The sequence below is a fragment of the Pyrus communis genome, chromosome 8 (genome assembly GCF_041283825.1).
Source record: "Pyrus communis isolate YQ-2024b chromosome 8, ASM4128382v1, whole genome shotgun sequence".
Lineage (NCBI taxonomy): Eukaryota > Viridiplantae > Streptophyta > Magnoliopsida > Rosales > Rosaceae > Pyrus > Pyrus communis.
Genome location: NC_142572.1, coordinates 1,111,710 through 1,182,055, shown reverse-complemented (window position 1 = coordinate 1,182,055; position 70,346 = coordinate 1,111,710). Strand labels below are relative to the sequence as shown.

Sequence of the window (70,346 nt, the reverse complement as noted above, 5' to 3'; positions counted from 1 at the left end):
AAAAATCTCCTCACCTACATATTTGCCTATTTTAATTATTTTTTATTTTTATTTTTTGTAATTAAGAAAGATGGAAAACAAAAGTTTGTTATTTGTTCATCAATGCCCTTATTATATAACTAGCTATACGATCGAAAACAAAAGTCATACTTAACTTGCTAGACTATAATGCTTATATTATAGTTGAAGATCTTAATTAGCTCTAATGGTGATGCAGGTGATGATGGATTAGTAGGAATGGTATTTCCTAACACATCAGAGGAGGTGGTGGTTAAGGTTAAGAAAGGAGATGTGATACCAGTACCAGTTGGAGCAGTCTCATGGTGGTTCAACAATGGAGATCGCTCTGAGGAGCTTGTTGTTGTTTTCTTGGGTGAAACTGCCGGAGCTCACATTCCCGGCCAATTTACGTATTTTTTGATTGCCGGAACCCTAAGTCTACTTGCAGGTTTCTCAACTGAATTTGTCAGCAAGTCCTTCAACATCACCGAGGACGAAGCTGATGACATCACCGAAAGCCAGACTGGGGTTTTGATCATCAAGCTAGGTCAAGATGAAAAGACCAAAATGCCCCTTCCCAATCAGAAGCTCACCCACACACATGTTCACAACATCACTAGTAGTAAAACTACAGCCACATTGACTGAGAAGGAATTCCCTCTTCTTAAACAAGCTGGGTTAAGTGCGAACCTCACGAAACTCGAGGCCGACGCAATTAGCTCTCCAATTTACGCACCTGATTCCACAGTCCAGGTGATTTATGTTGCTCGAGGGAGTGGCCGGATACAGGTTGTGGGTGTTAACGGTCAACGTTTGTTGGACGCAGAGGTAACTGCCGGCCAACTGCTTGTGGTACCAACGTTCTTCATGGTTGCTAAACTTGCAGGACAAAATGGGTTGGAGTGTTTCACTGTCATGACCAGTTCTAAGTAAGCACATTGAGCTGTCACAACACCACTATAGTTCCAATAGTACTTTTTTTTGGCTATTTATTAAATGAATTCATTTCCATAACGAAGTACAAATGATTTCATTTGGACACACAAAAAAATTGATGCGCATATTAACGTAATCTATAGATCTCACGTATAATAGTATAATCCATTTGTATTAAAAAGGATGGAGAATTCTCTCGCCTCCTAATCTCTTCTCTGTCTCCTTTCCTCCTCTTCTACTTGAACGGTTACGATTAAGCCACGTCAACATCTTATATTATATTGATTGTTTTATAGCTAGTGACAATAAGACAAAAACTAATATGTGAAAGGAGAGGAGGAAAATGGATGAGAATAGAAGAAAAGAATTTCAGTCTATTAAAAAGTATGTCAGTGTTGTATCTATAAATAGTTTTATTGCTGACCATTATTGTTGTGCAAAATACTTTAGTTTCAGTAAGAATGAATAATATTGAAATGACACAACAATACTACTTCAATTTCGGTAATTTTTTTTTTCCTTTCTTGATGAAATTATTTGGAGACTGAAATATTGCTGTACGAAACACTGTGTGTATATATATGTGTGTGCGTGTATTAATTTTGGGATAACATAATTGGTATTATTTTTACAGGCCTGTCCTAGAAGACTTAGCTGGAAAGACATCAGCATTGGGAGCATTATCACCGGAGGTACTACAAATAGCCCTTAATATAAGTCCAGGGCTAGAACGACTTCTCAAGTCAAAGATTAGAAAGGGCTGATCGATCATGATCAACGGTTCAACGGCCTAATAATTTATCTTATATATATTAATAAGCAGATCATCGTGCATGATATATTACTGCAATGCAAGAGTGCGATCAGATCTTTCTGGTTATCTTTATTTTTATGCGATTTTCTTGAATAAAATTCTGCGAATGGATTACGGATGACAATGTAAGGATTCAGTATTCATAAAATAGGACATTAAAACTCCTAGAAAAGTAAAAGATTTCAGTTAATAATAGAAATATAATAAGCCACAAATTTAAAGCAAGATACATGCATTATAGCTCTAAAAATGCATATATTTTTTCATATCATTCTAATCCCTTGATGCCATAGCTGCCACTAATTTTATGCAATAATGATCTTGGTCCATGGCCTGCATCAGGTCGCTAGCATCCCTCTTTTCCTAATTACCATAGCAGCTGTTATATGACTTCATATAACAACTAGGGTGGAGCTAAGGTGATGCAACCGAAATGCACCCAAGTATTGTTTCATTTCACAAAGCACCCTACTGAAGCTACTACGCATGTTATCTATAGAGGTCCAATTTTCAAAAGAAAAAGCTGGCCACAATCATGTTAGCTACTCTACATGAACAAACACAATGCGTCTCTAGAAAATATACATCCAATCCAATCAGTCTCCGGAAAATTTAAAGGGAGCAAAATAAATGTCAACACATGCTGTCAACAGTTTTTCTTAGGAATTATATTGAATGGGTCGATCCTCCCCTCCCGTCTGTTTTAGCAATTTATCTTAAGGTCTCCGCTCTAAGAGCTCCCTGGCAACAACAGAGGAGCCGACCCACCACCCCGCCGAGGCAGGCTTTTTTGTTTCACAATAAGACCTGGACGATTATCCCTACCCTTGATAGCTTATGGGTTTACGTCCATCCCCGATTGGATACTTTTGTTTAAGGATACACGGTACTTTCTGCATTCAAACCGGCCAACAAAATCCAAAAGTACCAGTCCGTGCTCACCGAACTATATATTCGGTCTTCATCAGAAAGACACTAATTGAGTTCTGGTACTGGTGTAACTGCAAAGATTCATGTGCACATCGTTCAAACCATTCAATTTTCAGTAATTACTAATGCTCAATGTGCAAAAAAAAAAATTTGTACCTGTTTGGGTTAATATTTGAACCTTGTGCTGCAAGTGTGTGGAAGCCCAGAGATACCAATTAAAGGGAGACTTGCCCGAGGCCCAAACATCAAGCCCAAAGATAAATTGGCGCCTTCCCATTAATGCATAGGCTATGTGCCTATGATTTAAATGTCAAATGATGGAGACTAACTCACAATCAGCCAAAAAGCACTTTTTAGTGGCAATACAAGTAAAAGCTGATGACTCACTACCCTCCAAGTGCTTTCGGGCAAAGAGCAAAGTCACTGCAGTCGGGCTAATATGCCTATAAAAGGAGGAAGATGCCCCATAGACAAAGACACTCAACCAATCAAACAAACATACAAACTCTACTCTCAAGCCAAATTTGCATCCAAAAAGTTGTAATCAACCCAGATCTCAGTCCTTTTTAGGATACCTGCCTTACAAAAGCTATATTTTGTCTTGTTTAGAAGCTATGCTATCACCCTTAGTGGCGTAGTATCGATTCTCTTGTGTAAACTAGTTTACCATCCATCCCTTTTTAGCATAGAAACCTCTGTAAACTCAAAGATAAGTGATTGTAAGAAGTTCAACCTTGCTTGACAAGGTGAAATCTTGCTTGAAGTTCTTTGTGTGTTTTCTAAGATAATAGATCTACTGCTTAAAGTATTCTCTAGCATGTATTCAAGTCATTTCTGCCTGTTTTCCTACTTTAAAAGTCTTATTTGTATCTGGATCTGGTCAACTTAACGGATATGCTTTCATTTAAAATCAATCAAGAACCAAACAAATGACTTAAGAGATCTGGACTCCCTTCATTCGAATATACAAGACTATGAACTGAAAGTCCTTGGTCACAAGGCAAGAAAAAGAACTTAATGTGGATTTAACCCATCCAAAACAATCCTTTGATAACAAGAAATTCGAGTAACTTGGGGCACAAGTAATCGACTAAGCACAATCTTGTTCTACATCTGCTATACTAAGGTAGCAGTGGCACGCCTAGCACTTAGTTAGTTTTGATTGCGAGCCTCAAGGCCTACACCTAAGGCCTTACAAAGGCACCTTTCAGAAACGCATGACATGGAAATTGTATTTGTATTCATTCACAACAATATAGTTGTTCTCCAACCACCTGCTTGCACAATTAGTTTGATATATATATATATATATATATATATATATATATATATATATATATATATATATATATATATCCCCCTAAGACTTAAGTCTTACAAGCTAAGCTTTTACAACAATAACCACCTCACTAATCTTTCTAATCTCGTGACAAGTGTCAAACATCTAACAAGGGTCCTTTGAGCTAGTAAAATCATACTCCTACACACTAATTTGTTCAACCATTTCTGGTATCCCATCATTACCCCGCCTATAGAAACAGACCTTGTCCTTAAGGTTGGGAACTGGGAAATCGACGCTTTAATTCTTCATAGTCCTCCTAAGTCGCATCTTCCTTGCAATGATGTTGCCATTGAACAAGAACTTCAGGAACGTGAGAGTTTCCCTTGGTGACTACACGATGTTGAAGAATAGCTAATGGGGATGCTTGCAATAGGCCATCATCAGTCACATCAGGAAGTAAAGTTGTAGGAATCACACCAACACCTAATTGCTTCTTCAAGCAAGACACATGGAAAATAGGATGCAATTTGGAATGAGCTGGAAGTTTGATTTTGTAAGCAACTAGGCCAATCTTTTCTAACACCTGGAGTGGCCCATAAAACTTTGGTTACAGCTTGTGAAATGGACGATGAGCCAGTGATTGATAATGGTAAGGAACAGGTCTCAGATAAACCATGTCACATATTTCAAAAGTGCGCTCGGTACGATGCTTATCAGCTTGGTACCTCATTCGAACCTGAGGAGCCTCTAAATTGGTCTTGAGCTGAGATAAGATATGTGATCTGGTTTGTAAACATCGATCCACCATATCAAGCTTGGTGGTACCAGATTCATACAGTGGAACAGCAAGAGAAGGTTGGCCGTAAACAATTTCATATGGTGTGAGTTTCGAAGAAGAATGATATGAAGTATCCTAACTTTATTCAGCCTATGATAACCATTGAAGCCACTTTTTAGGTTGAAAACTGCAAAAGCAGTGGAAGTAAGTTTCCAGACACCTATTGACAACCTCAGTTTGTCCATCAAATTGCGGATGGTAACCATACGTTAAACACAATTTGGATCCTTGTAGGGTGAAGAATTCCTTCCAAAAAGTGCTGAGAAATACCGGGTCTCGATCACTAACAATTGTAGTTGGCATACCATGTAACTTGAAAATATTATCCGCAAAAATCTGGGCAACCGAATAAGCTGTGTAAGGATGAGACATGGCTACAAAATGTGCATATTTTGATAACCGATCCACCACCATGAAGATGATAATCTTCCCTTTGCAAAGGGGCAAGCTGACAATAAAATCCATGGATATATCCATCCAAATAGGTCTGAGGAACAACCAATCTTCGAAATCAGTTTTCATACATTTCCAATAGAAAGAACGAGAAATCCTCTTATAAGTTTTCAAAAAACCTGAGTGGCCAGCCATTGGGGTGTTATAATGTTCGTGAAATATTTTGTCCCTTCAAAAAGTAGTAGGACTCAACACAATTATGCCTTTATGCTTGAGAAACCCATTATCATAATGATATTTAGAAGCAGACATAATCGCGCCATCAAGAAGAACCCAGAAATCCTTGATTTTGGAAGTAATCCAAGGATCCTGTTCCATTTGCCTACGCAAGTCATCTAACTAGCCCATGTAAGGGTAAGATATGGCAAATAATTGAGCCTCAGAATACAACCTTGACAATGCATCAGCAGCTTGATTTTCAGTTCCCTGTAGGAATTGCATCTTATAATTAAAGCCCAACAGTTTAGAAATCCACTTTTGTTGAAACAGAATATGGGCTCAGTTTTGCAAAAAATACCTCAGACTATGATGGTTTGTTCTAATAATAAAATGGTTACCCTGAAGATAAGTTTGCCACATTTTAATGGCATGAACCACTGCAAGCATTTCCCTTTCAAATGCAGACATAGCTTGGGCTCGGAGACCAAGAGCTTTACTTGTAAAGGTTATAGGTATGCCTTCTTGTTGTAAAATAGCCCTAATACCAGTGTTCGAGGCATCTGTGTCAATAACAAAGGGCTTGGAAAAATTTGGAAGAACTAGAATTGTGGGAGATAACATCGCCTCTTTATGCTTATTGAAAGCCGCTATTGCCTCGGAATTCCAGTGGAAGGCATCCTTTTTAGTCAAGGAAGTTAATGGGCCACACATCATTCCATAACCTGGTATAAACTTCCGGTAATACCCGGTCAAACCCAAAAATCCCCTCAAAGCTTTAATTGAAGTAGGTAAGGGCTAATCTTGAATGACTTAGAGTTTTGAAGGGTCTGCTGCAACTCCCTTCCGTGATACCACATGCCCCAAGTACTTGATCTGTGATTTACCAAAATCACATTTGGATTTCTTAACAAACAACTTATGATGCTGCAGTACTTGAAAAACTGTAGTGAAATGTAACATATGGTCTTCCCAATTAGAACTGTAAACCAAAATATCATAAAAAAATACCATAACAAATTAGCACAAAAAAGGTCTAAATAGCTCATTCATTAAACTCTGGAAGGTTGCTAGAGCATTTGTGAGTCCAAACGGCATCACGAGGAACTCATAATGTCCATTATGTGTTCTGAAGGCTTTTTTTCAATATTTGCCGGGTGAACTCGATTTTGATGATAATCGGCACTTAAATCAAGCTTGGAGAATAACTGAGCTTCAAATAGTTCATCCAACAATTCATCAATTAAGGGAATAGGATATTTATCCTTGATAGTTAGCAAATTCAAAGCTCGATAGTCCATACACATCCTCCAACCATTATCCTTCTTCCTAACCAACAAAACAGGGGAAGAAAAAGGACTATTACTAGCTCGAATGAAACCATAATCTAATAACTCCTAAACACATTTCTCAATCTCGGACTTTTGCATAGGATTGTATCTATAAAGTCTTGCACTAAGTGGGTTACTTCCTTCCAAAAGTGGAATCTTATGGTCATGAGATCGTGATGGCGGTAAAGTGGTGGGTGACTGGAAGGGTGATTCAAATTGAGACAATAATGCATCCAATGCAGCTTGTTGAGTGCTAGATAAATCTCCCACTGTGGTCACTTCAGTATCCGAATCTATAAGAAATAAAAACTTCTCTAAAAGACCTCTGATTCAGCAGTCTTTCCACTTAACAAGTTGTTACTGACCTTGGTGCAAGAGGAGGAGAACTATATAAGCAATAATTATGTTGGCCCAATGAAAACTCCATTTTTAACTTCTCAAAATCCCATAGAATGAGTCCTAAGGTTCTCAACCATTGAGCTCCCAGAACAACATCACAGCCACCCAGTTGCAACACATATAAATCCGAGATATATTCATAATCTTGGATATGTAGTTTGACGTGAGAACAATACCCTAGACTTGAAACAGTACCCCCATTAGTGATCATGACATCAAATTTCTTAAGTGGATCTATTTTCCATCCCAATTTCTTTGCCAAGGCAAAGTTTATGAAATTGTGAGAGCTTCCCGAATCGAAAAGAATCACTGCAGAACAATGCTTAATAGACCTGAGGACTTTCATAGTCGGAATACTATCAGGAGCGGAGACCCCATACATAGCACAAGCAGTAATGCGAGCATTCAACAATTCATCATCTCCTTCTAACACAGTATCAACATCAAAGATCTTGTCACATCGATCAGACAAATCAAGTAACAAATGTTGCTAGTTTTGGTAAACATGGCCTTTAAACCATTTTGTAGGACAATAATCGTAGAGACCATTTTTCCGACGTTCCCTAATTTCCTCAAATATCATCTTCTTAACATTACCTTGCTACCTGAATCTGTATGGATTGGTGTAGCCTTATTGCCTATCGAATTGTGCCAAGAAAAATTTGGGTTTTTAGATAAGGGTCGGACCTTAGAATTTGCAAGTTTGGCATCGACTTGTAAGGTAATAACTTAAGCCTCGTAAACATCCAATGGTCGCAGAAGCTTCACATCGTGACGGAGCTCCGACTTCTATCCCCCAATGAAATAACTCTTAAGCATCGATGAAGCAATCTTATAGGTCCAATTAGCCAAACGTCTGAACTCTGTTATATAATCTTTAACCAATCCAGTTTGTTTCAATTGGACCAAAGCTTCAGAGAAATCCTTAAATTCTGAAGGACCAAACTCACGACAGAAAATCTTAACAAAATCAGGCTAATGGGGAAAATTCTTGAGACAATTCCGCCATTGAAACCATTGAAGAGCTTCATGGTCCAAATGAAAGGACGCCAATTGAACCTTACGATCGTTGGTGACCGAAAAATAGTCAAAGAAATGCTCCACCTTATAAACTCATGCTAAGGGATCGTCTCCGTCAACAAATCTTAGAAAGTTAAGCTTGATCGGTGGTTGATGAAACTGAAATTGAGAATCTTGATGGCGAAATCGATGATCTGGATGCTGGAATGGAAGATTGGGATCAAGATTCTGATCACTGAAGATTTCTTCCGAATCAATGGGATTGCTCCCCAATTCTGACGGACCCATATGATCAACACGATCACGGTCATGTCCTTCCATAAAAATAGAACAAGATTCGACCAACGAGAGACAAGTATTGATCGATGCCATGAATTTGGTCATTTGGGCTGCGAGATTCTGGGCTAATTCTTCAATTCTGGAGTTCGAAGCTTCGAGGGCAGTGACGCAAGCATCTATCTTTGTGGCACGAGTGGTTGCTCTCAGCATACGCAAGGGAAACGTGGGATCATATTTGGCTGATACCAATAATAAGAACCTTGTTCTAACCTTCAACGCATGACATGGAAACTGTATTTGTATTCATTCACAACAATATAGTTTTTCTCCAACCACCTGTTTGCACAATTAGTCTAATATATATATCCCCCTCAGACTTACAAGCTAAGCTTTTACAACAATAACCACCTCACTAATCTTTCTAATCTCGTGACAAGTGTCAAACATCTAACAAGGGTCCTTTGAGCTAGTAAAATCATACTCATATACACTAATTTGTTCAACCATTTCTAGTATCCTATCAGAAATGAAGCTAAAAAGAGAAACGCAAAGCCCAACTATATACGATATAATATAGTTCTCATTGACTAAAAATTCTATAAGGATAGAACCAATGAAGGAGAGTTAGATAGAACCAATAAGAACTATGAAAGGTATAAGATAGAAAAGAATGAAGTAATGAAAGCCATGAGCGAATAGAAGCTAGTGACTTTTGACAATATGTGTAAGCAATTAGATACCAAAGAAGGAGAGTTTAAAATCTATAAACTGGCCAGAACAAGGGAAAGGAAGACAAGACTTTAACCAAGTAAGGTGCATCAAGGATGAGAATGGAAATGTTCTGGGTATGGAGAACGTGGTTAAAGACAGATGGATAGCTTATTTTCATAATCTTTTCAACGAAGAACATGACATGAGTACTTTTTTGGGTGAGTTGAGTGACTTGAAAGAGTGTAGAATTACTTCTTTTACAGCCGAATTAGGAAAGAGGAAGTGGTTGTAACTTTGAAAAAATGAAGCACAGAAAAGTAGTGGGTCCAGATGGTATACCGATCGAAGTGTGGAAGGTCTTGGGAGATACAGGTATAACATGGCTCACAAACCCTTTCAATAAGATTTTAAAAATGAAGGAGATGCCCAATAAGTGGCAAGAAAGCACTTTGGTGTCGATCTTCAAGAATAAGGGTGACATTTAAAATTGCATGAACTATAGAGGTATTATGTTAATGAGTCACACAATGAAGCTCTAGGAGAGGGTAATTAAGCATAGACCGAGACAAAAGACACAGGCCTTAGAGAATCAATTCGGGTTCATGCCAAGGCGCTCGTCAATGGAGGCAATCTATCTCTTATGAAGATCGATGGAATAATATAGAAATATGAAAAAAGATTTGTACATGATCTTTATAGATTTAGGAAAAGCGTATGATAGGGTCCCAAGAGAAATTCTTTGTAGGATTCTAGAGAAGAAAAATGTATGAGTAGCATACAGCAAAACAATAAAGGATATGTATGATAGAGTAATGATTGCAGTAAGAACTCATGGAGGACAAACTGAAAGCTTTCCCATACCATAGTGCTACACTAAGGCTCAACTTTAAGTCCTTACCTTTGCGTTGGCAATTGACTAGTTAACGGGACATATTAAAGTGATATCCCTTGTGTACACTTTTCACATATGATATAGTGCTGATAGATGAAACGTAGGAGGCAGTAAATTTGAAGCTTAACCTTTGGTGGGAAGTGTTGAAATCTAAATGTCTTCACCTAAGTAGGTCAAACATAGAGTATATGATGTGCAAGTTCGGTGAAATGGGGGCCCAGACGAGATAAGGGTGAAGATTAGAGATTAGGAAGAATCAAAGAGTGAGCATTTTCGTTATTTTGGATATTTTTTGCAAAAATAACGTATCATTAGATGAAGATCTCAACCATAAAATAAAAGCTGGATGGATGAAGTGGAAGAATGAATAGGGTGTCAATAATGTGATTAATTTTGTGTTTCTAGCAATAGGTATATATTTTTTAATTTACAAATTCCAAATAGTTAATTTTAGAATGATTTACAAATTACGAATAATATGCTACATCAGCACATAACATAAATTTTGACAAATTTATCATGGAGGATCATACTGATTTTCAACACCCATTTTTAGGGACTACATTGATGGAGGGAGTCAAATTTCATGGACCATTTGTGATAAAAAAAAAATGAGAAAATGGGAGTCAATTGAAGTGAGTGCCAATTGTAACGACATATTTTGTAATTTTTGTTTATCTTAAATGGATTTAAGTATCACAATATATGATTGACCTATTTATAATTAACATAAATATTGTTGATATATTTTGTAAATTTTTATTGATTTTATACAAAATCATCCAGTTTTATGTTTCTAAATAACATTATGTATTCTTTTTATAATTAAAAATTCCAATAATTAATTTTAGCCTGATTTACTTCAAATATTTTGTAGCTCGAACATATTCAAACAAGTACATGCTCAGTAATTTTTTGGCCTGATCATCGCATGCCAATTTATTCATGTTATTACACATACAACTATTTATTAACACTCTTTAGCATAGGTGCATGAAATGCCAACCGTATCATCCACTAAGAAACTTGTAGACATTTGATGGCACCGTAGAATATGGGGAAAAGGCCACAGTTCAACTTGCCACATATTAAATAAGTTGAAAATCATAATACGCATTATGAATATACAATGAATAAAAAACTGACTAACAAACCGAAGAAGAAACTGACTACAAAATTATATTTTACCACCTCAGGTTTGAGATCTATTGCAATCTCATACAACATCTTCAAAACATTTCATTTTCATACCTCAAGTACTATTTTATTTCAATATAATACATCCGTTACATTTTCCATCCATTGATCCGTTAAGAGTTGACGTGACTGCCACATTTGTGCCATGTGGCTGCTAGATTGTGGCACGTGGCAAAAAAAAATAAAAATTATGTATTAAAAATATTATAATAATTTACCCTATTTATAATTATTTAAAAAAAAAATTGAAAACCCAGAAACCTATTCCCCCCGACCATCATCCCACCACCCTACCCCCACCCCCACCTTCCCTGAGCCTTTTCTCCTTTTCACCCCCACCCATTTTCTCCCTTCTCTCAGATCTGCTACCCCACCCACTATTCTCTCCTTTGCAACTCGCACCCACCCTTCCTTATCTCCGCTACTTATCATCTTTCCCAACCCTTTCCTCACAACCCAAACCCCCCCCCCCATCTCACCCTGCACCCACCTCCCCTGCAACCCCCCCCCCCCCAATGCACCCCACCTCGAGCAATCCCTAAATCTGGACCTCGACAACCAGTCAATGGCCCAAATGCGCCGAACAACCCAAAACCTCTGAATCCGGTGATGATCTTCTCACAGAGTTCGAGTCCCTCCACCAGTTAACCAGGCCATGCTATCAAAGTCGGCGATGATGAATGTTTGGTTGTGAGGATGAAGGAGATGGAGGTGGTTGCTGCAGTGGGAGGGGATGATTGACATGGTGGTTGTATGAGATGGGTGGTGGTGATGGAGAAAGAAGGACATGAAGTTGGGAAGAGACGGGGGTTGCAGGGAGGTGAGGGTGGGGTTTTGGGGATTAAGGTTTCTTTTTTTTTTTTTTTTACAGATAAATTTTTTTTTTTGTCACGTGGCACAAATTTGGCAGACATGTGGCACAAATGTGGCAGCCACATCAGCTATTAACAGATCAATGGATGGAAAATGTAACAGATGTATTATATTGAAATAAAATAGTACTTGAGGTATGAAAGTGAAATATTTTGAAGATGTTGCATGAGGTTGTAATAGACCTCAAACCTGAGGTGGTAAAGTGTAATTTACCCAATATAATTTTATTGACTGAAAGTCATGATGACTACAAATCGGATGACTACATTGTGACTGACTTACTTTAAACTAAATAACAATACATCTTATTTATAGAGAAACTAACTCTAATTCTAGAAGGCATGGAAACGAAACCCTAATCTACCAAGTGGCCTTCTGCGACAGTGGTGAAGAAGAGAGTTGCCCTTGCACCACAGTATGAGTTTGAACCCCATCGGTTTTCTAATCTAACAAATCTATTGTTTGTCCTAAAAAACCAAAAATCTAAAACGAGCTAGAACTAAATTCTAAAATCACAAAAATCCTAAACAATAAAATAAATATACAATACTAATATTTTTCAGCATAACAACTCTGACTTTCTGCATAATAACAACAATTACACTGTTGTACTCCGCTGAGATGGAGTATGTGGTTCATCAGTGGCCATAGCTCAATGCTTGCTGACCATCAATGGCCTTTGAGGAAAAACTAAGCCATAGATAATCCAATGGCCTTGGCCCAGACTTCTCTCATGAGGAGCATTTTGAACGTGTTTCTCATATAACAAGTTCTCAAATAACTTTCACAACCAAATATATGAAATCTATATCAATTTACAAGGGACCAATAGACAATGACGTATTGCGCCTGTGGTCCAACCAACCTCACAAAAACATGAGACTTCTTGTATTTTAAGGTTTAATCAACGACGCACAAGAATTCGGTTTTCACTGAACACAACAAGAGATTCAAAAGGTTCATCATTAAGCTTTTCTTCTTTTGTATGTTCATTTGTGTAGGTTCTTCATTTTTCTCTCTTTCTAGCTTTAGAATACAGCGTAACAATGATAAACTTCTCTGTTGACACAGTCACACAAGGGGATTTCCTTTTGCGATAATTGTATTTACAAATTGACCATATTGTTGACACTCTCAAATAAAATGAAATGTGAGACACATTGTCTAAACTAAAGAGTGTGACGCTAACTTCGAGTGTCTAAATGACGTTTTTTTTTTTCTCTTTTTGTGTGAGTATAAAACTCAATATTTGATTTTAGCCTAATTTACCGTAAATATTTTGTAGCTCGCACATAAACAGTTCACACAAGGACATTTGGAGTAATTTGCACGTAGCTCGGAAATAGAGGTTGTTCTTTTCTTTTTTTTTTTTTTTTCTTTTTTTTTTTCAGAGGCATCTTTTTGTTGAAGTAGAGGCTTGGCTTTATAATAGTAAAGATTATGATCCCGCTCTCCTCTACCCTTCTTTCTCTCTTCTCGTTTGCATCTTTTGTCTCTTTTCCCTTGCTATTCACTTCCCCTTTTCTTTTTTTCTTACATATTAAGTGTTCCATTTTCATCTCTTCCCCAAATCGAACAAAACTGATCAAACTGAGCTAAATCTGAACCGAACTAGTTATACTATTTAATTTTATTTGTGATTTTTTGGGATGAACCAAATCGAACCAAACCGTTCTCTCCTGTAATTAGTTAGTGTTTAAGCATGTTTATAGGGATTTGAATAAATCTGCTGACTTCATGCTCTTTGTGAGCTCTAAATTGTTTAGTTAATATTTTAGATTTACAACTGATAAATAAAAAATAAAATAAAATAACGCATATAGATTAAGATAAATTTTCGTAACAATTGAAAGTAGGTGTCAATTAATATATATTTCCAAATGCTTGCGTTATGGCTGAGGGATAATTTATACACACGGCAGTGAAGCAAATAATACAGCGTACCTAGTCCTGTCCACTTGAGGAGATTTTTTTCCATGTATCTGGACCGGTACATCATGTGTTGTAAGAGGCACAACGACGTGATGCATTTGGGAACTCGAGGCGTCTGTATCACGTACATGGTGGATGGGGGCAAAACTATATGACGGGTCCAACATGCTTTTGTCACGTACATGGGGGGTGGTGGATGGGGACTTTGATCCATAAAATATCAACCACATCGTTCGCTAGAAAGAATTTTGACGTTGTGAAAAACATATTTTGAATGTGTTTATTGATAAACTTTATCATGGTCCACCATAAATAGCATTGATATTATTTTAACTTAACCACCTATTTATTATTAGTTCTTGGGTTTTATCATCAAAGTCTTCGATGATATTCACGTAAAAAATCGCTCTTATTATTTAAATTATTTTGTCATATCTTTGCTTCGGGACTCAATTCTCTAACTTTTATCGCTTTAAACAAATTTCCAAATAATTTTCACAACTTGATGCAATGTATAACAATAAAAGAGAGGCCATTTTCTAAGGAACTAGGATTCTCTCCCCTTCCTCCTCTTCTATTTGAATGACCACGATTAAGCTACATCAACATCTTGTGTTGTCTTCTTTATAAAGAGAGAAATACAACAAAAATGTAAGAGGAGGGGATAGAAGAGGAGGAAAATTGGAGGGGAGGCAACCCTAGATAGTTAGCTCATTTGTCTTCACTCACGAAACTTAAAGGTGATATTTTCACACCTGTTTGTATTATATCTCCTTGCTTGTAGGCTTCGGTTTTCTGTGTCCAGATAAATTAACTTCTCCTTTAACACATTCACACAAGAAGATTTCCTTTTACATTAATTGTACTCGCAATATTCATCATATTGTTGACACACTCTCATATAGAAGTGAAACGTGAGATGTCCGTCTAAATTAAAAAGCATGACACAACGTTTGAGCGTCTAATGACGTTTCTTTTTCTTCTTTTTCATAATTATAAATTCCAGTTGATTTTAGCCTAATTTACTCTAAGTTTTTTTTGTAGCTCGCACATAAATGATTCACACAAGTACATGTGTAGTAATTTTGTAGATCGTACAAAAGAGTTTTCTTTTTTCTCAGAGGCGTTTGTGTCCAATTATTTTTGTTGAAGCATGTTGCACCAAAGCAAAGACTTGGCTTTATAATAGTAGATATTACGAGTCCGCTCTCCTCTTCCCTTCTCTCTCTCTCTTCTCGTCTCTTTTCCCTTGCTCTTCTCTTCCCCTTTTCTTTTCTTCATACGTTTTATATGTTTCCTTCTCATCTCTCTCTCTCTCTCTCTCTCTCTCTCTCTCAACAAAATTAATCAAACATGAGCTGAGTCTGAACCGAAGTAGTTCTACTATTTGATTTGATTTTCGATTTTTGAGCAGTTGAACGTATCTGCTGGCTTCATGGTTTTTGTGAGCTCTAAACTGTTTAGTTAGTATTTTACAACTGATAAATAAAATTTGAATAAAATAACGCACATAAATTAAGAAAAAAAGCTAGTAGTCACATTATTCGAAACCATTGAAAGTAGGTGTAAATTAATAAACTAATGCTAGGAAGACTAAATTTGTAGATTAAATTTTGTAAATTAAATGACATGGAAGTTAATGATTGGATTATTACTTGAGTGTTGATTAACATACTTATTTCATATTGGTGACACATCATTTAGTTTGCAAATTTAGTTTTTAAATTTAGTCTATCAAGCATTACTCAAATTAATATATATATATATATATATATATATATATATATTTATATATTTCCAAGCTCAATAGAAAACAAAAATGAAGATCGAAAAATATCAAGCCCTCGCCACCTCCAAGCTCAAACTATGACCAACGCACCCCACCTTTATATTCAAAACCCACCATGGTCCACATTAGGTCATCTCTAACAGAAGGGGCTAAACATAGCTCAGTCCATAATTATAGCCTTGTAAGAAATTATTTTTTAATGAATAGTATTAGGTCATATTCATATATCATCTTCAACCGAATGAGCTAAACATAGCTCCTTCAATAGTTTATTTATATTAATTATTCTTTGAATTTACTAGTTTTGAATTTATTGCTTAAGTGTCATGTGAAAGACAACTTTTTTCACCAGACGACAACTTAAAATGATTTATCACAAGCATTTCAACAAATAATAAAAAAATTAATTTTTTATTCTAATGATTCTAAATTTATAAATACACACTAAGCTTTTACAGTTTACTAATGGCCTTATATGTATTACCCAAACGTAGAATTTTTGCATCTATATTCTTGAAATAAGTTTTTTTTTTTTTTTTTTTTTGGACAAACAAAGTAAATTTCATTTAAAGAAAAAGCGCTAATACAAGATAATGACAACCCCAAAAGAGAGTCCAAAAAGCCAAGTAAAAGCCCAACTCCATAAACAAAAACTTCAAAGAGAAGGGGGCCCAAAGTGAACAGCCCATAGCAGCAACCAAATTGAAAAACCTAGATAGCCACCTCTACCAAAACAGCCGCACCACCACCGCAGATCCATCACCACCACCCGGAAGAAGGGCCAAAGAACCAAATGGATGAACGGAAAATAAGGGTAGGCAAGCTACTTGCGCTGGGAGCGCTCCCATAATCCTACCAAATAGTGCAAAATGCACTTTAAAAGGGTAGCTAGTAGCAGATTTACAATGAGGAGCGACGGTTGAAGGGGAACAAGGCAAAGAAAACAAATCTGAGATAAACTTAGGAAAGACTGAGACCAAGCTCAGAGCAACCTGAGACACAAAATGCTCAGACAGAAAACAAACGAATGTTAAATGCAAATACATATAAACTAAATCTCCAACCATGGTGGCCTGGAGAGGGAAAAGTTGTAGTGGAGTTGGAGGAAAAGGGAGAGAAGGGCAAATCGGGAGGAAATGGAGAGATGGGGAAATCGGGAGGAAAGAGATGGAGAGAAAGGGAGGAAGAAACGAAACAAGGGTGGAAAATGGAGAAAGTGAAGAAGGGTGAAAAACAGGGAGAGATGGGAGATAGTGATGAAAATAATGGGTGGACGAGAGAGGAAGAGAGAGAAGGGTGCTGGCTATCAAGCCAAACTTGGCCAGCCTAATGCCCATTTGGCTATGTTTTGGTCTGGTGAGCTCCATTGATTTTTAGCTCAGCCTTTGGTTGGAGTTGGATTTTGTCTAAATCAGGCCATTTTTTTTTTACCCTTTAGCCATGGCCTTGGTATTTGTTGCCTCAAAATCTAAATTTCAAACATAGATTATATAATATGAAACCCAATGATCAAACTAGTATTAAATTGAATAAAAAAATGGACCCAGATTGACATTACATCAGGACGTCGATCTCCTAACAAATAATAGGGTTAAGAATTTAGATAGGGTTTTAAGAAGCTTGTTTATACTCATGTGATTTCCTTAATCGCCGATTCTCAGCTCATAAAGCTTCTAGTTCTTCTTTGTGGGCGGTGAAGATGGTGGTGACTGCATCATGGCAGTCCATACCATTTTAGCAACTTCCATAACCTTCTTTTTTATGTTGGCGGCTTGAATTGTAGGGTGGAGTTGGTGATTGTGCTTTGAGTTTGGAGATGATGACCTGATGGGAATGTGGTGACCGTTAGTTGGTGGTGGCCATAAATTTTTTTGAATTCCATTAAATTTTAATATAAACTATAATGTTCAATACTCCATGACCTTCTATTATTTTGGAGACAAAGGAAGCCCTAGTTAATTTAACAAAAATTTAACTAGTGCTCAACAGATGCGACATTTTCAATATGTTAGGTACTTGTTTGAAATGTTTAAAAAGGATGTGATCAATTTGGAATGGCACTAAAATGTGGAGTTTCAGGTACTTAATTCTTTAATTATAATAATAATAATAATAATAATAATAATAATAATAATAATAAAATGTTCATAATATATTCATATTTGGTGGGTTGTATTTGTTTACCAAGTCAAACAAAACTAACACTCTCCAATGGCGGGGATTTTTTTATGTACCCAAAATACGTATCGGTACATCAAGTATCATAATATAAGTGAAATGACATATATCTTTCAGTGTCTCTTGATAAAGGTTGTCGCGACACATAGTATATTCACTTGTATTATGACACTTGGTGTATATGTTTGTTTAGTATATTCACTTGTGAATGTATCACGTACGGATAATGTTACGAAGATCAAAATTTTAAACCAAATTTGCAAATCAAATGATGTGTTACCAATAGGAAATAAGCACGTTAACCAACACTTAAATAACAATTCAATTATCAACCACCACATTATTTGATTTACAAAATTTAATTTAAAATTTATCTCCCTAACATTACCCATCACATAAGGACGTAAATTTCCATCTTTCACTATTTAGGAATGTAACACAACTTCCACATGTCCCGCATTTTCGATTTTGTGCATATGCCACCAAAGTCAATGTGGAAAATGTGACCGAAGCAAAATATGTAGTCGACTCCAAACTTCCTCTATATATATCCTTAGTCATAGGCTTAATTTGCTGAAAAAAATTCTAGGTACTTAGCTCATCTGTCTTCACTCACGAAACTTAAAGGTACTTCGGTAAAATAAAGGTAATATTTTCTTGCCTAGCTCTATCTCTTTGTTTGTATGCTTTTGTTTTCTGTGGTCAAGATGCTTTCTTTTACTTACGTTCCTTGGCTCTTCGTCTCTTTTGGGGGCTCTTGTGTTTAGCATGTAGCTAGGTTAGACCAGTTGTAGCTAGGTTAGGCCACAAACCCATCTGAGGTCATCTTGAGCTTCAAAACCGCAGTTTAAGCCCAGAAACTTCAATTTCCAGCATCTCGCACTGCTTCTTCATTTAATCTCCAAAAAATAACCGCTTGGTAGAAATTGCTGAGATTTTGATACAAACAAGCTAAGAAACACACGAACGTCCTCCAATTTGAATCACTCCAAAATTCGTCCGTTTGGTCATGTTTTGCTCTAGAGGAAGTCTAATATCCTACGTTGAGAATATAAAACAAAGTATCAAAATTCTACCAAAATAATTACCAAATTGTACTAAGAATAGGGTGAAATATATAATATAATATTAACTCATCATACGACATTTTGAAATCTCCCTTCTCGTAGAATAGACTGGTTAAAAAAAGATCGTCTTATTGTAAAAGCTTATTAAAAACAGATGTTGATTTGGCTTTTTGGATGATTTCTTTTCAAGGAAATAATTTTATCAATGGATGGGATGGACTTAACACCCAAGTCAGCCCAGAAGTTGTTTGAAGGAGATGGAGGAGCATATTACATTTGGTCGAGTTCAGATGTTCCGGTGCTTGCTGAGGCCAAGGTTGGTGCAGGCAAGCTTGTTCTTCAACCTCATGGCTTCGCTCTTCCTCACCATGCAGATTCCTCCAAACTGGGATATGTTCTTCAAGGTAATTAATAACTAATTAACTACAGCCTACAACTACCTATGTAATTAACTGTATTTATATAATAACATGTGGTGTTCCTTTCCATCCGTGCACACTAAAAAATCTTTCTTCACGCACATGTGATTAAAAAAGGTGGAATACAGAAGTTTCTTTTTTATTCATCAATGCCCTTGTTACATAACTGGTTAATATGATGGAAAACAAATCATACTTTAGTTGCTAGACTATAATGCTTATATCATAGTTTGTTATGAATCTGAACCACACATTCAAGCGATAATCAAGTTGACAAAGAAAATCCCATATAATCTGTACATAGTTTAGATTCACAATTTGACAAGATAACAATATGTAGTTATATTTGTTAGTGGATCATAGAAGTTCAAAGATTTTAGCATTAACTATTGTCCTTGTTACGATAATCTACCTGATCGATCAGGTTGACCAAAATAATCAACATGATCAATAGTTAAGATTCAGGTTCGCGCATGAAAGCAGTAATTATAAGTCCAGGATTTGTTATTTGGGGAACAAAGAAGTTTGAAGATCTTAACTAGCACCAAATTGTGATGCAGGTAATGATGGATTAGTTGGAATGGTCTTCCCTAACACATCAGAGGAGGTGGTGGTTAGGGTTAAGAATGGAGATGTGATACCATTACCAGTTGGAACAATCTCATGGTGGTTCAACAATGTTGATCACTCCGAGGAGCTTGTTGTTATTTTCATGGGTGAAACTGCCGGAGCCCATGTTCCCGGCCAATTTTCGTACTTTTTTATTGCCGGAACCCTAAGTCTACTTGCAGGTTTCTCAACAGAATTTGTCAGCAAGTCCTTCAACATCACCAAGGATGAAGCTGATGGCATCACCAAAAGCCAGACTGGGGTTTTGATCATCAAGCTAGGTCAAGATGAAAAGGCCAAAATTCCCCTCCCCAATCTAAAACTCACGGACAAATTTGTTCACAACATCAGTACTAGTAGTACAACTACATTAACTGAAAAGGAATTTCCTTTTCTTAAACAAGCTGGGTTAAGTGTTAACCTCACAAAACTTGAGGCCAACGCAATCAGCTCTCCAATCTACACAGCCGATTCCACAGTCCAAGTGATTTATGTTGCTCGAGGGAGTGGCCGGATACAGATCGTGGGTGTTAACGGTCAACGTTTGTTGGACGCAGAGGTAACTGCCGGGCAGCTGCTTGTGGTACCAACGTTCTTCATGGTTGCTAAACTTGCAGGACATAATGGGTTGGAGTGTTTCGCTCTCATGACTAGTTCTCAGTAAGCACATTGAACTGTCACAACACCACTGCTTTCATTTTAGTACCCTTTTTTTTCCTAATGAAATCACTTCGATACTGTAGTGCGAGTGATTCTATTTGGACACAGGAAAGTGATACATTTGTTAACACACATGTAAATATTATACGTGACATGAGTAAGCCGCTAATATAGCGTCCCTTACCAATTATACAACGTGAAGTGTTAGTTTCTATCCACATGACATTATGCAATTAGTATAGGATGCTATATCAGCGGTATAATTATGTCATGTAAGTCCTCCTAATTCAGGAAATACTAATTGGTACTATATTTGCAGGCCTCTCGTGGAAGACTTAGCTGGAAAGACATCAGCATTGGGAGCATTATCACCGGAGGTGCTGCGAATATCCCTTAATATAACTCCAGAGCTAGAAAAACTTCTCAAGTCCAAGATTCGAAGGGTCTGATCATGATCAACAACCGAATTAATTATTCCAAATCAATGCATCATGATTAATGTGGTAGTAAAAGTCCACCGAGAATCTTTTATGTAATCTTATCAGTTATTTTAAAAAACAGAAAAATAAGTCACAAGACTCAAGGGTCTTTCTGGATATCGTTGTATTTTTATGCGCTTTTGTTTAATAAAAGGCCAAATTTTTTTCGTGGTCCATGTGGTGACACGGCATTTTCAATGTGACCCTTGTGGTGAAAACACTTTTAATTAAACTCTCGTGGTGAGCCTTGTTAACAATTGAGATCCAAATCCAAACTTCCGTTAGTCTTCTGTTAAATAAACTCACATAACTATCACATAGGGGGTCAAATTCATCATTTTAATGCAAATTACATCCCATTCCATAGACATCTAGTATGAGTTAGTGTTTAACGGAAATAAGATTTCACATAAAATAAGCTTGAATGCAAAGAGTGAAACAAAACCTGTAAACCACGTCAATGGCTAGGAGAAGAGGTGAAAGTGAAGTCACACATAATTTCTCAGGTATGATTTAATTTCGTTTGGAATCATAATACTTGTGATAAACCATTGTTTTTTTTCAATGTCAACACGTCTTTGATCATGAGTTAGAGTCTTAGTCTATCTTAAATTTTCATTCTTGTATCAATTTGTACCAATCCAAATGTGTGACAACCCGTCCCGAGTTAATGTATATTTTATCCTCGAATGTGTGGAAATGACGATTATGCCCTCAAGGCTTAGTGACGTCGATGTATGTATATAGTGTTAAAGTATTTTTCTCGCTGACGTAATTAAATTGTATGCACCATCACGACCGTGTTGACACGAGTTAGGGTCGAATTGGATTCGTAACGGAAAAGTTATGAGTAAACGAATTAGTAAATGGGTGGAATGATATTCTTTGGAGCCCAATCAGATTTTTGGGTTAGTTTTACTTCTTTTGGATCCTAAAACTCTTTCTTTCTTTCTCTCATAGTAGCCCAATTAGGGCCTGAGATTTCTTTTTCTTTTGGCCAACCCGTGACTACACACACATACATACACACGTGCAAACCCTTCTCCCTCCTCTCTTCTCGATCTTTCCTTCCCGTCCGTACAACCGAGTTCTACAACTTTCAAACACCATCAAAACCTTACGGATCGATCTCGAGGGTTTTCTATTTATACTCCTTTTGAGCTCTAGAGTCTCGTGATACCACTTACTAAGCGAGTTAACCCCGAAACCCTTGGATTTTAGAAACTCCGGTGAGGAGTTAAAATGACTCTAACGTGATTGTGGGTGATTTAATTGGTTTTGAGGCTTAAGAAGGTGTTTCCCTAGTTTCCCTAGCACTTTGGAGTCATTTTGAAATGTTTTAGACATCGGGACACGATGGTTCACTGAGTTGTAGACTTTGTAGAAATTTCGAGGGACTTTCTAACCATTTTCGTCGAATTTAGGACCTTTAAAAGGTAAGGATTTGTTCTCCTTGTTGAGAGCTTTAAATCCACATAAAATTCATGGAATTTGGTTGAGTTTTGAAGAAGATATTGAAATTTGAAGTTTTTCTAGTTTCTAGCGTAATAGACGGTGGCCGGCGGCGGCTCCGGCGAGGACCACCGAAGAAGACAAGGAATATTCCATCAACTTTGACGGAATATACTAATGGTGTCAGGTATCACCGTTAGTTTTTAGACGAAATATGTTGTTATTTAACGGAATATTCCCTAACGCCGTTAAAGATTCCGTCCATATGCCAGGCACGTGCCTATGTGTGGCCGTGCCTTGGCCGGCCGGTGAGGGCGTGGGACATCGGAAAATTATTCTAAAAATATGGGGATGCTCTTGGTGTTGAGTAGGCCATGATGGTATATTCAAACACCCCAATTGAGCAACATATGAGAAGTTGTTACACGGTTTTATTTATATGCTTAAAATTAACATTAAAATAGTTGTTTCACATATAGGTGAAACGTTTCCGGAGGACAAGCGCAGTCAGGCGAGACTCGGGGGTTACGACCCAGCTACATACCAGTGCGTGGGCTTTTGGTTTATATATATATATATATATATATATATATATATATATATATATATGTGTGTGTGTGTGTGTGTGTGTGTGTGTGTGTGTGTGTGTGTGTGTGTGTTTCCCAAAAACTGTTTTAAATGGAACTTCGTTTAAAATGCCATGTCATGTTTGCTTTACATTTTAGCATATGCATTAGTATAGCTTTGCATAATATAGCATGATGTTGCGGAGGCCCATGTAAGTTTAGGTGAGTGTATATTGACGGTATAGTTGCACGGTAGTTGATTATGAGTTGATGCACATAGAACTCATTGTCCTGAACCCCGGTATTAGTGCTCCACCGTGGCCAGGGCCTAGCCTTCACGTGATCGATCACCTCCCGCACCGCACGCTCAGCTTGGATCCAAGTCAGGTGCCAACTTATTGTACAGACCACATTAGGTGGTTCCAACTCGTAGGTGACCTATGATTTGTCGCACAGCCTTCACGTGATCATAGCACTTGAGCGTACTTATTTACACCCAACCTGTCATACAGACCACATTAGGTGGTTTCGACTCCTGTGCAGGTTTAGTGTTGTACAAGTCACGTTAGGTGACTCTGGCTGGCATATCACTTTTGCATTGATTTATATCACCTGACATACATATTTACTACTGAGATAATGACATGGCATATACCTGGTTTTTGTTGCTCTTAAACCTAATTTCTTTATACGTATGTAGTACTATTTTCTAGGAAATTATACAAGTTTTACGATGAGGGGTTATTACTTTTGAAAACTGAAAAGGTTTTTAAAAGCTTTGTTTTTTCCCACTCACGTTTTCTATTTTTCACCCGTCCAGGTTCTGGTTAGACGTTCGTGTTGGTGGCTCACGAGGACTCTACGGTGGTTCTCACAGACTCCAAGTAATGTAGGGTTTTCTTTCATATCATGTATAATTAGTATTTAGCCTGCTGGACTGCACTTAGGTTATCTATGCTCTGAGGATGTGTATCCGTGCTTTAAACATCTTCACTTGCACTTTTATACTTACCTAGTGTAAATTAGTTAGTTTTGGTTTTTAATTACTCACATTTTTGTATCATTATCACTTCCGCACTGCGCTCATGGCTACGTCACCCTCACATGACGGCCAACATGCCTCGATTTAGATTGGGGTGTGTCAGAATGCATATATGCCTTTCAATTTTGTCTTTAATTGGTAGTGTGGCCTTTCAATTTTTTTCTTAATCTTCTTTGAATTTTATTTATTTAAGTTTCTTACGCTCTTGAAGTTCATATGCGGAGGGTGTGAAAATTGAATTTTCTACAATACCTTTCACCCATTGTCTTTAATTTTTTTAATTATGCAATGTCTGTCACCTATCTAAATGCATAAATACTGCAATGCCTTCCCCCATTGTATTTAATTCTTTAAGTTATTCTTCTAAATTATCTCTCATTTTCACTTGTTTCAATTTGCTTTGTGCACTAGAATCAAATGCCAACTTTTTAACTCACAAAAAAACAAGTGTATGTCATAACCCACCCAGAAAGAACAAGTGTATACCTAAGTCATACTAGATGTCCATGGAATAGGATGTAATTTGGATTGAAATGATGTATTTGACCAATCAATGTAATAATCGTATGAGTTTATTTAACGAAAGACTAACGGAAGTTTGAATTTGGACCTCAATTGCTAACAAAACTCACCACGAGAGTTTAATTAATAATTTTTCACCACAAAAGTCACATTAAAAGTGACGTATCACCATAGAAACCATACAAAAAAATTGGCCTTAATAAAATTTGTGTGGATAATGGATCACGGATGACAATAAAAAATAGATTACAAACAGATTAATCGATCTTCACTTTCCCAGTGGACCCAAAAAAAGATTTCGCACTTTTCTTTGTCCTTAATAAATAAATCGGCTAAAGTGTTTGTACCCTATTTTTCAAGTTTTTTTACTACGCATTTTGGCCGTGGGATGATAGAAAAACAAGTCAATTTTAATGGTATTTCAAGATATTATTTTTTGGATCAGGATAATTATCTTGAGAGATTATTAAAGGGCTATCTAAATTAGCTATTCTGATTGGATATGGTTGAGTTTACACGAGATAAGAATTTCTCATCTCCTATTTTCTCGTCCTTTTCTTCTTTCATTTCTTATTTAAATAGTTACAATTAAATCAAGTTAATATTTTTTTAAGAGAAAAGGACCCAAAAATAAAGAAGAGGAAAGATGAGGGAAGAGATAAGAGAATCCTACTCCTTATCAGAAATCTTCGGGTTCATGGTGAGGTGAAGTACGTAAGTGGTTGGAGAATGACTGGCATGTGGTAATCTTCTAACCGTCAACCACATGTTGATGGGATAAAACCATCATGGTTTGACAGAGCTCTTTGACGTGTGGGGTACATCTCCAATAGTTTGAAAATTACCATAAAGCTGCGTTTAAAAGATGAAGATTTATGGCAGAAGGAGACCATTAGAGATGTGGTTTGATGGGTGTGGAATATCAAGAATATTTTGATATTTATCATGGGAGAGATGGGTGTAGCTTGAAAAACCTCCATACGGATTGATGGCCAGGAGTATGGAAAGAACGTAGCCTATAAATAGGAGGGACTCTGAAATATGAAAACTCTTCTAACTCAACAAATAAATTAAAACACTCTACACGAAAATTCTCGTTCTATATAAAATTCTTTTCACACCCCTAAGAAAAACACTAACTATCCTACACACACTACAAGAAAACTGAGCTTTGGGTACAAAATAAAGGGCACAATTGAGAATTTTGTGTCAGTTTGACCACCAAAAAGCTTAAACAATTCCCATTCCATAGAGGGCACCATCTATTGTGCCCAATGTTAAAAAAAGCAGACACAAAACACTAATGGGCACGGAAATCGTGTCGAGTGGGGTCACATAACAACTTTTTTACTGAAAATGGGCACAAAAAATATTTTGTGTCTATAAAAATTATTTGTCAGATGCACTATATGTTCTCTATCGTTTGTCTTTACCTCCACTAGCACACCAATAATTAAAATTTATAAAATTGTGGTAAATAATGGTATGAAGCTGTTTATTACCGTGCAATATTTTAGCCTCAAAATAAGTTAGCAATAATGTTGTTCAAATTTGTTTTTCCCGAAAGCTGAACCTCAGATCTCTCACTTACAAGTAAATAAGAATATCACTACACCATAGTACTAAGTGGCATGTTTTAGATTTGCAAAGGATCATTTCCAGGTGCAATGAATGTTTGTTAGATTCGTATCTTTTTGAACTGCTTTTTGGATTGTTATCTTCTTGCAGGTTTGTTTTTTATACTTGGTGATATGGTTTTTGGTTTTAAAGTCCTACCTGCAGTGACACATAACCAATAATTGTGCCCTTAGGGTTGGTCTCTGTGCAAAAGTTAGTTGGTCTTCAGATAGACAAATTAGTTAATAATTGTAGATTCCTTTTTATGACACTAATGATAGAAATTGTGTCCACTAAATATTAATAAATAATAAATCACTCTACTTCTCATTGGGTCTTCAAATAGAGAATATATTTTAATAATTATAAATTCCTCTTTTCTGACACAAATGTTAGAAATTGTGTCCAGTAAATATTAATAAATAATAAATACTCTATAGCAAAAGAATATGTTGGCACAATTATGGATTTGTGCCTTTATTCTACTATAAAACGTCCACACACTCCCTTACTAATTTGTATATGGAAATTAAGAAGGTTGCTTCATACACTTGTGTTTCTTTTGAATTTGATCAAGTTCTACATCATTGAGAATGGCGGACAGGCGACGTCGTGGAGTTAGAATTGGAACTGAATCTCCAGCATCACATTCGTATATTGCTTCCAACATTACAACAGAAAATTCCACAACGAATCCTCCAGTTCAACATCCACGACAACCTGTTAATGTTGGGCGCATACCTCGTTCTTTTGATAATCAGTACATTCTTACTACTTTTGCTGATGGTCGCCTTGGCTACGCATTACCCTTCAATAACGGATGCGTAAGCGCACCTCAAGGACATGTATTGCCAGCATGGGCAAACCCAGGTAGGACAGAACAATATCCTGTCAATTTGGTTTCTGCTGAAACAACAACTGAACAGTCTACCAGTTCTGTCGTTATTATTGAAGAACCACGCACTTATCAAGCACAAATTCGTCCTAGAGGTCTGTCTCTCCCACAGTTGAGCTCACGAAATATGCAGAATGTTACCGTTGAGATTTTAAGCAGCGATGACGAGGACAATTAATATATTTTGTATTATGTTATATTTCACTGGTGTACTGTGAAAATATAACTATCTTATGCTATGCTGGACTCCTCTTGGGTCCTTTTATCAACTTATGTAGTATTACAATATAATAATATTTTCTTTCTAATTGGCCCATGATATAGATACTCCCAACATTATATATTTTTTGGTTTATAATTATGTTTCCCGGTTCATACAAAAAAGAAAAAACAAAAGAAAAGAAAAAACAAAAGAAAAACGAAAAGAAAAAAAGAAAAAATAATAAAAGAACAACGCAAGCCTTTTATCATGCTAAACACAATTAACCTTCGATAGAGCTTCAAAATTAAAACAAAATTGGACTATAACTAATAATGGCTTTGTGAAATCCCATCTTCGGAATTTCACTATTAATTACATATCTCGTTATTTAAATTCGTATTTCACGTTTACATTATTTTCATTAGTTAATTTTAATTCCATTGATTTTTGGAATTAAATCGAATAACTATCAGATTTGAATTTTCGTAATCAATCTTTAAAATTCGTTGACCTTTCAAGTTCACAATTGATGTTTTCAAATAGATCTCGAGACCACGAACGCACAGATGAAAACCATTTGCGAATCCGGATTATAACGGCATAGTTACAAACATTTGAAGTCGTTTCACTAAACTATAGATTTAAATGAATATAAACTCCCACCTTGTGGGAAAGAGGCCATTCAGGCCAAAGGGAAGGAACCAATAAGTTAAATGGTGGAGGACCAATCAGAATTTTTTTTTGGGGGGGGAGGGGGTGTTGGTTGGAGGTTGAGCAACCAATCAGAAATTAGGAAGAAAAAAAAATACTATGCGAATCAATGCTCGAGTTATGTTTTGCCATATCCCGAAGACGGGGTATGATAGATGTACAGATACTTGATGACGTCACGCGTCAATCCGGGACGTATGTCGAGATCGGAAGTGACAAGCTTATAAAATTGGATTTATAATAAGTTTCCCCTTGGGCCCTTCTCCAAATTGGACTTCTCCCTCTCTTTTATGGTGCAAGTTTGGGTTTCCCACTACTAAATTCAAAAACTTAGGTTTCCACCACCGCATTACACAATTGTGCCCACTAACTCTTATAATGATAATTAAAATTCTACCCTAATTCTATCTCAGGTCCCTTCTATCTCTTTCCCTTTAGTTTCCCCTTTCGCCCTGCTTCCCCTCAGATTCTTTCTCTCACCTTTGTCTCTCTCTCTCTCCAACCCCTCTTTCTCTCTCTACCTTCTCCAGACAAATCGTGGAGGCTCTTGAGCCCCATAATCGCCAGAATCCCCTAGCAGAAACCCCATGCACGTGATGGAGGAAGGTTTATGAAGATCGGGGTCTGGTAGGGAGAGATCAATGGAGGGGGTGGGTCGGGTTTGGGATGATCGGTGGATGTAGAGCCTGAATCGGAAATCGCGTTGGGATCCGAGTCTAATAGGGAGGGATCATGGGAGGGAGGTGCGTCAGGTTAGGAGGTTTTGGTGAGGGAAGGGCAGGTGTGAGTCGAAGAAGGAGTGAGGAGTCATGGTCGTCATCAATATTTCATCGCCGTTGTGGAAACCTTCGAATTCGGAAAAATGGTTTGTCTTCTTCCCATTTTCTGGAAAAATGGTTTATGGGTTTTCAATGTTATTGCATGTTCCATTCAAATTATGATTTGGGTGTCTCGGATTTTAAATTTTAAATCTTGGCATGGCTTCTGACTCCATATTGTTGGTTGCCCGTGGGTTATGTCCCAGACTCCAAATTTTACGAAGTTGAAGCGATTCTGAGGTGCATAAACGATTTACTCATCTGTTTGGTTCTTAATTTTGTTTACGTTGATTGTTTATAGCTCTGCTGCATGTCTGCTGTGCTTTTTTTTTCTATTACTTTTGTGTGTGGAATACATGAGGTTATGGGTTTTACTTTCATCTAATTATTTCTTAATCTTTGCTATGATTATGGGACGAGCTAGGCCCTGGCGAGTTTTGCATGTTTCTTTGGTAAGAACTGTTGAACCTTAAACACAGCATATTGCATATTAATTAGCATTGCATTTTGCATTGGCATAATAAAATTAGGAAAGCAACAAATTGATGTTTCAAATTTTGTTGATTGGATAGTAGGAAGAATAGCTCTCTGTTTCTAAGCATGTGTAGTTTTCTAAGCAGCATCCCATCTTCTTCTGCAGTTGCCTTTAATCCTTTTTAAACACTCAAATCCATTTGCATATATCGAACACATAGTCACGACTGATTTGGATTGGAGTTCAAACACGATAAACATTGAAGGTTAATGAAATTCTAATCTAGAGTGCCATTGATGTCACTGGACCTAAATTTTGATTGCGGTGTGGCCTGTTGCGACATGTCAAAAGATCAATTAGTAGTTGTTAGTCGTACCACTATACAATTCATTTATGGAATTTAATGAAAATTGTTTGTGATTATTGCTTGGAATTATAGATAAGATTTTGAAAAGTTAATTCCTTTTATTGCTTCTTCTTGTTCGTCATTGCGGTTGCTCATAAAGGATATAACGTGATGGGTACAATGTTAGTAATAAAGGGTTAGTTTGTTGACAGACTGCTTGAACTATTGAATAATGTTGCAACTCTCCCCCATATTCTTGATGTTCTTTCCTCTTGTTTTTTTGTCATGCCATACTTCGTTTTTGGGTTCATCTGTAAGTTTTTGCTGAATCTTTGAACCAGTTTTGGTAGTTGGTTGTTGATCCTGCCACCAAAGAACTATTGCATTATACTGAGAATCCAATGACTTTTGTATGTACACGATGCAATTACTGTCCCAAAATTGTTCATTTAGTTGGTGCTTCATGATCTCAATTCTTTGTTTTATGTACTTTGTTACATGCCACATTATGTAAGGGTTATCTATTTTCTAAATGCAGATGAGTGATTTGATCAATTGTGGTCTATATGTATTTGTTCCCACATATTTTACTGCCATTCAAGAAGTCTCCAGTCATCGAGAAGGCAGAGGTTGGTCTTTTTCTTCACTGGCATTATAGTTGTGGATTGGTTTGCACTTGGGATCAAATTCTGGCTCTAAAAATATTATATCACTTGATTTGTAATTATTGAGAACATATTTGATCTCATGGCCAAATGAATTTTGTAGATTATGGATGCAATTATTTCTCATGGTTGCTTATTGCGAGAATGTAGCGTTCAACACTCCATTGTGGGTGCGCGCTCACGTCTAGAGTCTAGAGTCGAACTTAAGGTGAGCTACCCTTTCTACGCATTGGTAACAACAGGCTACCAGATTCCAATATGTTAATCATATAATATTTCAAGCAGCACTTAGAATGCGCTTGAAAACATAAGCATGCTGGTGTTACGAGCTCTGATCACATTTGGTTATTTAAAATCGATTTTCAGGATACTATGAATTCTCAATGTTGATTGGATGTTTGGGTAGTTAAACATCACTGAAAATATGTGATCCTTTCCCTTTTTCATTTTTCCTTTGGTTTGGATTTCAGGAAGGTGATTGCATAATCCACTGAGCTGGGAAAAAGGGTAAAATCAGTTACGGGTGGCAATTATGTAGGAATGCATGGATACATTGATAGGAAAATCTCATTATTTTGTTGGTCCTTTATCTTTAACACTTGTAAACATGTTCTTTATGAGGAATATTTCTGTAGTTTCATTATAGACATTCCATTTCTACTATTGGATTGCTTGCCATCTTTGATTTTATGAAAATTTTAAATTTTTGGTTTTATTTCAAAATTTTGCATTTCTATTTTTTTTTTTTAAATGGAACCTACTGGGCACAATAACAAAAATAGTGCAAACATGGATGGAGAAGGTCATCTGACAAGTTTGTCAGAACATAGACACAAAAAGGCCTTTATTTGTGCTTGTGTCTTTGAGCACCAAACAGTGTATTGTGCCCTTTTAGTAATGGTGACGCCCATAGAGGGCACGGATACAAACTTAGTTGCTGCACGGTTGCCATTGATCTATGGACACATATGTTGGTGCCCTTTGACCTGAAAGGGCACAAATAATTTATAGTGTGCAGTGCCCATATTTTTTGTAGTGACATGTTCAGTTTGAATAAATAAACAACACATACAATTTGGATAAGAAAACAGAAAACACAACAATTTGAACGAGAAAACACAATATGGATAAGAAAACATAAAACACAATTTGGATAAGAAAATAGCAGTGGAGCATGGTGCTCCTTGGATAAGAAAACAGAAAACAATTTGGATAAGAAAACAGCAGTGGAGCATGGTGCTCTTTGGATAAGAAAACAACAGTGGAGCATAGAGCACCTTCAGTTTGGATACATAGGAGCACCTTCAGTTTGGATGAGTAAATAACACTACTTCTAGGTTCGTTGATTATCTATCCAAGTCTCGATCGACGAAGAGTTCTCAATTCTTTCTCATAAAAAGGTTGCTAAACTTCTTAGCGAAGTGAGGTGTCACTCAAGTTATTTCGTATTTAGCACATTGAACTTTTTATTGAACTTCGCAGTGAAAGGCAACCTTGTCTTTAGGTTTGAGCACCCAAGACTGAGATGCATTCCTTCCTCGGCCATTGTCGCTTAAGTGTAGAAGTCAACAGAGCATTCGACACCACCACTACATCTATTCTACTCACCCAACCGAGTTTGTTTGCGAGTTGGCACGCTTGCATTCACAAAAATGACGTAGTTAGCTCATAGTTACTCGACTGAGCACCACATAGGCTTTGTAATTTTTAGGGTCAACACAAATAGCTGAAAGCATATTTTTGACTTCCCAAAACACCAAGAACGCAACCATCTTCAATCTTAATTGAGCAGTAGGTGGTCATTTAACTTTTATTCTACTCTCATTGTCCGTTGAATTAAAATCGAACAGTGAGTGACCACAATTTCATTTTACCATGTAAAATGGGACTGAACGTAATATCCTGCACATATTTATGAGTTTTGATTACCAAAAATCATTATGTAATCACCATAACATGCTAAGAGATTAATCATTAGAGTGGTGCTATCCACACACCCCTTTTAATTTTTTGTCATCGAATCAAATAAATTGAAGAGGATCAAGACATTAATCTCTTTCTTTTAAATCGCAACCCCTCCAATGACCTCTCCCTCCAGTCGGTCGACTCCTAAAGCATCCTAATAGCATTAGACCAACATTGCTTTTGTGACAAATGTTAAGTTGAAGAATAATAATGTTAGGTAACTAAATTTGCAAACTAAATGACGTGTCACCAATAAAAAAAGAAGCACGTTAATCAACACTAAGTAATAATCCAATCTTCAATTTTCATGTCATCTAGTTTACAAAATTTAGTCCACAAATTTTGTCTCTCTAATATTACCCATAATATTATAGTTGCATTAGAATTTCAATTCTGAGATTGTTTATCAAACATCATTCTACGTCTTTTTAGGGTTTTTCGTTATAGGTAAAACAAAATAATGATTGTTGCACCGTTCAATTAGGAGTGATGTTATACTTACCACATATTTGTATCATCTCTCTAATATAAGTAGGGCCCGTCAACACATGTAGACCACGTCTTTATTAAAAAAATGATACAAGTGATGGTAAAAATAGTATTTTTGTTCAATTAATTCCGAAAAAGAAAAAGGCAGCCACGTGTCAACAAATTAAACTGGTGATTGGGGGAGCAACTGACCTAGCATTGGTCTTAGGGCTCTCCAACGTTCTTCCAAGAATTGTCCCTACCACTGTATAAACCCAACAGGAAAGGGATCCTCTCTCTAGATCCCTTCCACCAAATTCACATAATTCTTAAATTCGGATCCTTGAAATTTAATCAAACAGCTACAAACAAAAAGTTTTTTTAAAAATTATAATAACTGTAATTGTTAGATCAAATTTTAAAGATCCGAATTTGAGAATTGGATGAATTTGATGGAAGGAATATGTAGAGGATCGTTTCCAACCGAACACATGCGAATAATTCTTACTCCCTGGCGCAACATCAGGAGCGAGTCCCGCTGCCTTTTATTTTGTTTATTGATGAAAAAATCAACTCTCCTAATACCTTTTTGGTTGTTTTTTGTTTTTTACCATTTCGATCAACCACTGCAAAATTACCAATAATTTTTTAATATTTTAGTCCCTATATTTAAGAATTCTCCTATAGTAATCTCTTATTAGAAACAATATTCCTTGAGGGACCTGAATATCCCTTGAAGCCCCTAAAATAGTCCTCAAGAGTGGTGGTAGAGACCCTAAAGTAGGATATCCTATTGGAGATGCTCTTGATCACTATCTCACTATACGCACTACAAAAAAGTCATCACGCATTTAATCGTTCTAAAAAGAAAAGAGGTTGTAATGACCACTTTGGAGTAATTCTCTTTAAAAAACATCCACACAAGAAGCAACCAAATTGGAGATTATTTAGTTGTTCCCAAAACCAACGTTTACATACTCAAATTACCAAACGATCTCCAAATTGATTAATATTTTTACAAAGATGATCTTTATATTGGGGTTCAGGAAATTATCAATTCTGAGTATGACGTGCATGGTGAACATTCGTTAATCACAACTGGAGTGGAGACAAGGAGATGCTACTGGGAATGCACCGAAGTATTGTTCATTTCTGTGCCTTCCTAAACAATTACACCCATTACAAACACAAAGTACGTCCCTGGAAAATATACATGCAAACCAAACACAACTGGAAAATATATACCTTGACTTTCTGCAGCTCATTTGTTTAGAGATGCACGACGCTTACTTTCTGTAGTCAAACCGGCCAACAAAATCCAAAAGAACCTGCTGCGTGCTCAACGAACTATTGGCTCCCCAGCAGCAGGACCCTAATTGAGTTCTGGTACTGGTGGAACTGCAAGGAAAGGAAACAATGTTTCAGGGTGGAGGAAAATACAATTCAGTAATCCTAAAGCCAGCCGAGCACGGAAGGGAACCAATGAGTGGCATGGTAGGGTACCTCTTTCATGATCTCCTCACATTTACGAGCTAATTCTTTCTGATCAGCTGCTCCAGCTTCTTTTATCGATGCTGTTTTTGAAGTGATAGAATCCACCTACCAATTGCAAAGGTTAAATATCAATTTGTACAACAGATTGAATGAGAGTAGCTCGCTATTTATAATCTACAACACAGAAAATACCTCTTCCACTGCAGCTTCAACAGCTTTTTGCCTTGCTTCTAGATCACGCCTCCTAGATTCCACCTCCAGCTCCGCATTATTCAAATCTTTAGAAGCCTCCTCAAACTTTACATCTCTCTCTCTTTCTAGCTGCTTTTTTAATTCATTCAACTGTTCCACTGGAGAAAGACAAAAAGAGTTCTGAACTTTGTAGAACCGCTATCAATTTATCCCAACATTTATCACTATCTCCATTTTTTTCTTTTGATAAAAGTCCTATCGGTATGTTAGAAAGAGATTCAACATAGTTTTGTGAATCTACCTTTTCCCTCCCGTTCAACCAGTTTGGCCTGAAGAGACTTGCTTACAACTCCATCATCACTTAGTTTAGCTTTTACAGCTTTAACGTCTCTGTCGACTGATTTAGCAGAATTGACCTAATATTTAAACAATTGAACGTTTTGAAAGAATAAATTTAAAGCAATGCCACTTGCACTGCATGAATAAGAATGTCGACAATGAAACTCCTTTATCACAAAGAATGTTTTCTCTCATGAATAGAAGACACTCTACAACAAGGACTTCACATTACGAAGATCATTAAAGGATACAAAATTAAGGTATTCATACCTGTTCCTGTATAGCCTGCATTTGGGCCAAGTGCTTTGACAATTTCTTAGAGACCTGACCAATAAAACTTTACAATGTTATATTATACTAAAGTATATCCTTTCATGGATGCCGAACACATGTTTTTTGATATATTTCTGGCATGCACACACATCAGCAATTACTAAATTACAAATTATTTTTTAACATGTAATTTTCAGTTTTTGTATTGCTTCCATCAACTTACTAATTGTTTAAATTGCATCTTCGTGATCATCTATTTTCAGCAAATCGTATCAGGACATATTGCATCATATATGGATCAAGACTGGGTGCCAGAGATCAATAGCATACTATTTGTAGATTCATCTAAAATAGTGGCTGTTTGTATTTTTATATGCTGGATTGAGAAAAGATGCAATCACGTAAGCATTTCCTCGAAGTTGTTAATGATTGGAGCTATTGATCACCACGCATACAATTTTATCTTTAATTTCAAAGCGTAAATCTTTTGTAATCAATAGTCATTTCTGACAAAAAATGTTGAATACCTACCTACATTCAAAGATTATAACATTTCTGGATATGCAAGATATCATCAGGATACAACTTTTGGTAGATACAGATAAAACAGTGTTTATAACTTTACAGAATTGGATCAACAAATAAAAGGACAGAATGAAGAATTGTAACAAAAAATTAACTTTGCATTTCATAATAGATTACCTTTGCATAAACCTCATCAACAGCGGTCTTCTCCTCAAAAGATTGCTTCGCTGACCTTTCAGCATTTTTCGCCTCCTCACGAACTGATTTCTTCTCTTCTAAAGCCCTCTGTGAGCCCAAAAAACAAATCATTTCTTTTAGTTGCAAAACGAGCAAAACTCTGGTGAGCAATCAATGAAAGAAAAGTAAAGAAACATTGACCACCATTGGCAAAATAATAGCCTTAATTTTACCTAGTAAGGTACAGAAACAAGTAATTTTAAACCCTCGTTAGGAAAACCCATAAGATGAAATCGAGTATCATAGGTAAACAGGTAACACAACAAATACTTACGAAAAATTTCAAGTTAGAAAGTGAAAGGAGAACAGGGCTATAAGGGAGTCGAAAGGGTACAACGATTTATTTGTTATTAGCAGTTTTTGTAGAATTGTAATCGAATGGCAATCCAATTCGTGCAGGTATTATAAATATTCTGATTACAACAATTCTTCCAAAATGATTCCATGGCGAGCTGTGAAATATAGTAGTGTGAAGGAAATTGAGGCTCCACACTAAAAACGATAGGCAATGGTGGAGTGGCCCAACTTCTTGTAAGGCCTTGCAAGGTTTATCTTGAAGAAAAAGTTACTCTATGTTGTACTACTTGCCAATATTTTTGCAATGGAATAAGGCAAAGGTAGCAAAAATTACTTAATAATCTTATCTCAAATTATTGCATTGCCTATCATGGTCAGTAGCAAGTTAAGGTTGTCATATGGATCTCCAAAGCATGACCATATAAAATCTGCAAATTGCTTAACTACAGCAAATAAAACTAGAAAAACTTCATGAGCCTTGTAACACCTAGAGTAGGGATGCAATCAACAGGAATGTGGTAATACTATTTGGTGAAATGTCATTCAGAAAATAGAACTTGAAGCGAAGATACCTGCAATTTATCTGGTGACTGAACAATTCTTGAGCGCAAATTTGCATTTTCTTGGACACTTTGTACCAAGGAAAACTCTGCACTCGAAACCTGTAGTAAAAGGAACAAACCAGAAGAATGATTACATACATTTATAATTAAATACATCTGCATAAAGAGTTGATCACAATAAATCAAAATTTAACATGGCATCATTTAAGAGAAAAAGAATTTTATTAAATGAGGAAACATTTACAAATAAAGAATAATCTCTGAGAATGTTAGAGACTTGATACCATGTTCAACTGAAGAAAAGAAAATAAGCAGTGGGAGTAGTTGTACTTTAAAAGGAAGTTTTAAAACATTTCTGTTGTATCCCTTCTTCAATCCTAACACTTCGGAAGGATTGATCTACTCTCCCTCCTACATACATAAGGTTAGAGTTTTGGGGAGCAACCACATGCACACGCACCCACGGACAATGGAAACAGTTGCAGTTAAATCAGACAAATAGTATGCCCAATTTCAGTCAAATAAAGGGCCCCATCAAGAATAAGAAACCCAGCCTAACAAACACCAGAGTGGAAGATCATTAATTTACGTTTGGTGGATGTCACAAAGAGTAAAGAGGACCCGAGTAATTTTATTCTAATCTCACACTTTACTTTATAGTTCTTTTAATGCCTGCCTGTGAATCTTCATAACAAAATAACTCACCTCTTAAATATGCTTCTTGTCAAATTCTTAACAATTCAACACTACCAATTACTTAATCTGCAGCAATTTCAAAAGCTAAACTACCAGGGTTTAAACTTTATTTGTGTATTTTTATGTTATTTAGAGCATATACGAGTTAGCCAAGCAGTCAATAATCTAACCTTTTCCTCTATTTCTCCAATCTTCTCCTTCAACTTCTGACGAGAAGTTCTCAGTGACTTTTGCTGATTGTTAAGGCCTGAAACGGTTTGGTGCAATTCTTTAACTTTTGCATCTACCTCTTGAACAAGAGGCAACTCCTTTTCTCTTGCTTCATTGTAGTCCGCAATCTCTGCATTGAACTACAACACAAAAATCTAGTGAAATTGACACATCTTCGACATTAAACCTTTTAGTTTATTAAAGGAACCTTTTTTTATATTAAAGTTACCTGGGAAATCTTATCCTCCCATCCTTTGCGTCGCTCATCAATGTCAGTTAATTGATCCACGACTTGGGTAAGGATATTCATTTTTGTCTCTCTGATATGTAACATAAACAGCTATCATGTGTGAGAAGCAATTATGATAGAAATATTTAAACCAGACAGTTGAGCTTTTCATATGTGAAACATGTTCTCTTTTCCATTATGTTCGAAATGGGAAGAACTATTGTCCTTCAGGAGAAGCTTGATTTGTGCTTGCTTGAAACGAATAACTAACGACACCAAATCTTACCTGTGAAGAGAGAAATTGAGAAGTGCACTGACAAAATATTCAGTCCGATCCGTCTCAGGTTTTACGAGATCTTTTAAGGTAAATCTCTTCGGACAATCTACTAAAGCCACCACTTCCTTGATTCTGTTGTATAGCTTCATGGTCCGGGCCGAGTCCATGTGAAAATCAGGGTTCTCGAGCTGCTCCAAGGCCGAAAACTCAACCTGCCCAAAATCTTCCCTGCATAAATCAGAAACCCCATGAAGGTTTGAAGCTCAGACTCTCGCTTCTCCAGTACCAAATATAAAATTTTGAAAAAAAATAAGCTGCTGTTTGATTCATTTTGTTAGTTACCAAACGAGTTCACAATTTAAAATAAAAATTAAAAATTGAAAACAAAATGGTTATCAAACGGCTCTTAAACATAATCGATTATGCTTCGAACATGAATCAAACCGGGTCCAAACCCATCTCTTTAACTACTGAAAATACGAAAAATTACTGGAAAATGCAAATCCCCATATACCCATTGAAATTTAAAAACACGAAAATTAGGGATTTGAATTTCTAACGGAGTGGAAAAATTAGCGGGAAATTGAGGGTATAAGGAGAGAGAAGTACTCGTGGAAGAAGTCGAGGGAGACGAGGATGCGGGTGTAGAGGTCGGCGACGAAATCAGGGTTGGGGTTGACGAGATCGCGGTCGGAAATAGCGACGATGTGAGCGTCGGCGAGGATTGTGACGATGTCGGAGCGAGTAAGCTTCGGGTACTCAAACTTCGACATTTCTTTCCCTCCCTAAATCTTTCACAAACTTGGTACTGGCGGCGAGTGGCGACGGAAGAAAAGGCTCAAGGGATAGAAAGCGGAAATGGAACTGAATATTTCCCGCTCCTTCGGATACTTGAAAATTCTTGTTTTTTTTTTTTTTTTTTTTTTTTTAATGGGCCCGTTTGATGAACAACTGTTTTACATTTCCAACCAGAAAAACAAAAAATTAGATATCGTTTTATAACCATTGAATTTTGATACACCATAAAGATAAAATAATTATCAACCGGCTACTTAGAAAAAAAGAAATTTATGAGGCGAATGCAAATTTAAAGAATGAAATGTCACGTGACAAAGAGTGTTGCATTTTTCATAATGTAAATTTGAAGTTACAGAATGAAAGTACGTATGACAAAAAGTGTTGTATTTTTGGGAATTCGGATGAAATTTTGGTTAATATCTTTTTATTCTGCCTGAAAATCTTTAGCTTCATTGATTAGAAAATTTTCAGTGTATCCAGAACATGAGGTAGTACACACCATGTATGACATCAAACAATTGAAGGAAATTTTTTCCATGTTTCCCTCCTAACATGTGACATATCATTCCATGTTTCGAGCACACTGAAAAATCTCTCCTATTAATTAACAATTTGTTTGGCAACATAACCACTAGAGGTGCCACAATCGAACTGAACTGAAGTTACCAAACCGAACCGAAGTTCCTGAACCACCAAATTCTTGTCGGCTGTGGAGGCACAGCACCAGAGACAAGTGATGGTAAAACAAGCATTGCTTAGTGCGAAAACATTTTGGTCATGCGCGCACACATCTGAACGTAAACCCGGCTTATAAACACGACACATTCCGAACAAAAACCGCCCGGCTTATAAACACGACACGTTCCGAACAAAAACCTTCATCCATGTAAACAGAAAACACGATGCAAAGATAGCAAACATTGATCATGAACCACAGGAAACCAGAACATTCACTATGAACACAGCGGAAATCACTAGGTATGATTATCCAATTCTATATATACTATATGAGAAGTGTCGATACCTTTGTTACTTCGAAGCAAACCTACAATTATCGTTTTTACATGTTGAGTGTCGCCAACAAGCAGGTCAGTGTGCGGCTGTGTTTTCTTTTTCTTTCTTGTGTTCTGTCCAAATACAGGTGAAAAGCTATCTTCTACGTAATGAAATAGGAATCGGAAACCAAGATTATCGTGATTCCTCAACCGGAACTGTTGAGTAGGTACACGTGTAACTCTCCACAGTGCCATCACTCTCTACTGTGCCATCTTTCTTCCTAAAATTAGTCCAGGAAATCTTCCAAACCTGGAGCAAACTTTGCCTGCACATTGTCTCATGTTAGTAAACTTTTACAAGGGTCAAATCAAATGAGTACATAACCAGGTAGGTCTTTAAATGAACGTATGGTGTTTGGGGCTATCTGAACATTTCCTTTGCAGGTTCAAATGGAATCAACCCTGACGGAACAATACTCGGAAAACAAAACAAAAAACAAAAAAGAAACAGCATCTGCTGAAAATATAAGTAAACATATTGTACATTTATGTCTGGTTCTCGCAAATATATCAGACCAATCTAGCAGAAAGGCATGTTTTAACGACAGATTTGACTTGCCAATTAAGGCACTATCAATTTTCCGTAAATTTGAAAGAATGATTTGTTTGAACCATCCCATGGCGGTGTTCAACTCCATAAATACAAAAAACCAGAGATGACATCAGGCCATATGCACCAGTAACGAGTGTGTAACAGGGAAGGCAAATAAATATCGTAGATGTGGAAGCATCTAAGCATGATATAGTCACTTTTATAAATTTAATATGCACATGTATGTAGAATGTGCATCCAAGCTAAACAGATGCGGAAAAGTTCAACCAATTCCATCATGATGCTTACTTTTACGACATCTCATGTATCAATACATGAAACAAAAATTTATTTAACTTAAAAGGGATAATAAGACATACCTCTCTGGTTCAACAGTCCTCTTTGCAAGCATAAGTGTCAAGAATACAGGAACCATTGCAGCGCACAAATGCTTAAGGGTGTGCCCGCTGACAATATGATGAGTCCAATCGTAGATCACTTTATCAGCAGCTTCTTCCACCTTAGCTAAAAGATAAAATCCTGCAATAACGGGAAGATTTCATAACTAACACAGTAAAAACAGTACAAAATTTTAGAAAATCACAAAGGAACATAGAAACAAACCTGCTGCCCAAAGCCAATATGTGGAATGAGTGTACATTGGGGGCAACAAGATAGCCATCAGAGGAATGGCAATGCAAGGAAGAAACTGGACCATAGCATATGGACGGAGGTCATCAAAGAACCTGTGGAAGGAAATTACGGAATTCATTTTTGATATAAGGGTACACCATAGACTCCCAAATATGTCTGTATTCAGCCTAAGTCGAAAAGTGATATAAGTACCAAGAGCCTATTTCTCTCATAACTATACAATCCCAATTTCACTGCGTGCCAATAAAACAGCATACAAAAGCCAAACTCATTTCGTACGGAAAACTAGCCATACTCCAGAAAGTATACTTCAGTACATAAAATGAAGGAATCCAGGTGACAACAATAGAAATAGAGCTCAAGAAAAAGTAATCATTATCACCAAAGGAAATTAAGTATGGTGCTTGCCTCCAATACAATATGCTGATTACACCCGCCAAAAGTAGAGGTATGATGGAAATTGTTCCCTTCCACTCATCAATCCTTTCAATGATAAAGATTGCAATGATCGATGTGAATGCAATTGTCATCTACAGTTGTCATGAAGAAAAAATATAATTTTAATCGATGTAAAATATGACATCTTAACAGCAGTTGATATTCACTGATCAAAAAATGAAAAAATTAGTTGATACTATATAACAGCTGTATTCCATTGCAAAACCAAACTCACTGGCAAGCGGTCCCACACTAGACGGGCATCATTTGGCTTCAGGTGATAGTATGATGATCCAATTGCAACAGCAGCTACGCCGATGTAAAAGCATGTCCAACCCCAAAGCTCTCCTCGCAAGCTATTTTTAAAACAACAAAAAAATTATCACCGATTGTACAATAAAGCTTTTACCCCATTCAAGGCATTGTAATTTGCCCAAATTAAAGAACCACAGTACCTGAACTTGAAATAATCCTTGTAATAGCAGAGGAAAAGACCGATGAGACCAATAACAAGAAAAGGAAAATTTGAAACCACGTTAAGTGTATTTGGAATACCTGGAAATGAAATGAAGATATCAGTTTGAGTACAATGGAGAAAAAAGATCAAAGGCATTAAATAATGATCAAGCTTAAAGAATGGTGAGACTTAACATATCCTAGAATAAGTTAAACAGTACGTTTGCCAATACCCAAGTGAATCGCAAGCTTACCACAAAGTCATGAGTTCATAAGTTAAAGTTGTGTGTTTAGTATCAGTTATGCTAAAATCTTTCTTTTGCACACAACCCACTGAATCACAGTAGAACCAAACGCACCTTAAAAATAACAAAACTCTATTACAAATTCAAATTACTATCAAATTCGAAGTATGAATCATAATCAACATTTCAGTTTGACTCTGAGCTGTTGACTAAAACCTTATCAAATCAACCTAGAAAATCAGTCTGAATTTGAAACGGGGAAAGAAAAATTACTAACAAAGCCCAATTTTCAGTCATCTCTCACGAATTTCTTTTCTGCACTAACTACAGGTTCATGACTTTGCTCATAGTCATACATGTTATGATTTAATCCTAAAAGCCGTGATCCATTATGCACCGCTTAGCTTAGTCACTGCCTTGCAATTTCCAGCCTTCATTACGACATAAGCACGGATTGAAAAATCTAATTTTTCCATTACCATATATTTACAAAATAACTACAATTCGCTAATCAGAAAATTTAAACAAAAAATGAAATTGTGAATCTTTACCAACTAAATATTTCACTAATTAGAGTACTTTATCAGAAACCCATCTACTTCCACAAACTAATTTCAATCTCAACCAAACTTTGATTGCCTCCACAATACCCCAAACAAAACCCTCTTCTGATTACAAAAAGGGGCAAAATTAACATTCAATTTCCAATCTCAGAACGAGCTAGTCTATGAAATCACAAATGGTTAGAGATACAGAGCACGAACACTGCAGTGTGTGTGTGTGTGTGTGTGTGTGTGTGTGTGTGTGTGTGTGTGTGTGTGTGTGTGTGTAACTAAATTGAGAGAGAGAGATACCGAAAAACTCGCGTTGGTCAGCGAAATCGTGGTAAGCCTGAGACTGGGGGATGGCAGGAGTGACGATCATCAACACCACAAAGCAAAGAATGGCTACTCCCCAAGCGTACACTGTCCTCTTCTTCATCTTCCTCTTCTTCTCTGGTTCTCCAATCGTCCCCTCCAAATTTACAGTGTTTGGTTCCCTTGTTCTTTTCGTCTCGATATATTACGATATAATAAACAGAATTTTAACGAAAAATTCCAGTATGGTTACTTAAAAATCACATCACTAAAATGTCAATCCTGATAAAAATGTAATTGAGTAATGGTCCTCAATTTTAGCTCAATTAATGTTTTGATCTTTGCAACTAAATAGTTATTAGTATTGATCCCGGAATTTGTTATAACGTGGAGTAATTATTCTTTTGGCTAACTCTAGTAGAACTTTCATCCAAAATAAAGATGTTTAAAGGGACAAAAAATGAATGAAAATTCTAATGAAGTTAGCTAAAAGGGTCACTGCTACACATTATAATAAAGAGTGATTATATTCACGCACCATAAATTACTTTTCCCACACTTTTTTAAATTTTTTTAATATTTTCTACACACCATTAACACTTAATAGAAAAATATTAAAAATTAAAAGAATGTGGAAAAAATAATTTAAGGTGTGTAAATATAATCTCCCTATAATAAAATCATGACTAATACTCACAGATTTTTAATTCATTAACCAAAGCTCCAATTGGACCAAAATTCAAGAGCTATTGCTCCAATTTCTCATACAATAACGAAGGGAACCAGTACCATTTAATACCAATGCCATTTTACATAATTAATTACATTACTATAATTGTCACTCATATTATGATCTGATGGTATTCCTCTTCACTTGTAAGTGAGAGATTTTTTGTCCGAATCTCGTGGATGACGATTCGATGCCAAATTAGGTTGTCTATTATATGGCTTCTGAACCGTATTGTGTGGCTTCTGAACTCTCATCTCCCCTAGTGTAAAATATATTGTTCTACTAAAAAAAATTACATTACTATAATTATGCATACTTAGAGTATAACTATGAACGATTATAGTGTAATCCTACTATTGTAATTTAGACGTTGAATGTTAACATCATGTTGTAACACCACTATAATATTGTGTAATTTCATGACACCTCCTAGTATTAACTTACATCTATACTATAATATGACGTCCATGATATAATAATCATCAACGTTGGTATTGTAATTTAATCACGTTTAAGTATAATAATCTACCTTGACAGTGTAAAGGACATCTACAACATAACGAGCGACTTGGTCATAGTAATAATAAAAGGGATGTGCTATCCACACATCACATTTTACTTCTCACACATCCCTTGATAATTTTTGTTTGTTGATCTTCTTCAATTCATCCAATCCAACAGTTGAAAATTAAAAAAATGTGTGAGAAGTAAAATGGGATATGTTAATATCACATCCCATAATAAAACCATTATGTGTTGTTAACTATAACCTTACCATAATTACGTTACCTTGTAATATAATATTGAACGATTATAGCGTTACAGTACATTTCTCCTTGTAATTCGGACGTTGTATGCTAGTAGTAATCTACACATATGTTGTAAAAAGACATACGTGGTGTAATCATCAAAGTCGGTAGTATAACTTTAACAAACAATATTATTTATGCTAAGAAAGTGGGAGAGTGGGCTAACCCTTACAATGGGCTAGCAATGATTTGGTTTAAATTCGCATTTAGCGAGAATTGAACCTAAGCCTCTCACTCAAAAGTGAAGAAGAATACCACTAGACTGTAATACTAAATGTCAATAAACCTTTTTTTAAAAAAAAAAAGTGAACAGTACCGGGAGCTTTTCGTTAAAGTTTCCTTAACTTTTCCATTACATTTTTAACTTTTTTTTTTCTCTTAAAAAGGGGGATAGGTGGCGAACCACTGTTATCCACTCCTTTCAGATCCAAAGAAGGCTAGTTAGAAGTTGCACCCTACTTGTGGCTACGATCAAGCAAATTCACTGCGTGCCAAGTATCGAACCCATGACCTCCCATTATTTTCTTTAGGAAGCTGTTGTTCTCACTTTTTCATTGGACCACTTGTCATGGTTAAAAATCTGAAAGATGTTGGCATAACTAATTTTTTAGTTATGATATGAAATGAAAATAAGAAATTATACTAATACAATAATGCTTAACGCATGGCAAGTTGTGAATGGTTTGAGAGTGTCATTCTAACTCAATGGTAAATTAAGCCCCAGACGAATGTTTTTTTATCTTCCTCTTTTTTTCTCTCTATAAAGAAGTTAACACAAAATACTAATGTAACTCAATCATAACTATTCAAATAGGATGAGACTAAATGTGAGGGAAATTTGGATCCCTTCTAAACTTCCACTTGGAAGCCACATATTTTTTTTTTAAGCCAGGACACCAACTTTGACGAAATTAATAGAATCTAAACAAAGTGAGATGATATCGAGTCATTAGAATTTTAAAGGGCCGATTAAAATTCCCAAAAAAAATAAAAAATAATAAAATAATAAAAAAAACCAAATAGTTATCAGGAGCACCCTAAGCAATTCTTCTTCTTAAGTAATTGTGGTGTATACTTTGTTATGCATGATTCTTGCTATGCTGTGCTGTGGGGTGTTGGTGTGTTGGTGTGTTGGTGGATGTTTCCAAATGGAATCAATCCAAAAGCCTGTTGTTTCAAAGGAGAAGATAGAGCTCAAACTCCCTCTTATCTCAAATTGCCTACACAAAATAACAACGGTGTAGTATGGGAAATGATTTTTGCACAATATTTTTATTCACCTTCCGCACAATCTTCATTTGTTTTTAACAATTGGATTGAACAAATAAAAGACCCGGAAGCCAAAATTTAGATGGGCATGCAAAAATTACTCCCCTTTGAGATTTGGTCAACATGGGTTCTATAAATATGATTGGAACCTCGCCCGATGTGCTGAAATCAACCCTGAATATCATTTTGCTTCCACTTGTCAATAAGATCGATGTTGGAGGAATAGCCAGTAAATTAGGTTGTGTATTTAGTTCATTTAGAATGCATTTGTTGCACCAGATAATTTCGGACTGGACTAACTTCAGCAACTAAGTTGGACTGATTTAGAATAGACTAAGTTGGACTAACTTAGTAATGCGTGTAGTGTAGTATCGGACTATAAGCAGAATAATAAAAAGTAATTCTTTTTTTTTTCTTTTTTTCTTTTTTTCTTTTTTTTGTCTTTAACTATTCTAGAACTATCTCCCTCTCTCGTGAAACCCCTCTCTTCCTTCTCCCTCTACCTCTTTTCCCGTCAAACCCCATCTCCTGCTTCTCATGAATCACAAAACATAAAGCCCAAATTTTACAAGTTTCTCACAGATCACAATATTCAAATACCAAATTTCACAACTTCCTACTAAATTTCACAAGTTTCTCAGCTTCTTCCCCACCACGGACGAAAACCCTAACTGGTACTTGGGCATTTGGTATGCTTTCGCGTGCGAACGCTGAGATCGACGTCGAGCTTTTGGTGATTGTCGTCTGGTGGTGGTCTGGTGGTTGCAGTTGAGCAAGATGAGGAGAGAGGGAGAAAGTGTTGATGGTTTGATGGTGTTTCTAGCCGGAGAGAGGACATAGCAGAGACAAATCCAAGGTCTTATAGCTAGTCCCATGGTTTTTTGGGGGACTTGCTAAGAACCTCTAGCGACCCTATTAGTCTGGGCGAGTCCATGCTAATCCCATTAATGTTTGTCCCGCATGGTAACAAATATGGGACTGGACTAATAGTTAGTCCAATCTAGTCCAGTAGCTAGTGAAGGCAAACAAACGCCCCTTAATGCCATGGCAGTGGAGTACTTGAGGGCCATGACTTTTGGACTTTTTGGAGGCCTATATAAGAGGGATAAGTACCTCTTGTAAAGAGTCGGATTCAAAAAAGAAAGAAGGATTACACTATTACTAAGCACTTCTCTTGTAACACATATCAGATATATACATAGCCTTATAGTAGACGTACCCCATTTTCAAAGGTGAACCATTTAAATCTCGTTGTCTAGCATTTAAAGTCATTGCCCCAAGCCCATCAACAGTTGACCATATTGGCCTTTGTTGACCTATTAATTTTGAGCGTTAACACATGTGAAGCTCTCCAATTGTTGAGCTTCTAAGAGTATCTCATTGATAAACTAGTAACTGATGATGGAGTGATTGATTTAAATGGGACATCAATATCCCTCACTTTGATCAATAGGGTTTAGGCGGCACAAATGTATGTTTGGCTTAATTTTTCTTTCTTTTCTCAAAGGGACAAAACTGAGTGCACTTAGCATTAGGGACATATGAGAGGAACACAAGGGGTATATATAGACCCCGTAGCTGCACCTTTTAGGGTTTTGACGCCATGAGCTTAGTCCATGCGACACGCCTGTTTCACTTGCCCACTTAGGATTATGACTTAAACCCCTTTTAATTAAATAAAGCTCAAAGCTTATTTTAATTAAAATCATGTCCAACAAGCCTAGATAATTAATTCAATATAATTACCAGTTAATTATTTCTAATTATCACCTTGTTAACGTTGCTAGAGCTATCATAGGTGTGCGATCTCTTAGGTTCCAACTAAAGCCAACAGTAATAGATATCTATAATCACCATGATGCATCTCATGTTGAAGCAAACTTGATCAACAATTACTCTAGTCAGAGATTTCCGAGATGGAACTTCAAGTGGACCAAGGGATGTCTCCTTCTATTGAACGATTACTAGAAGGCGATAGATTCCTTTTTGTTTATTCATGCATCTCCATACTATGCATATGAACTCGAATATCACACTATCGCGTCCTGCGAAGCAATGCAAGCTTTGAAGATGAAATCAAAGTTCATATCTATAAGCACAAGAATATTCAACCTTCCTAAATAATCTAGATGGCACAGATTCAATATTTTGGTCCGGAAGTGGCAATAAGTTGTTGGGATCTAATCCATTGTCACTCGCAGCATATGGACCGCAAGTGGCAATATGTTGCAGCCATTTCGAAGGGTAAGAAAAGCAATATTTATAAATATAAACCTGCATGCTCAACCATATATATCAAACACATGCAGATGATGCCATGATGATAAAAGCCTTGAAGCTCACGCCCTTTGATCAACACCCGTATCGTTATCTGATAACTGCATGTTTAAGGGTCGGTGAGGAGGGTTTCAGAATTGGATGAATTATTGGAGAGAAATGGAGAGGTGTTGTGTCGGGTGGGGGTGGGTGGGTGAGGCAGATGGGAAAAAATATTTGTAATCTTTAAATATCATTTGATCCTCGCCCGGTGTGCTGAACAAGATTCGTTCTTCTCCTGCCAAATAGAGTAGTCTACCTATTATAAAAACTACAGGGTTCATATAAAAATTCAAAGCCCCCCAGATTCCCATATATTGGCTCCGCCACGCACGCCATTTTGGACTCTAAAAGCAGAGTACGTATAGTGCTGAAGTAAACAACACGCAGATGATGGTGATCGATGAACCAACACCCTTACCGTTATCTGATAATTAATTGAGAGAAACATATAGCTTGCCGTTCAACATATATATATATATATATATATATATATATATATATATATATATATATATCCTTAAAGAGTAGAGCCTCAAAACCTATCAGTTAACTAGCTGGTGAGAAGAAAAAGATGGCTTCCAGTACCCAAACAGCGGCCAAAATTCCAGTAGTAGATTTCTCCCAAGAGGACTGCTGGAAGTCAGGGACAAATTCTTGGTTCTCAGTACGCAGAGACGTTTGTAATGCTCTCGAAGAGTTTGGCTGTTTCCTGGCAGTCCTTCCCAACAAAGTTTCTCGGGAGCTTAATGACACCATGTTTGGGACATTCAACGAGTTGTTTGATTTCCCCGACGAAATTAAAGCACAACTTCCTCAGGAAAAACCTCTAGTTGAGGGTTACGCAAGGCTGCCTACCCGGGAATACATGTCATTTCATTCAAGTACTGAAAAAATCAAGAACGTCACACGTCAACTTTGGCCGGAAGGAAATGACCAGTTTCGGTATAAATTACTGCACATTTCAATAGTTTTGGCAGTTTTTTTCTACATCTCGATACCTACTGCTATATGTTTTGTTATCAATACTTTTGATTTCTTTGTCAACAAGCTAATGCGAATCTGTCCTTAAACATTTATGCTTGTTCTTACTAATAATAATAGTAATTTGTTCTTTATATCTTGGGCAGTGAGAGTGCTGATCTGTATTCAAAAGTGATGACAGAATTAAATCAAGTTGTGACGAAAATGATATTTGAAAACTACAAGGTAGAGAAATACCACGATGATCACATTCAATCGACCATACCCATTACCTTACTTCTAAAAGATGATGAACCCAAGACAGATGAAACTGAAACTGGTGAACCCAATCATACAGACAAGTGTTTTACTGGCATGCTCCATCAAGATGCGTATGGTTTTGAGATGCGCTCAAAAGATAACGAGTGGATTGGTTATGATCCTCTGCCTTCATCGTTATTATTCCTAGCAGGTGATGGACTTCAGGTACGTCAACACACCCTTTCATTAATCTTGCTTTAGTTTCATGGATTTTAGCTCTCTCTCTCTTCATGGATATGTCGTTCGGGCATCCCTTTTGTAGCGCTTAGTTCTCAACGTGTTTCAACAATTTAACCATCTATCATTAAGGCCTTCTCTCAAAGATATTCCTCCCAAAAATTACCCAAATCCGAAACCATATTGATCGTTGGATTAAAAGATAGTCATTTTAGTGTTTCTTTGAAGAACTATATTCGTCTTTTTTATTAACTACGATTGGATCTCTTGATTGTTTTAGACTTGCCTTTTTTTTTTTTTTTGAAAGGATAATCTATGAATAATAAATTAAAATGTAAATGATTTGGATCGTTAAAAAAAATTATAAAATGGTCATCACAAGATGTCAATTAAATAAGCTTTAATTGAGGGATAACAGAAGTTTATATATAACCTAAGAACTATTACATGATGGAAGTTAGCAATGTATGTGCCAAATTAGCAAAACAATAAGCGGTCTTGTTGGCTTCTCTAAAAATATGATTAATCATTGATGTATATTCAAACTAACCTAATAATAGATTAAATTAAACCAATTTTAATTCGTAAGTGCACGACTCAATAGTAGTATATAGATATGCAAGTATGAGGTCGATTTTGCAGTAATTGCGTTAAAACCAATTAAACCAATAATTACGCCAAACTTAATTATACAAACGAATTGAATTTAAGGATTAATTAAAATTAAAATTAAAAGAGAAATTAAAAGATAAACTAAACAAAGACAATGATGAAATTTGAAAATTAAGATGTGAAGGCACTAGGACATCATATCCCCCACTAGTAATCCAACCTAGCTTCTATATTATCTATCCGTTGATTAATCCAATTGATGTTGTTGTATAGTTTTCCTTACGCATAAACTACCTATATGGTATTTAGGTTCACCCGTATATCTCTACATGCAATTTGTCTATGACGTTTAGTACGATTATGAACATACAGAAACTCATTACATTTTGTGAAAATCTTGAAAACTATGCAAACCCTAAGAATACGGTGTTTACTCTAGAAGAATTACAACCCTTAACCACAAGAGCAAGCCTCAAATGAGCTATAGTATTCAGTCTAATTTACATCAAGTAACTCAATTAAGAATTTAGATGGTAGCTAAGCGTCAAGTTAATAAGCACGGTGATTAAGAATCCCATATCAAAGGGCAATCGTAAGATTGGCAAAATAAGAAAACTAGATCATCATATTAGGGTTTCATCATTGCCTAGCAAGGGTGTTTAGTTACACACAGTAAATAATAACAATAAGTCATGAAAAAGAACAATAGTACACGAAATAACAACGGTGATGTGCTCCTAACTCATCTCTCCTTTGGACAAATTTGTGTGTATGGTGACATGTAGAGAGATCATAGGACATATATTTATACTAAAAAAACACTAAAAGGTCTGGTAAAAACTCTCCTAGAAAAACAAAATCCAAAACGATATTGGACACAAACTAAGAAAGAACTCTTCTTGACTTGGAAAACACGTCATCCATCTTTCATGCCAGATTTGGGATCGTTCCACCTTAAGTTATGTAAAATTCTGAAAAATAGGAAACATGTAGCTCTATGTATAGGCATATAAGGCACGACACTTGAAAATTTTGGAAAAGCCTTTAAATCTTCATTCTCCCACAGTCGCGCAATTTTGACGAGAACGTAACTTTCACAGGATTGATTTGCAAAACTCATGGAAAAACATGAAAGTTGAACACAATTATCTTCATCTTCTTAGCTTCCTTCCAATTGACCATAAAAAATCCTCCGAAAAGTCTATATATGATAATAAAAAAAACATCATAAGTGCACAAATTGACTAAAGTAATAAAAAGACACTAAAAATACTCTTTGAAGACCAATTCCTAACGAAGCCTTCAAAAATGTGAAGGCATTATCGGGAGGACATACTTCTCATAAAAAAATAGTCAACCAATTCTGACAACATGAATATATATATATATATATATACCCTCAAAAGTAACCATTCTATTTCTGACGACAATATCGTTTATCATTAAGATGATCAGGGCAAAACCTTCCTTCTAACGACAATATCGTTTGTTGTTAAGACAATCAGGGCCAAACCTTCCTACCAAATAAAGTACAATTCAAGCGGCCATTGGAACTACTTTTGAATGCATTATATGTGTCTACACAAAAATTCATTTCCTTTGACATGTTTTTTTCTTCTAGTGTAAGGCAATGTAAGTTTCAAGAACAAAGGGACAGATGAAGTGTGTTTTACAACCTAACTTAAACTTTTGATAGCTATATTTTATTGATGTTGTTTACATGCGTGGTTTATTTGGCGTAGGTTTGGAGTAACGATAGAATAAAATCTTGTATGCATAGAGTCGTTTTGAAGGAAAATAAGGTAAGATACTCGTTCGGACAATTCTTTTGGAACAAAGGAGAGATATATGTACCAAATGAGCTTACGGACAAGGACCACCCCATGCAGTATAAGCCAATAGATCTAGTGGAATATTTTCAATATTATTATGAAAATATGTCCACCGTGGGATTTGATTTTTCGGTCAAGGAATATTGTGGGGTTTGATTTTGTTGGTCCAAGGCACAAGGTAGGGTTTCTTCTCACCAAAATCATGACGCCACAAGCATGAGTTTAAAAGGGGGTGTTGGAACATAATAACGGAAAAATTCTCGTATTTAGGTTCACTTGTTCTTGTGGGTTTAGCCTTTGCTTAATCAATAAGACGTGTATCTTGTTCTCTACAAATACTTCCATACGAAGTTTATTGAAGTTGAACTGAAGTTCACTTGTTCTTGTAAGTTTACCTTTGCTTACTCAATAAGACGTGTATCATGTTCTCTATAAATACTTCCATATGAAGTTTATTGGAGTTGAACTGAGGTTGTATTCGTGTTAAGTAATATACTTTGGTATATATGCAGGACTCAATACAAAAGCCTGTTGTTTCAAAGGAGATGGTGCTCACATTCCCTCTATCTCAAACTGTCTACACAACATGACAACGATTTAGTATGGAAAATGATTTTTGCACGTCATTTTCACCTCCGGCACATCCTTTATTTGTTTCTAAACCATTGGATTGGACAAATAGGAGAATCAGGAGCTAAGATTTAGAGGGGCATGCAAAAATTACTCCCCTTTCGGATTCGGTCAACATGGGTTAGTTGTTGCTCCTATCAACTCATTTGACATTAGAATTAGTTACCAAACACGGAAAAACATAAATTAACCATACTCAAGTCCTAACTGAAAATTAGTAAATATCAAAACACATTTCTTAAATAACACAAATGGAACCTTGTTAGACCTTCTTCAACTATTGGGTTAAACCCTAAAATTTTTAACCTAGAAATATGTTTTCTGCTCCAATCCTTCTGTTTAAATTTTTAGTCTGAGATCATTAAATAATGAATTTAAGATTCTTAAAGTAACTTTAAAAATAAAATAAAAAAATTATGTAGACTATCTGTTAACTGAAGCAGCCAGCCATTGTAGACTTAAGCAGCCAGCCATTGTAGACTTATCCAGCCATTATTGACTAAAGAAGCAGCCATTGTTGGCTAAAGAATTAGGTGAAATCCATTGTAATTAATATAGTAGTTTCATAGCAGTTTTTTATGACTTCTTGTACTGGTTTCATACCTGATCATCATTGCTTGTATTCCTATATAAATCCTCCGATTGGGAGATGAATAGATCAAGAAATTAACTCTATTTTGGCATGGTATCAGAGCCATTCTGATCCAAAAGGAGTTTCTATTCTAATTAACCTACTGGCACTACTGCCATCTACCCCATAAGACCTGCAGAATAGCAGGCCTTCTACTTTCATATGAATCCAATCTCTCTTTGGCCATATCTGCCAACATCACTACCCATATTGAGCTTGTTAACCATATACATTCCGCTGCATCTCTACCCATCTTCTGTCCATTTGCAATATCTCCACGAACCCACACCCTATAAACCCAAAATTTTAAATACTACCCCATACCCTATAAACCATACCCGTTGGAATCACCCAACAAACCCGTGCCATTGCCTCTTCCTCCTTGCATTTTGTTCCTGCATCCCTCTCAGTGAGACTCTATTGTTTCAATAAAGAGAATTTGTTGCAGTAGTAATGGGTGACTCCAAGACCACTGTTTCAGCTGCTGTTACACAAAATGATATGTCTCTACATATCACCCCAGACAAGTTGGATGGGTCCAACTATTCCTCGTGGTCCCAAAGGTCCGCATCTACATCACTGGCAGAGGCAAATGGTCTTATGTCAGTGGAAAAAAGAAGGCACCAGCAGAAGCCGATGCATCGTATGCTATATGGGAGGAAGAGAATGCCATGGTTCAATCTTGGCTTCTCAACTCTATGACTAGAGATTTGCGGGCCATTTTTCTCCGACTCTCCACTGCAAAAGATGTTTGGGATGCTGTTACCCAAACTTACTCAATTGAAAAAGATGCATCAAAATTATATGAACTTCGCCGTCAAGCACTGGCGACTCGCCAGAATGGTGAGCCTTTATCTGCATATTATGGTAAACTCCAGCAAACATGGCAAGAAATAGATTTCTTACGTCCTGGAAAATTGAAATGTGCTGATGATGTTGCTGCTCGAGAGACAGAAATTTCAGAAGAAAGATTGTATGATTTTCTGGCTGGCCTTGATCCTCATTTAGATCATGTTCGCAGTCAAGTTTTGACTCAAACACCTTTGCCATCTGTTCGTGCTGCTTATGCTCTTGTGAATGCTGAAGCAAGTAGGCAAACCATTATGTTGGTTGGCCCACAAGTGGAAGGATCAGCCATGGTAGCTGCTCCGTCTCGATTTCCCCGTGGAGTCTCGAATTCTCGATCAGGGGGATCTAAAGCTACTGATACAAGGAAGTGTACTTATTGTGACAAGGATAAGCATACTAGAGACACTTGCTTTAAGTTGTATGGATATCCTGATTGGTGGGTTCAAAAGAAGGAAAATCAAAAGAAAAGCATTGTTGGATCACAAGCACACCTGTCTACACCAACGCCTTCCGTGCCTCGAGTAGATCAATCTGCTCACTCAGTTTCTCCTACTACTGCTTCCACTTCCTTAGTCGACGCAGGTAACTTTGGTTTTGCCTTGAACACCACATTTGGTGCTCCAAATAAACCTTGGATCATTGATTCGGGGGCTTCTGACCATATGACCAATAACTCTTCATGGTTTGCTTCTCACACTACTCCACCTTTAAATACCGTTAAAGTTGCTAATGGTATTTCCACTCCAGTGCTTGGAGCAGGCTCCATCTCATTAACACCATGCCTATCTCTCTCATCTGTTTTACATGCTCCTAATCTTTCTCACAATTTGCTTTCTATTGGTAAACTCACAAATCAACTAAACTGTCTTGCCATCTTTTCTCCTACTCATTGTTGGTTTCAGGATATTCGAACGAAAGCGTTGATTGGTCATGGTAGAGAGAGGGGAGGTCTATACTACTTGGACTTACCACCAGATTGTGAGAAGACAAGTTACAGTTGTCAAGTGGAAGCTAAACAATTTGAAGCTTCTGAAAAAATTTGGTTATGGCACAAAAGATTGGGACATCCTTCCTTTCAGTACCTGCAATATCTATTCCCTTCTTTATTTTCTAAAGTCAAGGTTTCTAATTTCCATTGTGAAACTTGCATCTTTTCTAAAAATCATCGTGTCTCATTTCCTTTAAGCTCCAATAAAAGTGATGTTCCTTTCTCTCTTATTCATTCTGATGTTTGGGGACCATTTCATATTCCTACTCATACTGGTGCTAAATACTTTGTCTCTTTCATTGATGACTGCACTCGAGTTTCTTGGGTATACTTACTAAAAAATAAGAGTGAGGTTATGTCTGTTTTTCCAATATTTCATCAAATGATTCAAACCCAATTTAATGCTAAAATTCAAGTTGTTCGATCTGACAATGGGAAAGAGTATTTGAATTATGGACTTGGAACATTTTTTCAACAAGAAGGTATCATTCATCAAACATCTTGTCCACATACTCCTCAACAGAACGGTATAGCAGAACGTAAAAATCGTCACCTCTTGGATGTGGCTAGATCTTTATGTTTTGCTATGCATGTTCCTAAACGTTTTTGGGGTGATGCCATTCACACAGCTGTTTTTCTTATCAATCGCATGCCATCACGTGTTCTCCAATTTCAAACACCTATCCAAACCCTTTCCCAGTATCATTCTCTTCCTTCACTCCTTCATATTCCTCCAAAAGTGTTTGGTTGTGTCTGCTATGTTCATGTCCACATGCAAAATCGTGATAAGTTGGATCCTCGAGCCATCAAATGTATGTTTATTGGGTATTCTGCTACTCAGAAAGGGTATCGATGTTACTATCCTCCCAATGGGAAAATTTTTGTCTCTATGGATGTTACCTTTCAGGAACAAGAGGCTTATTTTTCAGAGGGAGATTCGGTCACTTCTCTTCAGGGGGAGATGGGGAGTAAGGAGGAAGAGCAGTGGCCACTTGACATTGGTGGTATGCATTCTTCGGATGAACACTTGTCTGATGCCGGTGATGGTCCAAACTTGCCTAATGATGAGGCAAAGAGTGGAAAAATATTGAAGGTATATGAGAGGACAAGAAAAAGGGGAGATAAAGGAAAAGAAAAAGAAAAAGGTGCTGATGAGATAGACCACCCACATATAGATCCCCTCATTGACCAACTCTCTGACCAATCAGCTGCTACTCATACGAATTATCCTGAGGTAACCACTCATTCTCCTTCTCTTCAGCCTACTATATTTGATGAGTCCAATCATGAGTCTGTTTTAAGTGCTGATCCAAATGAACCACATCATGAGTCTGTTTCTCGTTATCCTATTCGAGAAAATCGAGGGATACCCCCTGTTCGTTATGGTTATTCTTCTACAAAGGGTATTCAATATCCCATATCTAATTTTGTTTCATCTCATCGCTTGTCAGACTCTTATATAGCTTTTGCAAACCAATTGTCATCAGTCTCAATTCCTAATAAGTTACAGGATGCTCTTAAAAATCCAAAATGGAAAAAAGCTATGATTGAAGAGATGGAAGCTCTTCGAAAAAACTCCACTTGGGAACTGGTTAAACTTCCTGAAGGCAAGAAACCTATTGGGTGTAGATGGGTGTTCACAGTAAAGCATAAAGCTGATGGTTCAGTGGAGAGGTACAAGGCCAGATTGGTAGCCAAAGGTTATACTCAAACCTATGGCATTGATTATCAAGAGACATTTGCGCCGGTAGCAAAGATCAACACTATTAGGGTTCTTATGTCATTGGCAGCAAATCTGGGGTGGCCTCTACGACAGTTTGATGTGAAAAATGCATTTCTACATGGAGACTTGGATGAAGAGGTATACATGGATCTTCCTCCTGGATTCACTACCACTTGTGATATTGGCAAAGTATGCAGGTTGAGAAAGTCCTTGTATGGATTGAAGCAATCACCAAGGGCATGGTTTGGCAGGTTCGCTCAATCCATGAGAAATTATGGGTTCAAGCAAACTCAGGCTGACCATACCTTATTTCTTAAGCATGATAAAGGTAAACTTACAGCCTTAATTGTTTATGTGGATGATATGGTGGTTACAGGTAATGACGTCGAGGGAATTCAAAAACTTCAAATGTATCTAGCCAAGGAATTTGAAATGAAGGACTTGGGTACTTTGAAATATTTCTTGGGTATTGAAGTTGCAAGATCAAAGCATGGCATTTTTCTTTCTCAAAAGAAATATGTTATAGACTTATTAACTGAGACTGGGATGTTAGCTTGTAAACCTGCAGACACACCAATTGAGCAAAACCATAGATTAGGAGACTATCCTGATCAAGTTTCGGCTAACAAGGAAAGATACCAAAGATTAGTTGGGAGGTTGATTTATTTGTCTCATACACGACCTGACATAGCCTATGCTGTAAGTGTGGTGAGTCAATTTATGCATAGGCCAAGTGAAGCCCACATGGATGCTGTACAACGCATTCTCAGGTATTTGAAGTCTGCTCCTGGAAAAGGCTTGATGTTTTCCAATAATGGACATCAAGAAGTTGAAGGATACACTGATGCAGATTGGGCTGGGTCAGTAACTGATCGCAGATCGACTTCTGGATACTTTACATTTGTTGGAGGAAATCTAGTTACTTGGCGCAGTAAGAAGCAACATGTAGTGGCTAGATCCAGTGCTGAAGCTGAATTTAGAGGTATGGCACACGGCGTGCAAGAATTGTTATGGCTCAAGATTTTGTTGAGAGAATTGGGTTTCAATTCTACAAAGCCATCAAATCTTTATTGTGATAACAAAGCCGCCATCAGCATTGCTCATAATCCAGTTCAACATGATCGTACTAAACATGTTGAAGTGGATAGGCACTTTATTAAGGAAAGGTTGGTTGATGGTACCATTAACTTGCCTTATGTGAAGAGTGATGACCAGCTAGCAGATATTTTAACAAAGGCAGGGTCAAGTAGGATTTTCCATCTTTCACTCAGCAAGTTGGGCATTCGAGATATTTATGCACCAACTTGAGGGGGAGTGTTAACTGAAGCAGCCAGCCATTGTAGACTTAAGCAGCCAGCCATTGTAGACTTATCCAGCCATTATTGACTAAAGAAGCAGCCATTGTTGGCTAAAGAATTAGGTGAAATCCATTGTAATTAATATAGTAGTTTCATAGCAGTTTTTTATGACTTCTTGTACTGGTTTCATACCTGATCATCATTGCTTGTATTCCTATATAAATCCTCCGATTGGGAGATGAATAGATCAAGAAATTAACTCTATTTTGGCACTATCCAAATTAATTTTATGAACATTTTAACCTAAAAATATTTAGATTCTAATAAATATTGAAAAATCACTAAACTGACACCATGAAACTTGTAGAACACTATGAAAGGGTATGAAACACATGAAAGATTTTTTTTTTAATTATTTTAGCCATTGGATATAAATTTGGGCTATTAGATCTTTCTCTTTATTGTTAGATTTGATCATATTAGATTTTAACCATTGAATTCAATAAATTTATAAATATAAAACTAAAAAAATATACACATATATGGTGGGCCAACCCACTACATTTGCCCCCAAAAATAAGTTTTGGATTAAAACTCATATTTGGCCCACGGGTTGGAGCAAGTTGAGATAGGTTTAGAACCTAAGATTTGAGTTTTACTCCAAGGATTAGAGTTGGTCTTAGTATGACTGCCGGAAACCCGGAAGAGCCAATTTTACCGTTGGCAATTTGATTCTGCAAGCAATAACTTATAGACAACGGTGCGTTATAGGAATACATCATCCTAACTAATTCTGTGAGGAGAAAGGCGAAATTTTAAATCCTATGGAAACCCGACGGCGGACAACCGTAATACACAAACAAAATATAGAAGTATCAAAGAATGCACACGCAGACCGGAGAGCGGAAAGACGATTCGGGGAGAAATCGATACTGCATGAAAATAAGGAAGAAGAAGAAAAAGCAGTATCTCCAGCCTTGAAAATGGAGGTGCTACTAGGAGGAGGATCACCTGTAAGAATGAACAGAAAACACGTATACAAGGTTAAAGCAATTTGCAAAATAAGCTTCGTAGCCTCTTGGGGCATTTGCTAATTTTCTCACCCTAGGTCGCAGGCACACCTTATAGAATAGAACGATGTCCTCCTCCAAGACTTCAGCCAACCCATCTATAAAATATGGGAACAACAAACCGCGGTCTTTGAATTGGAAAAGAATCTCAGCAAAAAAGGCGGGTAGAAACTATTGGTGAAGAATCACAATCCACAGGCTCAATCGAACAGCTTCCTGGAGCAAAGGCAACGAGAAGGCAAGTCACAGGCTCATCCGGAATCAGCTTTTCGGGACAAATGCGGCTAGGGCATTTGCATAAGCAGGGGAGAGGTTACTCAAAATGGGCTGCATCTGTTGGCCATAGAATGAAATCAGGTGAGCAAAAGCTCTTCCGATTTGTGCTTTTACTTCAGGAGTTTCAACTGGTGATGCCACAACTTGAGCAAATACATTAACCAAATCTGGGACTAGCAAAAGGATCTGCTTGGAAAATAGAATGAGTCGGTAAGAAAACTTATGGTCACCTTCATAAAGAAAAAGGATAAGAAAACAAGAAAAACAGAAAAGATCAAGTAAGTTCACCTTCTAGGATTACCCGATACACACGGAGCTTCCATAGAAGGATCCCACACAGTTTGTATGATATACGTACACATATATTATAAATGTGTGTCTGTGTGTGTGTCTGTGTGTGTGTCTGTGTGTAAAGCAGTGTGAGCTTTGAAGATGAAATCAAAGTTCATATCTATAAGCACAAGAATATTCAACCTTCCTAAATAATCTACATGGCACAGATTCAATATTTTGGTCCGGAAGTGGCAATAAGTTGTTGGGATCTAAATATCTAATCCATTGTCACTCGAACATAAACCTGCATGCTCAACCATATATATCAAACACATGCAGATGATGCCATGATGGTGAAAGCCTTGAAGTTCACGCCCTTTGATCAACACCCGTATCGTTATCTGATAACTGCATGTTTAAGGTGATAAAATATGAACCTGCTAAGGTTTCATGGGTTCTAGAGTATAAGCCATGAGAGAGAAGTGTTGAAGATGGCTTTGTATATTTGCTTGATGAAAACAATTACAAGATGAAACATATATATAGGGAAGAAAAAGAACATAAGCCTAATTTTGCCTAACTTACCTAACTTGCTTGACTAACCTAACTTGCCTAACTTTGAACAAGAAAATTGACTAGCCTACCATTATTCCAACATGTTTATTTCAAGCATTTTAACACTCCCCCTCAAGTTGGAGTGTGAATGTCGATGACACCCAACTTGCTAATTAAGATCTCAAATTGTGCAGAGCTTAGTGGTTTGGTGAACAAGTCTGCAGGTTGATTCGAGGTCCGTATGTAAGCTGTTTGCACCGCTTCGAGGTGTGGTTGTCGTGGCTTGTCCATGAATTAACCACATAAGTCAGATCAGGTCGCGTGATGGTTAAGTAAATCAGCCTCCCTACGAGTCGCCTGTATGAAGAAGGATCATGTAGGAGCGTCCCATCAGTTTGTGTAAGGGACAGGTTTGGTTCCATTGGAAATTGTGAGGGCTTCGCACCAAGGAACCCAGCATCTTCTAGTATTTCCAACGCATATTTGCGTTGGCACAAGGCAATCCCTTGTTTAGATCTTGCAACTTCTATCCCCAAAAAGTATTTGAGTTTTCCCAAATCCTTTAGTTTAAAATGTTGGGAAATGAAGAGTTTAGTCTCTTCAATTTCTCTCAAATTGTTACCTGTAAGTATCACGTCATCACATAAACTTTTAAGTTTAGTGAAGTAAGAACTTACACTCATATTGTTTTGGACGCAATCATGAATCTCGTTCTCAACATGGAACAGCTGAACTATATTCACATGTGAGAACCTCTCCTGCAGATCGGTCCACATTTGTCGAGCATCCTTGTAGTTGATGACACTCCCTGAAATTTCCTTTGTCATGAAGCCTAGTAGCCATGTCTTGACAAAGTTGTTGCAGCGATTCCATTGCTGCAGTTCCTCAAAATTATCCTCACTTGGTTTGTTGACGTCCCGTCAACAAAAACAAGTTTGTTCTTGACCGTTAAGGCCATACTTATGGATTAAACCCATGTGTTGTAGTTGTGACAAAGTTGTTGCAGCGATTCCATTGCTGCAGTTCCTCAAAATTATCCTCACTTGGTTTGTTGACGTCCCGTCAACAAAACCAAGTTTGTTCTTGACCGTTAAGGCCATACTCATGGATTAAACCCATGTGTTGTAGTTGTCTTCCACCAATGGTTGTGGTACGAGGATTGCACCAGGTTGATCCGAGTGGTGGAGATAGAGCGGGTGGTTGGGACTTTCCCATTTTGAATGAGAGGCCATGCCTAGAATGGTTGACCTCGTGGAAGATTGCACCAGCAATAATCTCAAGAAATCTTTTCTGATGTGGAAGATCAGTCAAAACTGCAACCACAGAGCATACTTGAAATTTCAAGAGACTTTACAACCAATGCTCTACCAAGATGTTCCCAGGTTGATCAGAGGGGTGTAATAAAAACGGGTTCGAGAGATCAGTAGCCATCTCTAATGGTTTTGTGTTGGTTCCTGAATCACTCATGATGACGATGTTGTTGATTGTGGTGCGGAAGCGTTGAAGATAGGTGGGGTATTCAGAGTCACCAGAAACGGTGCTCTGATACCATGATAAAATATGAACCTGCTAAGGTTTCATGGGTTCTAGAGTTTAAGCCATGAGAGAGAAGTGTTGAAGATGGCTTTGTATATTTGCTTGATGAAAACAATTACAAGATGAAACATATATATAGGGAAGAAAAAGAACATAAGCCTAATTTTGCCTAACTTACCTAACTTGCTTGACTAACCTAACTTGCCTAACTTTGAACAAGAAAATTGACTAGCCTACCATTATTCCAACATGTTTATTTCAAGCATTTTAACATAAGGGTCGGTGAGGAGGGTTTCAGAATTGGATGAATTATTGGAGAGAAATGGAGAGGTGTTGTGTCGGGTGGGGGTGGGTGGGTCATGGGTGAGGCAGATGGGAAAAAATATTTGTAATCTTTAAATATCATTTGATCCTCGCCCGGTGTGCTGAACAAGATTCGTTCTTCTCCTGCCAACTAGAGTGGTCTACCTATTATAAAAACTACAGGGTTCATATAAAAATTCAAAGCCCCCCAGATTCCCATATATTGGCTCCGCCACGCACGCCATTTTGGACTCTAAAAGTAGTGTACGTATAGTGCTGAAGTAAACAACACGCAGATGATGGTGATCGATGAACCAACACCCTTACCGTTATCTGATAATTAATTGCATGTTTTCACAGTGGCTACTATTCATCATTTTTTTATAGTAGGGTTGGTGAGGGTTTTTGAATTGGATGAATTATTGGAGAGAAATAGAGGGGTTATGTCAGTAGGCGTGCAACACAAGAGAAAAAAGATATACATGTTTTACTCTACGTACAGATATAATTTGGATTGGTTGAGAGTAGCATACAGCTTGCCGTTATATATATATATATATATATATATATATATATATATATCATTAAGAGTAGAGCCTCAAAACCTATCAGTTAGCTAGCTGAGAAGAAAAAGATGGCTTCCAGGACCCAAACAGCGGCCAAAATTCCAGTAGTAGATTTCTCCCAAGAGGATTGCTGGAAGTCAGGGACAAGTTCTTGGCTCTCAGTACGCAGAGACGTTTGTAATGCTCTCGAAGAGTTTGGCTGTTTCCTGGCAGTCCTTCCCAACAAAGTTTCACGGGAGCTTAATGACACCATGTTTGGGACATTCAACGAGTTGTTTGATTTCCCCGACGAAATTAAAGCACAATTTCCTCAGGATAAACCTCTAGTTGAGGGTTACGTAAGGCTGCCTACCCGTGAATCCATGTCATTTCGTTCAAGCACTGAAAAAATAAAGAACGTTACATGTCAACTTTGGCCGGAAGGAAATGACCAGTTTCGGTATAAATTACTGCACATTTAAATAGTTTTAGCAGTTTTTTCTACATCTAGATACTTACTGTTATATGTTTTGTTATCAACACTTTTGATTTCTATCAACACTTTCGATTTCTTTATCAACAAGCTAATGCGAATCTGTCCTTAAACAGTTATACTTGTTCTTCCTAATAATAATAATTTGTTCTTTATATCTTGGGCAGTGAGAGTGCTGATCTGTATTCAAAAGTGATGACAGAATTAAATCAAGTTGTGACAAAAATGGTATTTGAAAACTACAAGGTAGAGAAATACCACGATGATCACATTCAATCGACCATGCCCACTACCCTACTTATAAAATATGATGAACCCAAGACAGATGAAACTGAAACTGTTCTACACAGTCATACAGACAAGTGTTTTACTACCGTACTCCATCAAGAATCGTATGGTGTTGAGATAAGCACAAAGGATAACGAGTGGATTGGTTATGATCCTCTGCCTTCATCATTATTATTCCTAGCTGGTGATGGACTTCAGGTGCGTCAACACCCTTTCATTAATCTTGCCTTAGTTTCATGGATTTTAGTTGTCGTTCAGGCATCCCTTTTGTACGGCTCAGTTCTCAATGTGTTTCAACAATTTAACCATCTATCATTAAGGCCTTCTCTCAAATATATTCTTCTAAAAAATTACCCAAATCCGAAATCATATGATCGTTGGATTAAATGATAGTCATTTAAGTGTTTCTTTGAATAACTATATTCATCTTTTTTCTTGATTACAATTGGATCTTTTAATTGTTTTAGATTTGCCTTTTTTTTTTTTTAACTTTTTTTGGAAAGGATAATTTATGAATAATGAATTAAAATATAAATGATTAGGATTGTTAAAAAAAAGTTATGAAATGGTCATCACAAGATGTCAATCAAATAAGCTTTATTTGAGGGATAACAGAAGTTTATATATAACCTTAGAACTATTACATGACGGAAGTTAGCAATGTATGTGCCAAATTAGCAAAACAATAAGTGGTTATGTGGCTTCTCTAAAAATGTGATTAATCATTGATGTATATTCAAACTAACCTAATAATAGATTAACTTAAACAAATTTTAACTCGTAAGCACACGACTCAATAGTAGTATAGATATGTTGTCATATACCGGACTGGGCGGGACCATTTCTCGAGCCCGACTCCACCGTAGCACGATATTGTCCGCTTTGGGCCCCCAGCACACCCTCACGGTTTTGTTTCTGGGAACTCACACGAGAACTTCCCGATGGGTCACCCATCCTGGGAATGTTCCCGCCCCCTTCTTGCTTAACTTCGGAGTTCCCATGGAACCCAAAGCCAGTGAGCTCCCAAAAAGCCTTGTGCTAGGTAGATATGGGAATATACATATAAAGATCACTCCCCTGGGCGATGTGGGATCTTACAATCCACCCCCCTTAGGGGCCCGACTTCCTCATCAGCACACCACGGCCAAGGTTAGGCTCTGATACCAAATTGTCACATCCCGATCCGGGGGGACCACTTCTCGGGCCCGCTCCACCACCGTAGCACGATATTGTCCGCTTTGGGCCCCCAGCACACCCTCACGGTTTTGTTTCCAGGAACTCACACGAGAACTTCCTGATGGGTCACTTATCCTGGGAATGCTCTCGCCCCCTTCTCGCTTAACTTCGGAGTTCCCATGGAACCTGAAGCCAGTGAGCTCCCAAAAGGCCTCGTTGTGACATTCCACATCGCCCAAGGGAGTGATCCTTAAATGTATATTCTCATCCCTACCTAGCACGAGGCCTTTTGGGAGCTCATTGGCTTCGATTCCGTAGGAACTTCGAAGTTAAGCGAGAAGGGGGCTAGAGCAATCCCATGATTGGTGACCCACTGGGAAGTTGCTCGTGAGTTCCCAAAAACAAAATCGTGAGGGAATGGTAAGCCCAAAGCGGACAATATCGTGCTATGGTGGTGGAGCGGTCCCAGAAAGTGATCCGCCCCGGGTCGGGATGTGACAATTTGGTATCAGAGCCTAACCCTGGTTGTGGTGTGCCGACGAGGACGTCGGGCCCCTAAGGGGGGTGGATTGTGACATCCCACATCGCCCAGGGGAGTGATCCTTAAATGTATATTCCCATCCCTACCTAGCACGAGGCCTTTTGGGAGCTCACTGGCTTCGGGTTTCGTAGGAACTCCGAAGTTAAGCGAGAAGGGGGCTAGAGCAATCCCATGATGGGTGACCCACTGGGAAGTTGCTCGTGAGTTCCCAAAAACAAAACCGTGAGGGAATGGTAAGCCCAAAGCGGACAATATCGTGCTATGGTGGTGGAGCGGTCCCGGGAAGTGATCCGTCCCGAGCCGGGATGTGACACTCGTGCTAGGTAGATATGAGAATATACATATAAGGATTACTTCCCTGGGCGATGTGGGATTTTACATATGCAAGTACAAGGCCAATTTTGCAGGAATTGCGTTAAAACCAATTAAACCAATAATTACGCCAAACTTAATTATACAAACGAATTGAATTTAAGGATTGATTAAAACTAAAATTAACAAGATAAACTAAACCAAGACAATGATGAAATTTGAAAATTAAGATATGAAGGCACTAGGACATCAAATCCACCACTAGTAATCCAACCTAGCTTCTACATTACCTATCCGTTGATTAATTCAATTGATGTTGTTGAATAGTTTTCCTTACTCATAAACTACTAATATGGTATTTAGGCTCACCCGTATATCTCTACATGCAACTTGTCTATGGCATTTAGTACAATTATGAACATACAAAAAGTCATTATGTTTTGTGAAAACCATGCAAACTCTGGGAATACGGTGTTTACCCTAAAAGAATTACAACCCTCAACCACAAGAAGCAAGCCTCAAATTAGCTATAGTATTTAGTCTAATTTACATCAAGTAACTCAATTAAGAATCTTGATGGTAGCTAAGCGTCAAGATAATAAGCACGGTGATTAAGAATCCCATATTAAAATGCAATCGTAAGATAGGCAAAATAAGAAAACTAGATCATCATATTAGGGTTTCATCATTGCCTAGCAAGGGTGTTTAGTTACACGTAGTCAAAATAATAACAATAAGTCATGAAAAGAACAAATAGCACACGAAATAACAACGGTGATGTGCTCCTAAGCACTCCTTTCTCTTTTGGACAAATTTGTGTGTATGGTGACATGTAGAGAGATAATAGGACATATATTTATACTAAAAAAACACTAAAAGGTTTGGTAAAAACTCGGCTAGAAAAAGAAAATCCAAAACGATATTGGACACAAACTAAGAAAGAATTCTTCTTGACTTGGAGAACATGTCATCCATCTTTCATGCTAGATTTGGGGTCGTTCCACCTTCAGTTATGTAGAATTCTGAAAAATAGGAAACTTATAGCTCTATGTCTAGGCATATAAGGCACGACACTTGAAAAAATTGGAAAAGCCTTCAAATCTTCATTCTCCCATAGTTGCACAATATTAATGAGAATGTAACTTTTACGGGATTGATTTGCAGAACTGAAACGTTTAACTTTATGAAAAAACGTGAAAGTTGAACACAACTATCTTAATCCTCTTAGCTTCCTTCCATTTGACTATAAAAAATTCTCCGAAAAGTTTATTTGTGAAAAATAATCATAAGTGCACAAATTGACTAAATTAATAAAAAGAATTAAAAAGACACTATAAAGACCAATTCCTAACGAATCCTTAAAAAATATGAAGGCATTATCGGGAGGGACATACTTCTCATAAAAAATAGTCAACCAAATTCCAACAACATGAATATATATATACCCTCGAAAATAACCATTTTATTTCCAACGACAATATCGTTTATCGTTAAGACGATCGGGGCCGAGCCTTCCCACCAAATAAAGTACAAATCAAGCGGCCATTGGGACTATTTTTGAATGCATTATGTGTGTCGAAAAAAAAAAATCATTTTCTTTGACATGTTTTTTTCTTGTAGTGTAAGGCAATGTAAGTTTCAAGAACAAGGGGACAGATGAAGTGTGTTTAACAACCTAACTTAAACTTTTGATAACTATATTTTATTGATGTTGTTTGCATGCGTGTTTTATTTGGCCTAGGTTTGGAGTAACGACAGAATAAAATCTTGTAAGCACAAAGTCGTTTTGAAGGAAAATAAGGTAAGATACTCGTTCGGACAATTCTTTTGGAACAAAGGAGTGATATATGTACCAAATGAGCTTACGGACGAGGACCACCCCATGCAGTATAAGCCAATAGACCTAGTGGAATATTTGGAATATTATTATGAAAATATGTCCACCGTGGGATTTGATTTTTCGGTCAAGGACTACTGTGGGAAGCATGACCCCACAAGCATGAGTTTGAAAGGGGATGTTGGAAAATAGTAACGGAAAGTTTCACGTACTTAGGTTCACTTGTTCTTGTGGGTTTAGCCTTTGCTTATTCAATACGACGCGTATCTTGTTCTCTATAAATACTTCCATACGAAGTTTATCGGAGTTGAACCGAGGTTGTATTCGTATCAAATAATTATACTTTGGTATGCATGATTCTTGCTATGCTGTGCTGTGTTGTTTCCAAATGGAATCAATCCATAAGCCTGTTGTTTCAAAGGAGATGGTGCTCACATTCCCTCTATCTCAAACTGTCTACACAACATAACAACGATTTAGTATGGAAAGTGATTTTTGCGCGCCATTTTCACCTCCCGCACATCCTTTATTTGTTTCTAACCATTGGATTGAACAAATAGGAGAACCGGGAGCTAAAATTTAGAGGGGCGTGCAAAAATTACTCCCCTTTCGGATTCGGTCAATATGGGTTAGTTGTCGCTCCCATCGACTCTAGTTACCAACCATGGAAAAACATAAATTAACCATACTCAAGTCCCAACTGAAAATTAGTACATATCAAAACACATTTCTTAAATAACACAAAAGTAAACTTGTGGCTATGACTGCCGAAAATCGAAAGCGCCAATTTTACCATTGGCAATTTGATTCTCCAAGCAATAAGTTATAGACAACGCTGCGTTACACATGACGATATACTATGGGTATGCATCATCTTCACTAATTCTGTGAGCGGAAAGGCGAAATTTTCAAACCTATGGAAACCCGACAGTGGACAACCATGATACTCAAACAAATAATAAAAGCACGCACATAAAAGTATCAAAGAATGCACACGAACGCTCAAAGCAGACCGGAGAATGTAAAGAAGATTCAGGGGGAAAAAGCTACCACATGAAAATAAGGAAGAAGAAGAAAAAGCAGTATCACCAGCCTTGAAAAATGGAGGTGGTAATAGGAGGAGGATCACCTGTAAGAATGAACAAAAACACGTACAGAAGGTTAACGCAATTTGCAAATTAGGTTTCAAAGCCTCTTAGGGCATTTGCTACTTTTCTCACCCTAGGTCGCAGGCATTACCTTATAGAACGATGTCTTCCTCCAAGACTTCAGCCAACCCATCTATAAAACATGGGAACAACACACCACGGTCTTTGAATTGGAAAAGAATCTCAGCAAAAAAGGCAGGTAGAAACTATTGGTGAAGAATCACAATCCACAGGCTCAATCGAACAGCTTCCTGGAGCAAATGCAACGAGAAGGCAAGTCACTGGCTCACCACGAATCAGCTTTTCGGAACAAATGCGGCTAGGGCATTTGCATAAGCAGGGGAGAGGTTACCCAAAAGGGGCTGCATCTGTTGGCCATAGAGTGAAATCAGGTGAGCAAAAGCTCTTCCAATTTGTGCTTTTACTTCAGCAGTTTCAACTGGTGATGCCACAACTTGAGCAAATACATTAACCAAATCTGGGACTAGAGAAAGGATCTGCTTGGAAAATAGAATGAGTGGGTAAGAAAACTTATGGTCAACTCCAGAGAGGGATCCCACATAGTTTGTATGATATACGTACACATATATTATAAATGTGTGTGTATAAATGATATACATCTTATCATTTTAATCTACACAAGTTTCAGACTGAAATCATGGAGCTGTGAACTAACCTGGGTATTAGATGATAAAACAAGAGTAGAGACGCAACTATACACCGTCATGGACTCTTCATGATCTTCTTTTAGTGGAAGAACCTTCAAGAAAACAGGAAGTACCTGCAAATTTAACAAGGAGATATATACTTAAGCTCACCAAAACGAAACCAAAATGATGGAAAAATGATAATACTAAGCCAGAAAATGTCATCAGGATACTTACCTGATTCAATGGGATAGATTCAGGGTGCACCATTATCATTCTTGCCACTGCACCAGCTGCGTTATCCCTGACAGCATAATCTGGCTCAGATTCCCCAAATAGTGGGTAAAGTCCACGCAATATATCACCATAGTATCTGGGAATTGATTAAAGAACACGCTAGTGGAAGGCACATTCTAGGTTTCAATGCCAAACTAACTTCTACAAACAACATAATTATAAAGATGATTCATCACAAATCCTGTAATACCTGAACTCAGAACACGAATCAGAGGATCACGAAAATTCCAAAGAAAAAAATCGGGAACAAGGAAAAGAGATTAAAAAGTCTTAACGTAAAAAAAGGATACTTCAACGTCCCCTCACCCCCATTTTTGCACAGCTCTCCAACACAAAATGCAGCATTCCTTCTATTGGTTGCGTCTGATGATGCTAGTTCTTTGATTACCAAGGGCATCACCCTCTGAAATCAGACACAAATTTTAGAAACTAGCTTAATGTATTCTTGAACTTAATGTACATCCTTAATTTATAATAATGTATAAAAAATTTGATAAAATTACATCGACATATCCAGCAATTGGAGCACCCATGTCTTGAGCAACT

The 70,346-nt window shown here is 37.1% G+C and overlaps 8 protein-coding genes and 1 long non-coding RNA gene across 11 annotated transcripts in view; 6 read left to right on the top strand and 3 right to left on the bottom strand.

Moving 5' to 3' along the window:
• Window positions 1-1,874, top strand: part of LOC137718638 (11S globulin seed storage protein 2) — a 3,441-nt gene extending 1,567 nt beyond the window's left edge. The window contains exons 3-4 of the mRNA XM_068458188.2: window positions 218-929; window positions 1,571-1,874. Of these exons, the coding sequence (XP_068314289.2) occupies window positions 218-929; window positions 1,571-1,700 (842 nt within the window). The 3' untranslated portion in view covers window positions 1,701-1,874. The remainder of the gene's footprint in view (window positions 1-217; window positions 930-1,570) is intronic.
• A 17,393-nt stretch (window positions 1,875-19,267) lies between these two features.
• LOC137718641 (11S globulin seed storage protein 2-like) lies at window positions 19,268-21,418 on the top strand. The gene is made up of 3 exons (XM_068458190.2): window positions 19,268-19,481; window positions 20,057-20,765; window positions 21,085-21,418. Exons 1-3 carry the CDS (start codon window positions 19,283-19,285, stop codon window positions 21,212-21,214), a joined length of 1,038 nt encoding a protein of 345 aa, XP_068314291.2. The 5' UTR covers window positions 19,268-19,282; the 3' UTR covers window positions 21,215-21,418.
• Window positions 21,419-29,499: 8,081 nt separating this feature from the next.
• Window positions 29,500-30,751, top strand: LOC148694567 (uncharacterized). The gene is made up of 3 exons (XR_015965156.1): window positions 29,500-29,521; window positions 30,429-30,519; window positions 30,659-30,751. It is a non-coding gene; the product is annotated as an uncharacterized LOC148694567 (long non-coding RNA).
• Window positions 30,752-33,906: 3,155 nt separating this feature from the next.
• LOC137718675 (kinetochore protein NUF2 homolog) lies at window positions 33,907-39,211 on the bottom strand. 2 transcript variants are annotated; one of them, XR_015965483.1, is made up of 12 exons: window positions 38,930-39,211; window positions 38,330-38,548; window positions 38,044-38,134; window positions 37,775-37,954; window positions 36,918-37,007; window positions 35,989-36,096; window positions 35,284-35,337; window positions 34,976-35,090; window positions 34,675-34,832; window positions 34,492-34,587; window positions 34,234-34,386; window positions 33,907-34,150 (listed from the first exon to the last, which is right to left on the bottom strand). XR_015965483.1 is itself a non-coding variant. In XM_068458224.2 (11 exons), exons 1-11 carry the CDS (start codon window positions 39,091-39,093, stop codon window positions 34,336-34,338), a joined length of 1,326 nt encoding a protein of 441 aa, XP_068314325.1. In that variant the 5' UTR covers window positions 39,094-39,211; the 3' UTR covers window positions 33,907-34,335. The 2 variants fall into 2 exon arrangements, 1 of the variants encoding a protein (XP_068314325.1); XM_068458224.2 differs by having other exon boundaries at window positions 33,907-34,386.
• Window positions 39,212-40,067: 856 nt separating this feature from the next.
• SAG18 (senescence associated gene 18) lies at window positions 40,068-43,616 on the bottom strand. The gene is made up of 7 exons (XM_068457690.2): window positions 43,353-43,616; window positions 42,253-42,352; window positions 42,033-42,153; window positions 41,768-41,889; window positions 41,330-41,451; window positions 41,086-41,245; window positions 40,068-40,439 (listed from the first exon to the last, which is right to left on the bottom strand). The coding sequence occupies exons 1-7, from the start codon at window positions 43,477-43,479 to the stop codon at window positions 40,307-40,309; spliced, it is 885 nt and encodes a 294-aa protein (XP_068313791.2). The 5' UTR covers window positions 43,480-43,616; the 3' UTR covers window positions 40,068-40,306.
• Window positions 43,617-49,001: 5,385 nt separating this feature from the next.
• On the top strand, window positions 49,002-52,887 carry LOC137717282 (putative 2-oxoglutarate-dependent dioxygenase AOP1). The gene is made up of 3 exons (XM_068456591.2): window positions 49,002-49,424; window positions 49,610-49,928; window positions 52,295-52,887. Exons 1-3 carry the CDS (start codon window positions 49,054-49,056, stop codon window positions 52,538-52,540), a joined length of 936 nt encoding a protein of 311 aa, XP_068312692.2. The 5' UTR covers window positions 49,002-49,053; the 3' UTR covers window positions 52,541-52,887.
• A 1,373-nt stretch (window positions 52,888-54,260) lies between these two features.
• On the top strand, window positions 54,261-56,301 carry LOC148694566 (uncharacterized). The gene is made up of 2 exons (XM_088699203.1): window positions 54,261-55,076; window positions 55,397-56,301. Exons 1-2 carry the CDS (start codon window positions 54,317-54,319, stop codon window positions 55,429-55,431), a joined length of 795 nt encoding a protein of 264 aa, XP_088555329.1. The 5' UTR covers window positions 54,261-54,316; the 3' UTR covers window positions 55,432-56,301.
• A 6,801-nt stretch (window positions 56,302-63,102) lies between these two features.
• Window positions 63,103-68,074, top strand: LOC137718208 (putative 2-oxoglutarate-dependent dioxygenase AOP1). Its single transcript, XM_068457709.2, has 3 exons — window positions 63,103-63,521; window positions 63,722-64,040; window positions 67,613-68,074. Exons 1-3 carry the CDS (start codon window positions 63,151-63,153, stop codon window positions 67,898-67,900), a joined length of 978 nt encoding a protein of 325 aa, XP_068313810.2. The 5' UTR covers window positions 63,103-63,150; the 3' UTR covers window positions 67,901-68,074.
• A 545-nt stretch (window positions 68,075-68,619) lies between these two features.
• The window catches only part of LOC137718207 (uncharacterized), an 8,833-nt gene continuing 7,106 nt past the window's right edge, over window positions 68,620-70,346 (bottom strand). The window contains exons 16-21 of one of the 2 annotated variants that reach the window (XR_015964981.1): window positions 70,304-70,346; window positions 70,091-70,203; window positions 69,741-69,876; window positions 69,533-69,637; window positions 68,948-69,353; window positions 68,620-68,837 (exon numbers count right to left, since the gene is read on the bottom strand). The exon at window positions 70,304-70,346 is cut by the window's right edge and continues 53 nt beyond it. Coding sequence is in view for 1 of the 2 variants with exons in the window: in XM_088698139.1 (XP_088554265.1) it covers window positions 69,153-69,353; window positions 69,533-69,637; window positions 69,741-69,876; window positions 70,091-70,203; window positions 70,304-70,346 (598 nt within the window). In the remaining variant the exon portion in view is untranslated. Of the gene's footprint in view, window positions 69,354-69,532; window positions 69,638-69,740; window positions 69,877-70,090; window positions 70,204-70,303 lie in introns of both variants that reach the window. The other variant, XM_088698139.1, reaches the window with a different exon arrangement.

Bases quoted from the DNA above. Each gene is read 5' to 3' on its own strand.
- SAG18 (XM_068457690.2), bottom strand. From the start codon at position 43,479: ATGAAGAAGAGGACAGTGTACGCTTGGGGAGTAGCCATTCTTTGCTTT. The intron at 42,154-42,252 runs GTACTGTGGTTC...TTTTAAAAATAG, and splicing joins AAGGATTATTTCAAGTTCAG to CTTGCGAGGAGAGCTTTGGG. The intron at 41,246-41,329 runs GTTTGTTTCTAT...CCGTTATTGCAG, and splicing joins ATATTGGCTTTGGGCAGCAG to GATTTTATCTTTTAGCTAAG.
- LOC137718675 (XM_068458224.2), bottom strand. From the start codon at position 39,093: ATGTCGAAGTTTGAGTACCCGAAGCTTACTCGCTCCGACATCGTCACA. The intron at 35,338-35,988 runs GTAATCTATTAT...TTTATTGGTCAG, and splicing joins TTGATGAGGTTTATGCAAAG to GTCTCTAAGAAATTGTCAAA. The intron at 35,091-35,283 runs GTATGAATACCT...TTTAAATATTAG, and splicing joins TGCAGGCTATACAGGAACAG to GTCAATTCTGCTAAATCAGT.
- LOC137717282 (XM_068456591.2), top strand. From the start codon at position 49,054: ATGGCTTCCAGTACCCAAACAGCGGCCAAAATTCCAGTAGTAGATTTC. The intron at 49,425-49,609 runs GTATAAATTACT...TATCTTGGGCAG, and splicing joins GAAGGAAATGACCAGTTTCG to TGAGAGTGCTGATCTGTATT. The intron at 49,929-52,294 runs GTACGTCAACAC...TATTTGGCGTAG, and splicing joins TAGCAGGTGATGGACTTCAG to GTTTGGAGTAACGATAGAAT.
- LOC137718208 (XM_068457709.2), top strand. From the start codon at position 63,151: ATGGCTTCCAGGACCCAAACAGCGGCCAAAATTCCAGTAGTAGATTTC. The intron at 63,522-63,721 runs GTATAAATTACT...TATCTTGGGCAG, and splicing joins GAAGGAAATGACCAGTTTCG to TGAGAGTGCTGATCTGTATT. The intron at 64,041-67,612 runs GTGCGTCAACAC...TATTTGGCCTAG, and splicing joins TAGCTGGTGATGGACTTCAG to GTTTGGAGTAACGACAGAAT.
- LOC137718641 (XM_068458190.2), top strand. From the start codon at position 19,283: ATGGATGGGATGGACTTAACACCCAAGTCAGCCCAGAAGTTGTTTGAA. The intron at 19,482-20,056 runs GTAATTAATAAC...ATTGTGATGCAG, and splicing joins ACTGGGATATGTTCTTCAAG to GTAATGATGGATTAGTTGGA. The intron at 20,766-21,084 runs GTAAGCACATTG...CTATATTTGCAG, and splicing joins GCTCTCATGACTAGTTCTCA to GCCTCTCGTGGAAGACTTAG.
- LOC148694566 (XM_088699203.1), top strand. From the start codon at position 54,317: ATGGTTCAATCTTGGCTTCTCAACTCTATGACTAGAGATTTGCGGGCC. The intron at 55,077-55,396 runs GTAACTTTGGTT...TGTTGGTTTCAG, and splicing joins CACTTCCTTAGTCGACGCAG to GATATTCGAACGAAAGCGTT.